A 72,089-nucleotide genomic window follows, 5' to 3' on the forward strand; every position below is an offset into this window, starting at 1 on the left:
CTATTACATTTCCTAGATCCGTCTGAAGATGAAACATCTTGGTAGAAAATACAAAATTTGGCCTGAGGTCTACTCCTAGACTCACAATGGGAATGCTAACCAAATGCTGTTAAAGTAATTAGATTTAATTTAGGCAGGATGTGAGATTCACTAGAAGAGTTGAACAAAACAATAGAAAATCCTCAAATGAAAAGCAAATTGTAGACTTTGGTAGGAATGAAATTAGTTTTGAATTTTTGGTATGTATGGTTATTTGGTATAAATTATAAATTGCTGTTACTGTCATAAAAGGTTACAAAACACTCAAATAGATACATTTGGCTATTTCATTTTTTAAATGACTAAAAATATACTTTAAGTTATGGAGAAAGTAATTTTTCTTTATTGAAACTACATGGGATATATGCAACAAAAGTGACATTTCAACTTAAAAATAGGGGAAAAAGAACAAGGAAAGGAAAACCTTTGCAGGACTATGGAAAAGAAGAAACAAGATATAGTTTCAATTGAAAAATGACTTGCATAAATTGAGCAATATATCAAAATGTTTTTTCCTTTAAATTTCCAAACGTGGGAAATTTGAAAAAAACCTAAGAAACAATGTATCACTTCAGATACTACTCTATGGAATGATGAAAATTGCAATATGAGTGATAACAATTTATATGATAAACTTAAGGTATTTCATAATATGTTCTGCAATGAAGATAATTCTCATATATGCCTCCACTATAATGTTTACATGTAGTATGTAAAAATTCATAGTGCATTTCTGAATCTAAGTATCACTTCAAGCATTTTTTACCGACAATTCCATTTACTACTGCAAAGTTTTTCCAAATTGAAATTAATTTAAAAAATGATTTAAGAATAACAATGGCTTAAGAAAAGTTATCTAACTTGGTATTACTAAAAATAAAACATAAATTATGTGAAAATATTGATTTAGCAATTAATCTGTGATTTTGCTGAAATGATGGTAAGAAAAATAAATTTTATGAAGGAATATAAATAATGTAGGCAATATATATCTTTATTACTTAACCCAATATTTCTGGCCCCTTGATCTAGACATGCTCAATAGTAATTTGGTATTTGAATATTTAAACTAGTTTTTGTGTGTTTGTGTGTATAAATTTTAACTTTACACACGCTTTCACTGTTGTTATGAAGAAATGTTGTCAAGGTAGGAGGCTAGAACATATTGCATTTAAAAGTTTGTTACCTTGACTATAACGTTTCAATATTTAGATTTATGGTAAGTGGGCCTTCACTTGTCCCAGACCTTGCAGGTAAGAGAGGTGCCCTTGGTCAGAAGGACATTTTTGAGAGTACTTGCCTCTTACCAGCTGTGTCATCTCGAGCAAATCACTAAACTTCCCTAAAACTCATTTCCCCCATATGTAGGTTTATGATATCTTACCCACTTGTCTCTTAGGGTTGTTTTTGAAAAATCCACCTGAGGTGATGATAATGATGATGATGGCAGCAGCAACAACAACAAATACCTTTTATGCTGATTGTGTGCTATTTATTACCTCTTTAAGCATTGCAACGGACCCTATGAGGTAGTACTATTATTGTCCCCACTTTATAGATGAGGGAATTGAGGCATAGAAAGGTTAGTAACTTGCCCAAGGCCACACAGCTAGTAAATGGTGGCGATGTGATTTGAACCCAGGCAGTCTGACTTGTATTTTGTAAGCCACAAAGTGCGTATCAGGTATATTGCCATGTTTATCCATAGTTTGTGAAGGTTTTAACTTTTGGATAGTTGTTATAACATATGCCGCACCTGCATTGTTAGTTTGATCGTAGAATTCTTGCCTTCCAACTCCTTATATAAGAGTTAGGGCTTTGTGAATTTATGTCTTGCTGGAGTTCATGGTGTAGATAGAAAATTGATCTTGAAAACTTCAGTTATCATTATTGCTTGGTAAAAACTCTTCGAAGGTTTGACTGGAGATGAATCTGATCTATGTGTTAGAACAATATCATAGGTCATGTAGTTAAATGCAAAAATTTCTTTTAACATATTCTTGGTACTTCAAGTGATCTCAAGGTCTACTAATCTGATTTGGTTTGTGGAAGAAATAGAAAAATATTATGAGATGAACCAATGACAAATCAGATAAATACCAATTGCAAATCAGAAGAGTATCTCAAAAATTGCGGGGGATAGAGATCCGTAGTCCTTAAAACCCCCAAATTTACAAAATACAGTGCATATTTTTTCAAATAAAATGCAGTAATGAATAACTAAAACATTTAAGCTCCCCTCAGACCCTCAATGATTTTAGAAAAAGACACGCAATTTATAAAGTTACTTTAAAAGTCTGTCCTGGCAACTCTACATTATATTGTTAAGAGTAGTGAGCTGAAATATAGATTCATCTTAATCTGAAAACTTCTTTATTTTCCGTATGATTTCTGCTTATGGAAGGAAGAGAAACAAACTTCATACACATATGGATGCTGCTGGTCTTTTGGGTTCACTCACTAAAAAGAGAACAGTGATTAATGTGTGCTACTCAGTTATTAACGGTTCTTGGCAGATTGGAAAAGTACTAAATGGCATGGACCCTTGTGGTGTCTTGTGTGTAACTGAATTTGCTAATCATATCTATAATATTGACCATTGGATGTGTAAGTAAAAGATGGGCACAAGCTTTGAGGTAAACTTAACCAGAATTTAGGCACTCAAATAAAATTTCCCCAAGTAAATATGGTAGGGATACCACACCCTTGTTTCTTTACTTAACTTTATTTAAATGATATTTCTTCTGGAGATATTATTCTGGAATTCTTCTGATATTTGGAGCCAGGTGTGGGGGGTTTATTTCTGCTGGTGTTTGAGAAGCTTAGGAAAATTGGTTTCTATTTCAGAAACACTCCCTCTTTTGACCCCAGTTGTTTTGAACACATGACATCATCGTTGCGGGGTAAAGGTCTAGCTTCCCAACATGACTGCAGGAGCCACTGGGCTATGTCAGTGCTGGAGCACTCATTAAGGGGAATGGAGAACATTCCTTCACAGCAGCATCCATGGACTGGCTCTGATGGGAGGGTAATGGGTGTTGCATGAAAAAAGGGTTTATGTTCTAATGAATTTGGAGAACAGTGCTTGAGAAGGTCAAATGTGTACATTCCCCTGTGCCGCAGGACTTATCAGAACATTAGTATGTTAATGGGTGCTGTGATCTCGGCAGGGGATTTTTCAAGATGTGTAGCTGATGAATTTTCTGTGGAACACACTTTGAGGAATGATGCTTTGCAGTAACACTTCATATTTCATAGTCTATCCCCCCAAACCAAGCTGGTTGCTTGAAAAAAATAGGGAGTGTAAATATTAAGGCAGCACCTGTATGAGAAAGGGGTGGAATAGAAATCACTGACCCTACTGTCTGTCCCTTCCCTTCTCAAATGCAGGAGCACGAATGGCTCCTCTCTCTCCATCACTTTCTTTTTTCCCTCCAAGAACAAGAAGCAGAGGACTTGGGACAAACAAAACTGCTTGTGCAAAGAATCAGGCAGAGTGGCTCTGAGTTGCTCTAAGGCTCTCGCTTGAATTAAAGGCGAGGCCACATAAGAGGAAATGAAAGGGTCTGCTCAGAGATCAAATGAAGCATTTGTATAGAACCTTATTCAAAATGGATACAAATGCATCAATTCTTCAGAATTATAGGTGAATCAAAGGAAAATTACATCCAAGGAGATAAAGCAGCAGCCAGCAGTCTAACCATGTACAGCACAGAGATGCAACTTTGAAGCTTCTGGCCTGGTGTGCCAAAGAGCCAGATGTGGCAGGTGGAATTATAGCAGCTCCAGCTCAGCATCTGGAGTGTATAAATCTGTCCCACAAAAATTAGAGGTGCACAAGAAGGTGGTGGGAATGACCAGTTGAATATATATTTTTGAAAGAAAAAGTTGCTTTGAAGAACATAGGACATTCTTTTTTTAAAAAAATAAAAATTAGACCTAGGCTCAGTATTGCTCTATGTATTGGTGGTGGTGTGAAAGGATCATACAAAGGGATTTTTCAAGCTCCAAAATAGCAAAATTCCTAAGATTTCTCTCTTTTCTGGCAGAAAGAGAGGAGGAGGGAGGGAGGGAGGGAAGGTGGGGGGGGGGGGAGGGGAGAGAGAGAGGGAGAGAGAGAGAGAGAGGGAGAGAGAGAGATGGGCAGGGGTCCAAGGTAGCATTATGTTATTACGTAAACATGAAGAAAGGATGATGCTTCGAGGCTGAGCCAGTCATTCATAATTGGGGCCCTGATTCAGTCACTCTACAGGCCTGAAGAAGGCTTTTTTTTTGTGGATATATTCCTTGAGGCTTCCTTCTACCGATCGGAGACTTGTGATTTTTTTTCTGTTACCAAAAAGATGTGCAGTATATGAAAATGTTGCGACAGATACAGTTTCATGAAGATGATATGCAACAATGCAATTACTGCATTGCTAATAAGCAGCATTTATCTAGATCACAAAATATTCTGGCTTGAAGGGACCTTAGAGAATCTCTAGTCAACCCCCTCACATTCTAGAAGCTGCAACTGAGGAACAGCAAAGACAGTGACTTGTGTGAGGGAAGGTTTAGTGAGTGGCAGAGTCGGGGTGGGTGTCAGGGATCCTGATTCCCAGTCTGGTGCTCATTCTTTTTGCCATGCTTCCTGTGTTACATCAAGGTGTCAAAATTCTTCCCTAATCCGTAGCTCTTCCACACCCCACAATGGGAAGAGATGTGAATACAGGCACATGGTGTCTTCAGTTCCAAGAAGTCCTCCGTTACAGTGGGTAGTGACTATGTTTCCCTTTAAAAAAAAAAAAAAAAGATGAGAAAGGGGCTGAAAGTGTTAGGAGAGGATTAGGGTAATAATCAGAACATACTCTCCCACCCAGGGACGTGCTTCTGGGAGGTGACAGAGACTCATTCTCAGGGCATCTGCCATCATTAGGGAGATTCTAAGTGTGGACAGTGGATAACCAACTAGATAACTTGCACTAATTCATCATGTCCCTCATACTTAGTGAAGATGAAAAAAAAATAAAGATGAGACCTCCAGCCTATGAATTGCAATTTCAGCCTATGATCTCATCTGATTCAGTTCTCTTGTTATAGAATCCACTGCTGAAACCCTTAAAGCACTCTCCCAGCCAGATCTTTTGACCCTTACCACTGATCCGGGAGGTAGGCAGGCAGGACAGGTGTAATCATGCCCATTTGCAGGTAAGAAAATGGAGATTCTATGAAGTTAAATGCCTTCCCCAGAGGCAGGGTGCAAACCCGGTTATCGTCTCCCAAATATGTGTTGCCTGTTCCTGTTCCTAGAGCTGCTCCCGGGGCCACTGAGTTGATGAAGGGTCACGTGATGGAGGACCACTAGGATGGTGCTCTCCCCAAATGAAGTCCACTGTGAGGGACTTCCCTGGCGGTCCAGTGGTTAAGACTCCTTGCTTGCATTGCAGCGTTACGATCCCTGGTCGGGGAACTAAGATCCCACATGCTGCACGGCATGGCCAAAAAAAAAAAACCTGTTCACTGTGAATAGGGGGTGAGTTTAAGAACCTGGCCATCTCTGCTAGAAAGGACGTGTCAGGTTAAAAAGATGACAGAAGTGGTGGGCAACACGGGGTGGCAAATTGGTGGAGGGCTCTGGAGACAGCCGAGAGACAGACTAGATGTGACAAGCAGTAGAGACTGCTGCAGGGGTCTTGGACAATGTGATGAGCGCCATGGCACTCTAGGAAGATGAGTCCCCTTAGATAACAGCAGCAACACGGTCCACAGTAACATCAGCGTCCTTCCTGAACCTCATCGCTGGGGCTTCCAAATGCTGCCTGTCACCGATAAAAGGCCTTCTCTGTTGGAATCTGGCCAGCTAATCTCAGAGCTCCAGTTCAAGGAAACAGGCCAGATGTGTCCTAGCAAGGAAACACTACATGTTTGGACAAAGGCTTGTTCAGGTATAAAATATGGCTTGGGGTAGGTGACAATTCCTACCACATGTGTAGGAAGAGAGAACCGCAAGCTGGTTAACGTTGCGCTGCCTTTTCTCTCTATGGGAACAATATGTTTCCCAGCTCTGCACACCCGGGGAGAGCTTGGTATGCACTTGGTTCTCTAAGCATCCAGGGATTAGCACATTTTTATTTGGGATCAGCATGCATTTCTTAACTTCTAGTTAAACCTTATTAACTGGAAGGTACATATATGCTTCCTTGACATCACCTTATACAGCATGTGGTGCGAAGGACAAAACACTGCGTTTGGAACCAGATATTCCAAATTCTCTGTGTAACTTCTTAGTATTCCCCATCTATAAGATCATCTTAAGCAAAATCCTTATAAGACAGCCAGTGTTCAATAAACTCATGTGTTTGGCTAAGGGTGTGGGTAACAATCAACATGGGAGTTTTTTCTAAATGGACAATCTCATCCTTTTCCTGTCCTTCTGCAAGTGTCCTTATGGAGGATATTTGGAGTGAGACTGGGTGTCTGTATTGTAACAATACCTTGGGTAATTTTGCTGAACAGCTCTGGCTAAGAACCACTACGAAAATATTGTTGCTGTTACCTTATGAAGAACTGAGCCCAATGACTTTGTACCTTAAATTGTCTGCATACAAATACCATAATTGCTGTATATTATGATGTAGCCTTAGCTATTCATTTAAGCAGCTTCTCTATTTGAAAATCATTTAATATTTAGTCTCTTGCAGCCATTAGTATTTTTTTTAAATCTTATTTATAACCCATTTCATTCCCCAAAAGATTTGAGGGGTTTTTATAAAACAACTTTTCTACATAAAGTCAGCTATAATTCATATTGACCTTCATACCTAATTAGTTTAAATGAAGGAAGTTTTTCCATTTTTGAGTACTAATGTTTCTCCCAAAGTTTATTTCTCTGAAACTGCTCCCCATCTTCTTTTAATTTCTCTCAAAGGATAGATATGGCAGAAATGGTGAATTGTAATGGGTTTTGGGATCACCGTAAAAGAAAAATGAAAACCTCCAGATTGCGGAGGCTGTGTCAGACTCTATCAAAAGGATTTGGCTAAGCAGTCCAAGACCAAGGCAGTGGAAGGCCATGAACAGGAATACAAATGAACTCATTATCATGTCAATTTCCCATCCTTTATGACTGCTTGATTTTTGCAGGTGCCATAGGTCCACCAAATGTTCACCTTTTCCTCTTCAGTTGTAAAATAGGTTACCAGGTAAAGCCATTATCCCAGAATCTCATCTACCTACCTTTCCTGAAATACCACTTTGGAAAGGAAGAAGATAAAGAATGACCATTTATTGAGCACCAAGTATTCTGGAGGTTATCTTATTTCAAAACTTTATAACGAAATGAAAGAGCTATTTGGGAAGAAGTAATACAATGGAACGAACCAAGGTAAAGTTACAAAAAGCAACTTAAACACTCAAAAAAAAAAAAAAAAACCTCTGAATACATAAAATTCCAAATAATACTCAGGACTCAGGACTCAGTAGTGTGGCCTTGCCGATTCCCACTTCCTCTCCCCTTGCATGCCATAAAACCCCTCATCTATGACAAGCCCCTGTCTCAGACCCATTCATTTTGTTTTTGAATTTTTGAACTTTTTTTTTTTATACAGCAGGTTCTTATTAGTCATCCATTTTATACATATTAGTGAATAAATGTCAATCCCAATCTCCCAATTCATCCCCCAACCCCACCAATTTCCCCCCTTTCAGACCCATTCATTATTTTGGTTCTGTGTGTGGCCGAGTCATACAGTGTTGGTTACTTTCTAAAATGTAGCCGGTAAACTAATTCCAAAGGGTGCCCAGAACTTCTGTTTACATGTGCTTGAAGTGCAGTGTGCTCGTCCTGATTTTTCCGAATTCTCTAGCTGTTTCTATTCCTTTTCACTAAGAGCGAGAGCCTCATCATCCCCAGCTTACAGGGGCAGAGGGCTCTTTGGGCTGCTCGGCCTTCCTACAGCCAGGGTTGTTCTTAACTACTGAAGCTGCACGTGGATTGGTTCCTTTAAGGCACATCATAAACTTGGGGTTACAGCACAAAAATGAGCTGTTATTATTACTGGGGATTTTTGCATACTTACTGCTTCTACTGTAAGTATAGGGAAAGAGGTTCAGTTTTAAACATCAGCTTTAAAAAGAATTGCAATACATTCAGTATTTAAATTCTTTTGTATATCAAGTAAAATTTTGTCAGAATTCACGACTCCTTCTCACTTGTCATATGATTCTTTTCTTTCCATATGAACTTGCAAGGTTTATCCTTTCTTTCTCAGATCCTAAATGACTTATTTTTCTTATTGACTTTTAAAATTTTTTCTTTTCTTCTTTTTATTTTTTTGCGGTACGCGGGCCTCTCACTGCTGTGGCCTCCCCCGTTGTGGAGCACAGGCTCCGGACGTGCAGGCTCAAGCGGCCGTGGCTCACGGGTCCAGCCGCTCCGTGGCATGTGGGATCTTCCCGGACCGGGGCACGAACCCGTGTCCCCTGCATCGGCAGGCGGACTCTCAACCACCGCACCACCAGGGAAGCCCCTTAAATTTTTTCTAAATGGCTTTTTGACGAATAAAGGATTGTTGAAAGGAGCATTTCTTTAACTAGGTTAAACTGATAGTTATAGTTTCTATGCCCTTCTTAGTTTAGTTTTGTTTTTTTTTTCATCGTGTAATTACACAGCAGATCACCTGGGCCTTCTAGGTAATATTTCTCTCATTAACACAGTTTAAGAAATAGGAATCATCAGGCACCCACATCTCCACTATCCATCCCCACCCACCGGGGCCCCTGTTGCCACAGAGAGAATACCGGAGGTGGAAGGTACAGCCAAAAGTTCCACCTTCTCCCGTTCCAAGCTATTTCAGACAAGGAGTTGCTTCTGTTCTTAGATTTCAAAAGTGACACATCAATAATCACAGATGATTACCTGTTCCAATTAATCACGTTTACAATAAAGAAATTTAACATAATTTTTTGGCCAATTTGAATCCATCTATTCTCAATATAAATTGGTGTTTTTCAACTGTGAGTTGCAACATATTCATTAGTGGGTGTTGAAGTCAATTAAGTGAATCATGGTTGGCATTTAAAGAAAAGAAATGGAATTGAATGAAATAGACTATGAGATGTAAAATTGTCTTGCGGAACTTTCTTTCAGGGGTGTGTGTGTGCGTGTGTGTGTGTGTGTACTGGGAGGACGTACAGTCCTGTGGATCATGGTGAAAATATTTGAAAACCACTGATTTAAACAACTTGCTTTAAAATTATGTTCCTCAAACTTTAGGGTTCCAGAAAAAGGTGCTTGAGGTGGTTGGAAGGTAGGGAGTCCCCATCACTGGTTCCATCATTAAAAAACTCTTTTTCTGTTGTTTTATGTATTGGGGGTACTGCATAAAATTTCATTTGGAGAAATCATTCTGCTTCTAAATAAAGTTTGAAAATCACGGCTCCATATCAAGACTATGTTGACCATCACTTTGTTTAGAATTGAGCTGCTGCTCTTCCTAAGAAATAATTATTCAATGACCCTCAGGATTCTTCAAGAGTAGGCATTCCCACTTCCTTGTAGGTTGTATTTTTGCCACCTTTCCATAATTGTTATTACATCTGTGGCTCCTTTCTTATTTCTCCCCAAATTTGGGGAACAACTGGGCCCAGCTGTCACTGTTAAATTGTCTAGTTTAGGTCATTAAGCCCCAGCATAGGTTTCCATCTACCTCTGTAGTAGCTTTTCATTTTGCTGCATCTTCCAAATCTGAATAAGGGGATCTTTATTCAAATAGGAGCCAAGTAAAGGTAAGCCATGCTCACCTAGCTTTCTCCATCCCTCTTTCCCCAGCTTGTAACATGAAGGGCCTGTAGGTTTTTTTAGCTGTTTGGATACTTACCAATGTTAAAGAACATTGAATTGAATCACAGCCCAACTGAATAGCAAAATGTTAGACGTGAATGGGACAGAGGCATCATTTACTCCAACTGCCATGTTTGCATGTTAGGAAACTGAGGCCTGGATAACTAACCCAAAGACACACAGTTTCCATTCCCTTCTACTCAGAGGCCTCATCCTAAAACACCATTACTTTGTTCAACTAACCATTATTTATTAAGCATAAGAGATTTATACCCTAAGCAGTGGTTTAGAACTTTTTGACTGCCATTCAGTACAGATAAACACATATATGATCAAGCCCATATGTAATGAAACAAAAAATTTCACAAAACCATATATACCCTTACAACAAGTGGTACACTTTTCTGTTTTCCATTCCTGTCTTAAGTACACGTTAGGTGCTGTAGCACAGAAATCCAAAATCCTGGCTTTAAATAAGATAGAAGTTGATTTCTTTCTCATGGAATAATTCAGTTATGAGTAATTCTGGACTGGCTGGATGGCTTTGCCTGACAAGGGTATTCGGGGGCATAGTTCCTTCTATTTGGTTGGTCTCCTATTTCTGGGGGGTTGTGCTTACTGAGTTGGTTGAATTTGGTGCACCTGCACATCCAGGTTCTAGCCTACAGGGAGGAAAAAGTGAAAGTCCAGACCAAATAATTGTGTCTTTAAGGGAATGGCCTGGAAGTTACATACACATTGCTTCTTCCCACATCTCACTGGTGCAAATTTAATCATGTGGCAATATCTGCAAATTTATCCTAGCTTGTAGTCATATATCTAGCTAAAACTCAGGATGTATTTCTAGAAGGATAAAGAGTGAAGGACTACTTGTTAAGAAGTAGTGTTGTTCCACTAGTTCCTTTTCATTTCACCCCAGACTTGCTGATGGCTACCTAGTAAATTGATTTCATAAGCCACTAATTAGCGACAACATGCAGCTTTAAAATCATTATCCTGAAGTATAGTAGGCTACATATTAAATAATTTTACCAGGAGAAATGTTTAAAAAGATACGCTCAAAATACTATTGATATTTTAGCTAGTTTTCTTGTTATTTTTTTTGGCTGCACCACACGGAACATCCCAGGGACCGAACCCATGCCCCCTGCATCGGAAGCCTGGAGTCTTAACCACTGGACCACCAGGGAAATTCCTACCTAGTTTTCATTTTTATCAAAGTTATACAAGCACAGAATTTATAGGCTCAAATAGAATTGCAAGTACCCCCAATCATTCCTAACTCTCATCTTCAGTTTCCTACTTCTGGGATGCTACCGTTTTCAACTCTTGATATTTACTCTATATATTCATAGAACAGGTTTATATTTCTACTTTTTGGTCTGTTAGTCTTAAGCAATATATGTTGGTTTCCCACCATAATAAATGAGGATTCCCCACCTCCTTCTGCCCCTTACTCCCCACCCTACACATCTTATCCTTTCAAACCTCCAATGTAGTTAATCATAATTTTGGTTAGATCAGGATTCAGTGTTTACACTATTATGAATATGCAGATTAATTCACAGCTGTTCCATGTATTTTCCCAGGCTTAATTTTCTTTCTTGGACAATCTTTTGTATATTCTTGTTACTGTCTTTTCTAAAAATTTATTTAAAGCTCTATGTACTTATCATTGGTTCATCCCCCAGTTCTCCCCCTGGTTACATAAATCTCCACTCAATACTTTCAAACATATCAGGTATTGCATTAATTTCATCTTCTTGAAGGAAAATTTCCCAGAGTCTTCTGATCTGCCCCAATCTGGTTCTCTAGAAGAGCTGCATAGATATTATTTCAGGTTCTTCCTTTACCATCATCTTAGGTATTCCTTCCAACTCCCTCATCTGTTGGATACACTGTTTTTTGGATAACAGTTGTCTTCTTCTTATTCTTTTTTTTTTTTTTTACTGCTTCATTCCAGTGGAGCATATCCTCCAGCAACTACCCGAACAAGGTTGTAGGTTAAATAAATGCACTGAGGTCTTGCATGTTTGAAAATATCTTCATTCGACTTTGACACAATTCTTAGTTTGGTTGGACATAAGATTCTAGGTTAGGAATAATTTTCCTTCAAAATATTGAAGATATTGCTGCACTGTTTTCTAGGCTTCGGAGTTGCTGAGAAGCCTGGTACTCTTCTGATGCTTGATCCTGTGAAGGAACCTTGCTTTTCTCTCTGGAAGTTTGCAAGCATTCTCTTTGTCTTCAGTGTGCTGAAATCTTACAATGGCATGCTTTGGTGTGCATCTATGTTTATTCATTGTTGGGAGCGCTTAGTGGATCCTATAAATCTGGAGAATCACATCCTTTTTTTTCCTGGAATATTTTCTACCATTATGTTATTATTTTCTCCCTTCATTTTGCTCTGTTCTCCTTTTTTTGAACTCCGTTATTATATTTGAGCTCATGGACTAGTCTTTTAATTTTATAATTTTTTTTAACATTTTTATTGGAGTGTAATTGCTTTACAATGGTGTGTTAGTTTCTGCTTTATAACAAAGCGAATCAGCTATACATATACATATATCCCCATATCTCTTCCCTCTTGCATCTCTCTCCCTCCCACCCTCCCTATCCCACCCCTCTATACAGTCACAAAGCACCGAGCTGATCTCCCTGTGCTATGCGACTGCTTCCCACTAGCTATCTACCTTACGTTTGGTAGTGTGTATATGTCCATGCCTCTCTCTCGCTTTGTCACAGCTTACCCTTCCCCCTCCCCATATCCTCAAGTCCATTCTCTAGTAGGTCTGTGTCTTTATTCCCGTCTTGCCCCTACGTTCTTCATAACCATTTTTTTGGTTTGTTTTTAGATTCCATATATATATGTGTCAGCATACGGTATTTGTTTTTCTCTTTCTGATTTACTTCACTCTGTATGAGAGACTCTAGGTCCATCCACCTCACTACAAATAACTCAATTTCATTTCTTTTTATGGCTGAGTAATATTACATTGTGTATATGTGCCACATCTTCTTTATCCATTCATCTGTCGATGGACACTTAGGTTGCATCCATGTCCTGGCTATTGTAAATAGAGCTGCAATGAACATTGTGGTACATGACTCTTTTTGAGTTATGGTTTTCTCAGGGTAGATGCCCAGTGGTGGAATTGCTGGGTCGTATGGTAGTTCTATTTGTAGTTTTTTAAGGAAACTTCATACTGTTCTGCACAGTGGCTGTATCAATTTACAGTCCCACCAACAGTGTTATGAGGGTTTCTTTTTCTCCACACCCTCTCCAGCATTTACTGTTTGTAGATTTTTTGATGATGGCCATTCTGACTGGTGTGAGATGATACCGCATTGTAGTTTTGATTTGCATTTCTCTAATGATTAATGATGTTGAGCATTCTTTCATGTGTTTGTTGGCAATCTGTATATCTTCTTTGGAGAAATGTCTATTTAAGTCTTCTGCCCATTTTTGGATTGGGTTGTTTGTTTTCTTTTAGATATTGAGCTGCATGAGCTGCTTGTAAATTTGGGAGGTTAATCCTTTGTCAGTTGCTTCATTTGCAAATATTTTCTCCCATTCTGAGGATTGTGTTTTGGTCTTGTTTATGGTTTCCTTTGCTGTGCAAAAGCTTTTAAGTTTCATTAGGTCCCATTTGTTTATTTTTGTTTTTATTTCCATTTCTCTAGGAGGTGGGTCAAAAAGGATCTTGCTGTGATTTATGTCATAGAGTGTTCTGCCTCTGTTTTCCTCTAAGAGTTTGATAGTGTCTGGCCTTACATTTCGGTCTTTAATTCATTTTGAGTTTCTTTTTGTGTATGGTGTTAGGGAGTGTTCTAATTTCATTCTTTTACATGTAGCTGTCCAGTTTTCCCAGCACCAGTTATTGAAGAGGCTGTCTTTTCTCCATTATATATTCTTGCCACCTTTATCAAAGATAAGGTGACCATATGTGCATGGGTTTGTCTCTGGGCTTTCTATCCCGTTCCATTGATCTATCTTTCTGTTTTTGTGCCAGTACCATACTGTCTTGATTACTCTAGCTTTGTAGTATAGTCTGAAGTCAGGGATCCTGATTCCTCCAGTTCTGTTTCTCTTTCTCAAGATTGCTTTGGCTATTTGGAGTCTTTTGTGTTTCCATACAAATTGTGAAATTTTTTGTTCTAGTTCTGTGAAAAATGCCAGTGGTAGTTTGATAGGGATTGCATTGAATCTGTAGATTGCTTTGGGTAGTAGAGTCATTTTCAGAATGTTGATTCTTCCAATCCAAGAACATGGTATATCTCTCCATCTGTTGGTATCATCTTTAATTTCTTTCATTAGTGTCTTAAAATTTTCTGCATACAGGTCTTTTGTCTCCTTAGGTAGGTTTATTCCTAGGTATTTTATTCTTTTTACTGCAATGGTAAATGGGAGTGTTTCCTTAATTTCTCTTTCACATTTTCCATCATTAGTGTATAGGAATGCAAGAGATTTCTGTGCATTAATCTTGTATCTGACAACTTTACCAAATTCATTGATTAGCTCTAGTAGTTTCCTGGTAGCACCTTTAGGATTCTCTATGTATAGTATCATGTCATCTGCAAACAGTGACAGCTTTACTTCTTCTTTTCTGATTTGGATTCCTTTTATTTCTTCTCTGATTGCTGTGGCTAAAACTTCCAAAACTATGCTGAATAACAGTGGTGAGTGTGGGCCTTGTCTTGTTCCTGATCTTAGAGGAAATGCTTTCAGTTTTTCACCATTGAGGATGATGTTGTTGTGGGTTTGTTATATATGGCCTTTATTATTTTGAGGTAAGTTCCTTCTATGCCTACTTTCTAGAGGGTTTTTATCATAAATCGGTGAATTTTGTCAAAAGCTTTCTCTGCATCTATTGAGATGATCATATGGATTTTCTCCTTTAATTTGTTAATATGGTGTATCACATTGATTGATTTGTGTATATTGAAGAATCCTTGCATTCCTGGGATAAACTCCACTTGATCATGGTGTATGATCCTTTTAATGTGCGGTTGGATTGTGTTTGCTAGTATTTTGTTGAGCATTTTTGCATCTCTGTTCATCAGTGATTTTGGCCTGTAGTTTTCGTTCTTTGTTACATATTTGTCTGGTTTTGGTATCAAGGTGATGGTGGCCTTGTAGAATGAGTTTGGGAGTGTTCCACCGTCTGCTGTATTTTGGGAGAGTTTGAGAAGGATAGGTGTTAGCTCTTCTCTAAATGTTTGATAGAATTCACCTGTGAAGCCATCTGGTCCTGGACTTTTGTTTGTTGGAAGATTTTTAATCACAGTTTCAGTGCTTTTGATTGGTCTATTCATATTTTCTGTTTCTTCCTGGTTCAGTCTTGGAAGATTATTCTTTTCTAAGAATTTGTCCATTTCTTCCAGGTTGTCCAATTTATTGTCATATAATTGCTTGTAGTAATCTCTCATGATCCTTTGTATTTCTGCCGTGTCAGTTGTTACTTCCCCTTTTTCATTTTTAATTCTATTGATTTGAGTCTTCTCCCTTTTTTTCTTGATGAGTCTGCCTAATGGTTTATCAATTTTCTTTTACCTTCTCAAAGAACCAGCTTTTAGTTTTATTTATCTTTGCTATCGTTTCCTTCATTTCTTTTTCATTTATTTCTAATCCGATCTTTATGATTTCTTTCCTTCTGCTAACTATGGGGTTTTCTGTTCTTCTTTCTCTAATTGCTTTAGGTATAAGGTTAGGTTGTTTATTTGAGATGTTTCTTGTTTCTTAAGGTAGGATTGTATTGCTATAAACTTCCCTCTTAGAACTGCTTTTGTTACATCCCATAGGTTTGAGTCATCGTGTTTTCATTGTCATTTGTTCCTAGGTATTTTTTGATTTCCTCTTTGATTTCTTCAGTGATCTCTTGGTTATTAAGTAGTGTATTTTTTAGCCTCCATGTGTTTGTGTTTTTTACAGATTTTTTCCTCTAATTAATATCTAGTCTCATTGCATTGTGCTCGGAAAAGATACTTGATACGATTTCAATTTTCTTAAATTTACCAAGGCTTGATTTGTGACCCACGATATGATCTATCCTGGAGAATGTTCCATCAGCACTTTAGAAGAAAGCGTATTCTGTTGTTTTTGGATGGAGTGTCCTATAAATATCAATTAAGTCCATCTTGTTTAATGTTATCATTTAAAGCTTGTGTTTCCTTATTTATTTTCATTTTGGATACTCTGTCCTTGGTGAAACTGGGGTGTTAAAGTCCCCTGCTATGATTGTATTACTGTCGATTTCCCCTTTTATGGCTGTTAGTATTTGTCTTATGTATTGAGGTGCTCCTATGTTGGGTGCATAAATATTTATAATTGTTATATCTTCTTCTTGGATCGATCCCTTGATCATTATGTAGTGTCCTTCTTTGTCTCTTGTGATAGTCTTTGTTTTAAAGTCTATTTTGTCTGAAATGAGAATTGCTACTGCAGCTTTCTTTTGGTTTCCATTTGCATGGAGTATCTTTTTCCATCCCCTCACTTTCAGTCTGTGTGTGTCCCTAGGTCTGAAGTGGGTCTCTTGTAGACAGCATATATACATGTCTTGTTTTTGTATCCATTCAGCCAGTCTATGTCTTTTGGTTGGAGCAGTTAATCCATTTACATTTAGGGTAATTATCGATATGTTTGTTCCTATTACCATTTTCTTAATTGTTTTGAGTTTGTTATTGTAGGTCTTTTCCTTCTCTTGTATTTCCTGGCTAGAGAAGTTCCTTTAGCATTTGTTGTAAAGCTGGTTTGGTGGTGCTGAATTCTCTTAGCTTTTGCTTGTCTGTAAAGGTTTTAATTTCTCTGTCAAATCTGAATGAGGTCCTTGCTGGATAGAGTAATCTTGGTTGTAGGTTTTTCCCTTTCATCACTTTAAATATGTCCTGCCAGTCCCTTCTGGCTTGCAGGGTTTCTGCTGAAAGATCTGCTGTTAACCTTATGGGGATTCCCTTGTGTGTTATTTGTTGTTTTTCCCTTGTGCTTTTAACATTTTTTCTTTGTATTTAATTTTTGATAGTTTGATTAATATGTGTCTTGGTATGTTCTCCTTGGATTTAACCTGTATGGGACTCTCTGTGCTTCCTGGACTTGATTAACTATTTCCTTTCCCATATTAGGGGAGTTTTCAACTATAATCTCTTCCAATATTTTCTCAGTCCCTTTCTTTTTCTCTTCTTCTTCTGGGACCCCTATAATTCGAATGTTGGTGTGTTTAATATTGTCCCAGAGGTCTCTGAGACAGCCCTCAATTCTTTTCATTCTTTTTTCTTTATTCTGCTCTGCAGTAGTTATTTCCACTATTTTATCTTCCAGGTCACTTATATGTTCTTCTGCCTCAGTTATTCTGCTATTGATCCCTTCTAGAGAATTTTTAATTTCATTTATTGTGTTGTTCATGTTTGTTTGTTTGCTCTTTAGTTCTTCTAGGTCCTTGTTTAAACGTTTCTTGTATTTTCTCCATTGTATTTCCAAGATTTTGGATCATCTTTACTCTCATTATTCTGAATTCTTTTTCAGGTAGACTGCCGATTTCCTCTTCGTTAGGTCTGGTGGATTTTTACCTTGCCCCTTCATCTGCTCTGTGTCTCTTTGTCTTCTCATTTTGCTTAACTTACTGTGTTTGGGGTCTCTTTTTCACAGGCTGCAGGTTCGTAGTTCCCGTTGTTTTTGGTGTTTGCCCCCAGTGGCTAAGGTTGGTTCAGTGCGTTGTGTAGGTTTCCTGGTGGAGGGGACTAGTGCCTGTGTTCTAGTGGATGAGGCTGCATCTTGTCTTTCTGGTGGGCAGGTCCACGTCTGGTGGTGTGTTTGGGGGTGTCTGTGACCTTATTATGATTTTAGGCAGCCTCTCTGCTAATGGGTGGGGTTGTGTTCCTGTCTAGCTAGTTGTTTGGCATAAGGTGTCCAGCATTGTAGCTTGCTGGTTGTTGAGTGGAGCTGGGTGTTGGCGTTGAGATGGAGATCTCTGGGAGATTTCTGCCATTTGATATTATGTGGAGCTGGGAGGTCTCTGGTGCACCGATGTCCTGAAGTTGGCTCTCCCACCTCAGAGGCACAGCACTGATGCCTGGCTGGAACACCAAGAGCCTGTCATCCACCTGGCTCAGAATAAAAGGGAGAAAGAAAAAGAAAGAAAGAAAGAAAGAAAGGAAGGGAGGAAGGGAGGAAGGGAGGGAAGAAAAGGAAGGAAGGAAGGGTAAGAAAGAAAGGAAATAAAAAAGTTATTAAAAAAAATAATTATTTAAAAAAAGTTTAAGTAATTTAAAAACAGGAAAGAAAGAGAGAACAACCAAACCAAAGAACAAATGCACCAATGATAACAAGCCCTGAAAACTATACTAAAATAAAAACAAAAAAACGGACAGACAGAACTCTAGGACAAATGGTAAAAGCAAAGCTATACAGACAAAATCACACACAGAAGCATACACATACACACTCACAAAAAGAGAAAAAGGGAAAAAATATATATATATCGTTGCTCCCAAAGTCCACCTCCTCAATTTGGGATGAATCGTTGTCTATTCAGGTATTCCACAGATGCAGGGTACATCAGGTTGACTGTGGAGATTTAATCCGCTGCTCCTGAGGCTGCTGGGAGAGATTTCCCTTTCTCTTCTTTGTTCGCACAGCTCCCGGGGTTCAGCTTTGGATTTGGCCCTGCCTCTGCGTGTAGGTCGCCTGAGGGCGTCTGTTCCCTCTCAGACAGGACGGGGTTAAAGAGCAGCTAATTCGGGGGCTCTGGCTCACTCAGGGCGGGGGAGGGAGGGGCACACAGTGCGGGGCGGGCCTGCGGTGGCAGAGGCCAGCGTGACGTTGCACCAGCCTGAGGTGCGCCGTGCGTTCTCCTGGGGAAGTTGTCCCTGGATCCCGGGACCCTGGCGGTAGCGGGCTGCACAGGCTCCCAGAGGGGAGGTGTGGACAGTGCCCTGTGCTTGCACACAGGCTTCTTGGTGGTGGCAGCAGCAGCCTTAGTGTCCCATGCCCGTCTCCGTCTCTGGGGTCCACGTTGATAGCCGCGGCTCGTGCCCGTCTCTGGAGCTCCTTTAAGCGGCGCTCTGAATCCCCTCTCCTCGAGCACCAGGAAACAAAGAGGCAAGAAAAAGTCTCTTGCCTCTTTGGCAGCTCCAGACTTTTTCCCGGACTCCCTCCCAGCCAGCTGTGGCGCACTAGCCCCCTTCAGGCTGTGTTCACGCCGCCAACCACACTCCTCTCCGTGGGATCTGACTGAAGCCCGAGCCTCAGCTCCCAGCCCCTGCCCGCCCTGGCGGGTGAGCAGACAAGCCTCTCGGACTGGTGAGTACTGGTCGGCACCGATCTTCTGTGCGGGAATCTGTCCGCTTTGCCCTCCGCACCCCTGTTGCTGTGCTCTCCATCGCGGCACCGAAGCTTCCCCCTCCACCACCCGCAGTCTCCGCCCGCGAAGATGCTTCCTAGTGTGTGGAAACCTTTCCTCCTTAACAGCTCCCTCCCACTGGTGCAGATCCCGTCCCTATCCTTTTGTCTCTGTTTTTTCTTTTGCCCTACCCAGGTAAGTGGGGAGTTTCTTGCCTTTTGGGAGGTCTGAGGTCTTCTGCCAGCGTTCAGTAGGTGTTCTGTAGGAGTTGTTCCACGTGTACATGTATTTCTGATGTATTTGTGGGGAGGAAGGTGATCTCCATGTCTTACTCGTCTGCCATCTTGAAGCTCCTCTTTAATTTTATAATTTTTTTCTGCTATTTTTCATCTTTTGCCTCAACTTCATTTTCTTTTTTGCGGTATGCGGGCCTCTCACTGTTGTGGCCTCTCCCGTTGTGGAGCACAGGCTCCGGACGCACAGGCTCAGCGGCCATGGCTCACAGGCCCAGCTGCTCCATGGCATGTGGGATCCTCCCGGACCGGGGCACGAACCCGTGTCCCCTGCATCGGCAGGCGGACTCTCAACCACTGCGCCACCAGGGAAGCCCTCAACTTCATATTTTAACATCTCTGACTTTTTTTTCTGCCATCAAATTAAAAATAATTTCAGATCTCTCTCTCTCTCTTTCGTTCTTTGAATGTCCCTTTTTTAGAGCATCCTGCTTGGGTCTGCCTCATCTCTGTGAAGATTTTATTGCTTCCCTGGCGGTTTGTGTGTTGTTTCTTCTGGTATGGTCTCTGCTTCCTTCGAGTTGCTTTTCTCCTGGTTGTTTTGTTCTCTGACTTCATTGTAGATGATTTTCTCAAAGATCTGGTGACTCTTGGCTGTCTTTTCACACTGTAGAATGGGGCTATAAAACTCCACATGGAAACTGTGAAGCTAGAGGGCTTCCCTTTAGGGTGAGCTGGTTGGGACTTTTCTTTGGGGAAACCCGGACGTCAGTACCTTTAGGTGCTTTCTGTTAGGCTGATCAGATGCCCTAGAAAAGAGTCTTCCAGTTTCCTGCTTCTGGTAGTCTGGGAGCCCAGTGGGGAAGGAGGAGGGCTGAAGAGGCAGAGCAGGTGGATCTGAGCATTCATTACAGGAACCGTCTCCTGGTTCTTATCTTTTCACTGCACTACCCCCAACCTCCCATGTGCTCCCTTTCCCCAGACCAGGAGTTTTCTTTAGAGAATAAGCCTTCAGTCCTCTGCTGGTTTGTGTGGGGAAGGGCAGTTGTATGGAGGAGATTTGTGCTGCTCAAGTAGACTTTCTACCCATCCTCCTTTTTCAGACCTACCTTCAACCCTACATCCAGAGGTACCTGATTCCACCAACTCATCAATCTGCATAGGGTCTGAGTTTAAATCAGGTTACTTCTGGGGCTTTCCTTACTTTGGGGTAAAGATGCAGTTTTCTTGAATTAGCTGCAAGTTATTACTTGCACATCTGCTTTCCAGATTCCAAAATATTGTTTTGTCTTTTTTTCTCCATTTTGTTTGTCCTAGTGGGTTTATTCCTTAAAAAAATCCTTGTGTCTGTTACATTAATGGAGATTCTGAAGGAAGCAGAGATTCAACGCATGTATTCAATTGCTTTCTTTAACAGTTAATTTGAGGCCTCTCAGATTATTTTAAACAAGTAGCTTTAACCCTTTCTTTACTTTTCCTCCCCACAATCCTTCAAAAATTATTCAGAAGCAGTACAGTTATCTAATTTAAATGTCATTTCTAGAATGTTACCTTTTTTCTTCTAGCAGAGTGCTTTTTTTCTTTTTTTAACTTTTTCTTTTATAGTGGAGCACAGTTGATTAACAATATGGTGTTAGTTTCAGGTGTACAGCAAAGTGATACAGGTATACATATACATGTATCTGTTCTTTTTCATATTCTTTTCCTATTTAGGTTGTTACATAATATCGAGCAGAGTCCCCTGTGCTGTACAGTCGGTCCTTGTTCGTTATCCATTTTAAATACAGCAGTGTGTGCATGTCGATCCCAAACGCCCTGACTCTCCCTTCCCCGACCCTCTTCCCGGTAATCATAAGCTTGTGCTCTAAGCCGAGCAGAGCACTTTTGAACTTTAAAAGCCAGTGTGTGCCTTTTAGAGGGAAGGAGGAAGAGCATGGATGGGAACTAGTTCATCCCCAGACTCTGATCTCCTCTTGAATTACTTAAAGGTGACTATGTCTAACATTTTAGAGGATTAACAAGTGAAAACTAGATCTGAAACCCTGAAGTTTGTATAGCTTGCACAGCTTTTTTGTTTGTTTGCTCGTTTGCTGGCATTATGAAATATTTAGGAGGAAAAAACTTGAAAACTCTGTTTTTTAAACTGTCTGACCTTGGTTAGTGGCCCTGAAAATAAGTAAATAGAAGTTGCCATGTCGTTCCTGGGGCTGCAGAACACATGCCCATGGCTGTGTGGCTTTTCTCTTTAGTCAGAAGAAGAGATAGAAAACTTGAGCCCGTGACAATAATAATAAACCTGCTAGATTAAGCGGCACCCTAATTTCCAGGATTCACACGCTCGCTGAAGTGTCTCAAGGGAAATGACATTGCCCCTCAACATGCATCATTCTTTAGCCTAGAGGAGCATCAGAGGAAGGGGTGATCTTGGAAAAGTGTGTGAGATTTGGCATCACACAGACCTAGATGACCATGATTCAACTTCCGGCTCCATCGTTGAATTGCCACGTAGATTGGTACCAACTACTTAGCGGCTCTGAGCTGCACCTCCTGCTCTGTATATTAAGAACAATAACATCTTCTTGGAAGGATTAGAGACACGGTTTGTAAATCTGCCAGCATCATGTCTGACACTTACTAAGTGCCCAGGGAGAGGTAGTTGTTAGGTTATTATGGTGGCGGGCAAACACATGGAGATGTCTCACAAGAATATGAGTCCATTTCCCCTCGTGGGCTAGAGAAATATACACAGTAGCTTGGGGATGCAAGGTCTAGGAAGAAAAGAAATAAAGAAAAAGAATAACAAGAAAAGAAAGAGAGAGAGCTCTCAGTTGGGAATGATATATTCTCCCTCCTGGATAAATGGTTCCATGTGAACTATCCCAGATTAGTGAGGCAGGGAGGTGGTGAAATAGGGCATATAATTCGTGTTGCAGTCCATTAGGATGGATCAAGTCTCCTCTGCTTCACAGAAGCTCATCTCTTGAGCTTCATTTAAATAGTGTGCTGAGCCCTCGTGCCTGAGAACAATCATGTCCCTCGTCACTGCCAGCGAATAACCTTTTATTTCCAGCAGTAAACTCCAAAGCCTCCAGAAATCAACGTGGAGTTAATTTTAGTAGAGACACAACAAATGAGGCTGCCTGAACTGAAGGGAGAAGGAGAGGGTACATGCGGTCACATTAAGTAGGGCAGAAGCAGCAGTCAAATATGCCAAGAGATTTGAGACCTCTCAATGGAACAATGACTTTGGGTGTGTGTGCACATCTATGTATAAGCTCTGTGCGTGTGTGTGTTTATGTTAAACCCGTGAAGACACACACGTCCCCGCCACAGGCAGCTTTAGCAGGACGGTCACAGGAGAGATTAAGGAGGGAGTAAGGATGAAGGGGAGTGGTGAGACTGTAGCCCTGAATTGTAGACACCAGTGTAGGTTGGAGACTTCAACCTCCTGTCCTCTCTTCCTCCTGCCCTTGACTTACATTGCTTTTGATATAGAAAACCTATGTCTCCCACACTGTTTTAAACCATGAAAAGTAACAAGATTGCCTTGATCTTTTGTTCGGAAAGCCTTGAAAAATAATCCATTTGTGAAGCTGAAAACCAGGAATTGAAAAGAAAAAAAAAGAAAAGAAAAGAAAAGGGGAAAAAAAACACAAAAAACCCCAACCCTTGGTGTTTCACTTGCCTAAACCAAAGTATTAACTCTTGTTTCTCTCTTTTCTAATAGTCGTAAAATGAGCTTCCTCTGGATGGAAGTCCCTTTACTCTGAAACCACTGGTTTTAACAAGAGACAGCTGCCTTATAAAGAAAGCAGCTGCGATCTTCAGGAGCTTTACTTTTGTTTCTCATTTTATTGACCACCACAAGCAGGTTGCTGTATTCTACCACTTACAATCTAAGGTTTCTGTGCAGCATGGAAGTTAACATGGGTGGCCTCTGTCCCTGGAGTGATGTAGAACGTGGCCCCAACGTGTAACTTCAGGTAGAAGCACAAACTGCGGTCATTTGATTTCGAGTCGTACTCCAAGTTCTTTTTAAAGGCTGAAGCGTTTATTAGAATAAGTGCAACCCCTTTCTGATAAATGGGATCACATCTGGCTCCAACAACAACACAAACCTCCCAGTATTCAGATAGTTGAAGCTGGCAAGGGAGTGGAACATTATTTATAGTGATCTTTGCTAAGTAAATCATTTAAAAAATGGCTTTCTAAATGTAATATTTACCTTTTAAGAAGTCCTCCAGAATTAAAGGGGCTTTACAACGGAACATGAAACATATTGCAGGGAGAGAGACAGAAGCCGTCTTGATTAATGCCCACGATTATCAGCGATGCAAATCACTTTCACTTATTAAGTCTTGTTTAATATCCTAATGATGGCTTCTGAGCAGATTTGGTAATTCCACAGAAAGTGACTGTGAACTAATGCCCTTTCAGCATGTTGAGAATCAGCAGTACTATAAAGAAAACCTCATTTACCATAATTCCTCGCCTGCCCAGGACCCTATTCGCAGCTTCTACTTCGCAGCAGGAGACAATTAACCTTTTCAGTGCCAGAAGTGATTCCCAGCACTCTCCAGCTGCGAAGGCCAGCAGGGTCAGAGGAAGATGGAAGTTCTCTTTAGTTGTCGCTCCCCTAGAACAGTTCTAAGAAACCGGACTGCGGCGGAGTAGTAGGGATTTAAAATGTAGCTGCCGGTTCTGTCATTGGGCACGTGTGGTATCTTGCACCAAAGTCTTTTCAAATGCCCACGCCGGGCATTGGCATTGCTTATTCAGCTCGAATCAAAAGACTGCCAGAAATGAAAGCAGACACGCGGAAGAAAAGCCTGCTTCACCCCGAAATGCTGGCCTTCCTTTGTGATCTGTCAGGGACTAGGTTTTATTGAGGTTGGATATTCGGGAGGTTGCCCCGGGGGGTGGTGATTTAGGGGTTTGCCTTGGGCTTTCTTTTACAGCTGGGCTCCTCTTTCATGGCTCTGCTTGTACTTGGGGCCATGGAGACGTGGAGACGGCCCAGGGCTGGGGCCTGTGCTGAGCCCTTCTCTGTCTGGGTGGCCACACCCACCTGTGGATGCAGAGTGACATCACCACTTCCTAACATCACCACTCCTTGTCTCCAGAAGCAGTGTGCGGAGGTGAGGCAGAGAAGGACCCCGCCGGGAAAGATGTACCTGACCAAGGCCATGGGCTAGTGAGGGGTCTCCTCCACTTATGCCCCTCCCAGCTCCCCTGGGGGAAGCCCCTCCAGTCAGCCATGCCCTCTGACTTTCAGGAACGCCCTTTCACTCCTCTCCTTCCCTCAATCTGGACGTGTCAACCGCTGTCCTGGTATTAAAGAGGCTTTGCATTTGGGTAAAGACCGAGGGAGGAACCAGGCAATTTCCTGGTCTGCTTTGGAACATAGAACAGCTCCAAATGGGTCTAAAGTGACCTTGTCCTAACTGGACCCATACCAAGACTGAACAGCTCCCAATGCAGGGACTCCAATGGGCCAGACACAAAACCTTCTTGTTTCATAGCACGAGCCCATGAAGCATTGCTTATTGCTGATGAAAGGAAACCACCATTCATTTTTCCTTCCAAAAGATTTCTGGGGCAGAGAAAGATCAAGGGGAGCAATGGGTGAGAGAGGAAGATGGTGAGGGTTTGGAGGATGAAATGCTGATTCTCTGTCAAGGAGGAGGACAGAGAGTTGGGATGGGATTCTGGGCCACTTTGTACCCTACAGACCCCAGGTGGGGAGAGACACTTCCCCCTGAGTCCACCATCCCCTGGTGGGGCGGTGGAGGTGGGATCCATCCTACGTGAGTGCTGGAGACAGGGTACAGGAAGGTCAAGCAACGGTATGTTAGAACACGATTTCAGAACTCAGTGGAGCCGTGAGGAATCTCTCCTTCTCAGCCTGGCATCCTAATTCGTGCTGCAGGCTGCCCCGCCCCTCCCTGCACACCTCTATGTTTGTTCCTCACATTGCACATCTCAGATTTTAGTGTGCTAGGGCCTTCAGTCATTTAACTTGTCTACTGCTTCTTTTCTGTCTCCCCTGCTAGAATGTAAGCACCACGATGGATCTCCATGCATGGACGTGTTTGGGACAGCGCCCCTGGCAGGCGCTGAACAAATGAATGAGTCTGGGGGTTAAAGGGCTGTCTCTGTAGCACAATGGAAGGGTCTTAGACTAGAAGGTGAAGGAATTAGGTTTGTGTTGGCTCAGCCATATAGAAGCCACCACACATTGAAGACCTTTGACCAACTGTTTAAACCCTCTGAGCTGACAGATCCTCAGCCCTAAGATGGGGATTGACATGACCTCATTTGGCCTGTTTCTCTGTAGGGCAGCAGAAAGGGGGATGTGGTAACGCTTTGAAAACTGTGAGGGGTAGGTAAGTTTTGGGTTTTGCCATTGGTGGGGACAGGCCTGCAGCTACTTCATTTTATTTAAGTCCCACTTTCCTTGTTCCCCTTCTCTGTACTCAATGCTCACATGCCCGCTTCTGCATGAAATGTTCCCTGATCTTCCCCGGGCAGAATCCCTCCCCCATTGTTTGTGCCCCTCTGTCTACAACCTCATTCCAGCCTTTCCTGTTATCCTGTCTATGTTGCATGCCTCTCTGCATCCACAGCAATCATAATGCAACTGCCATCTGCTGAGAATCCATTACGGGCCAGGCACTGCTCTAGAGGTGTGACATTAATGAACTCATTTCAACCTCAAACAACCCATTTTACAGTTGAGGAAGGTGAGGCATACAGAATTAAGTCAATAGGTCCAAAGTCATACAGCTGGGAGGTGGGGTGGTCAGCATCTGAATGCAGTCAATTAACTCCTGTCCCACTATCTGTACCCATGGCCTCTCAGGGCTGCATGGTGCTTGCATGCTGGAGAGCACAGCAAATGTTGCAGAAGTGGGCAAATCTGTGGATGGGGCTTTCGGCCTGTCTACTCACCAAGAGGTTCTGAGAAGCAAGTCAAAATGGGTGTGAGGGTGCTTATAATGAAAAAGCAATAAGCACTTACAGCTTATTGTTATAATTAAATAGTTTTAGTGACAATGAAAGTAGAAATATCTAGAACATAGTTAAAGAAGCATCTATGAAAATATTCACCATCTGTTCTTGGGCAGTTTTGTAAATGCTCTATAAAATGACTCATAGATTTCTAGACTTCTTTTTGACCCCCTGCCAAACTTTCAGGTTAATGATATCTGGGCAATCTTTGCTTCAAACTCACTCTGAATTTTTTCTTTTTTTTTTTTAAACATTGTATTTCTTTTATTTTCTATTTTTAAAAATTGTAGTAGGGTTTCCCTGGTGGTGCTGTGGTTAAGAATCTGCCTGCCAATGCAGGGGACATGGGTTTGAGCCCTGGTCCGGGAAGATCCCACATGCCGCGGAGCAACTAAGCCCGTGCGCCACAACTACTGAGCCTGCACTCTAGAGCTCACGAGCCATAACTACTGAGGCTGTGCGCCACAATTACTGGAGCCTGCGCTCCTAGAGCATGTGCTCCGCAACGAAGAGTAGCCCCTGCTCACCGCAAATAGAGAAAGCCCACGTGCCCAACAAAGGCCCAATGCAGCCAAAAATAAGTAAAATAATTTTTTTTAAATGGTGGTAAAATAGACATAAAGTTTACCATTTTAGGTGCAAAGTTCGGTAGCATTAAGTACATTCATATTGTGTAACCACTGCTACCATCCATCATCTCCAGAAGTTTTTTCATCTTCCAAAATGGAAACTTTGTACCCATTAAACAATAGCTATCTTTTTCCTCTTCCCCAAGCCCTGGAAACCACCATTCTACTTTCCATTTCTATTAATTTGACTACTCTAGGTGACTCATATAAGTGGAATAATACAGTATTTATCCTTATGTGACTGGCTTATTTCACTTAGCATAATGTCTTCAAGATTTATCCATCTTGTAACATGTATCAGAATTTCATTTTTTAAAAGGCTGAATAATATTATATGTGTGTGTGTGTATACCACACTTTGCTTATCCATCCATCTGTGAATGGACACTTAGGTTGCTTCCACTTTCAGCTATTGTGGATAACACTGCTATGAACATGGGTGTACAAATATCTGTGTGAGTCTGTGTTTCAGTTCTTTTGGGTATATACCTAGCAGTGGAATTGCTGGATCATATGGTAACTCTATTTTTAATTTTTTGAGGAACCATGAAACCATTTTCCACAGCAGCTGCACCACTTTACATTCCCACCAGCAGTGAACAAGAGTTCCAATTTCTCTGTATCTTCATCAACACCTGCTACTTTCTGTGCTTTCTTTCTTTCTTCTTTTTTAGGTTTAACATCTTTATTGGAGTATAATTGCTTTGCAATGGTGTGTTAGTTTCTGCTTTATAACAAAGTGAATCAGCTATATGTATACATATATCCCCATACATATCTCCTGCCTTTTGCATCTCCCTCCCACCCTCCCTATCCCACCCCTCTAGGTGGTCACAGAGCACCAAGCTGATCTCCCTGTGCTATGTGGCTGCTTCCCACTAGCTATCTATTTTACAGTTGGTAGTGTATATATGTCTGTGCCACTCTCTCACTTCGTCCCAGTTTACTGTTCCCCCTCCCTGTGTCCTCAAGTCCATTCTCTACGTCTGTGTCTTTGTTCCTGTCCTGCCCTTAGTTCTTCAGAACCATTTTTTTTTTAGATTCGATATATATGTGTTAGTATACGGTATTTGTTTATCTCTTTCTGACTTACTTCACTCTGTATGACAGTCTCCAGGTCCATCCACCTCACTACAAATAACTCAATTTCATTTCTTTTTATGGCTGAGTAATATTCCATTGTATATATGTGCCACATCTTCTTTATCCATTCATCTGTTGATGGACGCTTAGGTTGCTTCCATGTCCTGGCTATTGTAAATAGAGCTGCAATGTACATTGTGGTACATGACTCTTTTTGAGTTATGGTTTTCTCTGGATGTATGCCCAGTAGTGGGATTGCTGGGTCACATGGTAATTCTATATTTACTTTTTTAAGGAAACTCCATACTGTTCTACATACTGGCTGTATCAATTTACATTCCCACCAACAGTGCAAGAGGGTTCCCTTTTCTCCACACCCTCTCCAGCATTTGTTGTTTGTAGATTTTCTGATGATGCCCATTCTAACTGGTGTGAAGCGATACCTCATTATAGTTTTTATTTGCATTTCTCTAATAATTAGTGACGTTGAGCAGCTTTTCAAGTGCTTCTTGGCCATCTGTATGTCTTCTTTGGAGAAATGTCTATTTAACTCCGGCCCATTTTTTGATTGGGTTGTTGGTTTTTTAATATTGAGCTGAATGAGCTGTTTATATATTTTGGAGTTTAATCGTTTCTCCATTGACTTGTTTGCAAATATTTTCTCCCATTCTGAGGGTTGTATTTTCGTCTTGTTTGTAGTTTCCTTTGCTTTGCAAAAGCTTTGAAGTTTCATTAGGTCCCATTTGTTTATTTTTGTTTTTATTTCCATTACTCTAGGAGGTGGATGAAAAAAGCTCTTGCTGTGCTTTATGTCAAAGAGTGTTCTGCCTGTGTTTTCCTCTAAGAGTTTTATAGTGTCCAGTCTTACATTTCGGTCTCTAATCCATTTTGAGTTTATTTTTGTGTATGGTGTTTGGGAGTGTTCTAATTTCATTCTTTTACATGTAGTTGTCCAGTTTTCCCAGCACCACTTATAAAAGAGACTGTCTTTTCTCCATTGTATATCCTTCCCTCCTTTGTCATAGATTAGTTGGCCATAGGTGCGTGGGTTTATCTCTGGGCTTTCTATCCTGTTCCATTGATCTATATTTCTGTTTTTGTGCCAGTACCAGACTGTCTTGATCACTGTAGTTTGTAGTATAGTCTGAAATGAGGGAGTCTGATTCCTCCAGCTCCATTTTTTTTTCTCTCAAGACTGCTTTGGCTATTCAGGGTCTCTTGTGTCTCCATACAAATGTTTTTTTTTTTTTTTTTTTTGCTGTACGCGGGCCTGTCACTGTTGTGGCCTCTCCCATTGCGGAGCACAGGCTCCGGACGTGCAGGCTCAGCGGCCCTGGCTCACAGGCCCAGCCGTTACGTGGCATGTGGGATCTTTCCAGACCGGGGCATGACCCTGTGTCCCCTGCATCGGCAGGCAGACTCTCAACCACTGCACCACCAGGGAGCCCCCCGATACAAATTTTAAGATTTTTTTTCTAGTTCTGTAAAAACTGCCATTGGTAATTTGATAGGGATTGCATTGAATCTGTAGCTTGCTTTGGGTAGTATAGTCATTTTCACAATGTTGATTCTTCCAATCCAAGAACATGGTATATCTCTCCATCTGTTTGTATCATCTTTAATTTTTTTCATCAGTGTCTTATAGTTTTCTGCGTACAGGTCTTTGGTCTCCCTAGGTAGGTTTATTCCTAGTTATTTTATTCTTTTTGTTGCAGTGGTAAATGGGAGTGTTTCCTTAATTTCTCTTTCAGATTTCTCATCATTAGTGTATAGGAATGCAAGAGATTACTGTGCATTAATTTTGTATCCAGCAACTTTACCAAATTCATTGATTAGGTCTAGTGGTTTTCTGGTGGCATCTTTAGGATTCTCTATGTGTAGTATCATGTCATCTGCAGACAGTGACAGTTTTACTTCTTCTTTTCCAATTTGGATTCCTTTTATTTCTTTTTCTTCTCTGATTGCCGTGGCTAGGACTTCCAAAACTATGTTGAAAAATAGTGGTGAGAGTGGACAACCTTGCCTTGTTCCTGATCTTAGAGGAAATGCTTTCAGTTTTTCACCATTGAGGACGATGTTTGCTGTGGGTTTGTCATATTTGGCCCTTATTATGTTGAGGTAGGTTCACTGTACACCCACTTTCTGGAGAGTTTTTATCATAAATGAGTGTGGAATTTTGTCAAAAGGTTTTTCTGCATCTATTGAGATGATCATATGGTTTTTCTTCTTCATTTTGTTAATATGGTGTATCATATTGATTGATTTGCGTATATTGAAGAATTCTTGCATCCCTGGGATAAATCCCACTTGATCATGGTATATGATCCTTTTAATGTGTTGTTGCATTCTGTTTGCTAGTATTTTGTTGAGGATTTTTGCATCTATATTCGTCAGTGATATTGGTCTGTAATTTTCTTTTTTTTGTAGTATCTTTGTTTTGGTATCAGGGTGATGGTGGCCTCATAGAATGAGTTGGGGAGTGTTCCTTCTTCTGCAATTTTTTGGAAGAGTTTGAGAAGGATGGTTGTTTGCTTTTCTCTAAATGTTTGATAGAATTCACCTGTGAAGCCATCTGGTCCTGGACTTTCGTTTGTTGGAAGATTTTTCATCACCGTTTCAATTTCATTACTTGTGATTGGTCTGTTCATATTTTCTATTTCTTCCTGGTTCAGTCTTGGAAGGTTATACCTGTCTAAGAATTTGTCCATTTCTTCCAGGTTGTCCATTTTATTGGCATAGAGTTGCTTGTAGTAGTCTCTTAGGATGCTTTGTATTTCTGTGGCATCTGTTGTAACTTCTCCTTTTTCATTTCTAATTTTATTGATTTGAGTCCTTTCCCTCTTTTTCTTGATGAGTCTGGCTAATGGTTTATCAATTTTGTTTATCTTTTCAAAGAGCCAGCTTTTAGTTTTATTTGTCTTTTCTTTGTTTCTATTTCATTTATTTCTGCCCTGATCTTTATGATTTCTTTCCTTCTGCTAACTTTGGGTTTTGTTTGTTCTTCTTTCTCTAGTTCCTTTAGGTGTAAGGTTAGATTGTTTATTTGAGATTTTTCTTGTTTCTTGAGGCAGGCTTGTATTGCAATAATCCTCCCTCTTATAACTGCTTTTGCTGCATCCCATAGGTTTTGGGTCATCGTGTTTTCATTGTCATTTGTCTCTAGGTATTTTTTGATTTCCTCTTTGACTTCTTCAGTGATCTCTTGGTTATATAGTAACGTATTGTTTAGCCTCCATGTGTTTGTGTTTTTTACGTTTATTTCACTGTAATTGATTTCTAATATCATAGCATTGTGGTCAGAAAAGATGCTTGATATGATTTCAATTTTCTTTAATTAACTGAGGCTTGATTTGTGATCCAAGATGTGATCTATCCTGGATAATGTTCCATGCGCACTTGAGGAGAAAGTGTAATCTATTGTTTTTGGATGGAATGTCCTATAATAATCATTTAAATCTATCTGGTCTTTTGTGTCATTTAAAGCCTGTGTTTCCTTATTCATTTTCTGTTTGGATGATCTGTCCATTGGTGTAAGTGAGGTGTTCCCCCACTATTATTGTATTTCTGTCGATATTCTCTTTTATAGCTGTTAGTAGTTGCCTTATGTGTTGAGGTGCTCCTATGTGGGGTGCATATATATTTATAATTGTTATATATTCTTCTTGGAGTGATCCCTTGTTAATTATGTAGTGTCCTTCCTTGTCTCTTGTAACTTCCTTTATTTTCAAGTCTATTTTATCCGATATGAGTATTGGTACTCCAGCTTTCTTTTGATTTCCATTTGCATGGAATACCTTTTTCCATCCCCTCACTTTCAGTCTGTATGTGTCCCTAGGTCTGAAGTGGGTCTCTTGTGCACAGCATATATATGGGTTTAGTTTTTGTGTGCATTCAGTGATCCTGTGTCTTTTGGTTGGAGCATTTAATCCATTCACGTTTAAGGTAATTATTGATATGTATGTTCCTATTACCATTTTCTCAATTGTTATGGGTTTGCTTTCGTAGGTGCTTTTCTTTTCTTGTGTTTCCCACTTAGAGAAGTTCCTTTAGCATTTGTTGTAGAGCTGGTTTGGTGATGCTGAATTCTCTTAGCTTTTGCTTCTCTGTAAAGCTTTTGATTTCTCTGTCAAATCTGAATGAGATCCTTGCCTGGTAGAATAATCTTCATTGTAGTTTCTTCCCTTTCATCACTTTAAATATGTTATGCCAGTCCCTTCTGTCTTGTAGAGTTTCTGCTGAGAAGTCAGCTGTTAACCTTATGGGAGTTCCCTCATATGTTATTTGCCATTTTTCCCTTGTTCCTTTCCATAATTTTTCTTTGTCTTTAATTTTTGTCAATTTGATTACTATGTGTCTCTGCATGTTTCTCTTTGGGTTTATCCTGCCTGGGACTCTCTGTGCTTCCTGGACTTGGGTGGCTTTTTCCTTTCCCATGTTAGGGAAGTTTTCGACTATAATCTCTTCAAATATTTTCTTGGGTTCTTTCTCTCTCACTTCTCCTTCTGGAACCCCTATAATGAGAATGTTGTTCCATTTAACGCTGTCCCAGAGGTCTCTTAGGCTGTCTTCATTTCTTTTCATTCTTTTTTCTTTATTCTGTTCCATGGCAGTGAATTCCACTATCCTGTCTTCCAGGTCCCTTATCCATTCTTCTGCCTCAGTTATTCTGCTATTGATTCCTTCTAGAGAATTTTTAATATCATTTATTTTGTTGTTCATCATTGTTTGTTTGCTCTTTAGTTCTTCTAGGTCCTTGTTAATCGTTTCTTGTATTTTCTCCATTCTATTTCCAAGATTTTGGATAATCTTTACTATCATTTCTCTGAATTCTTTTTCAGGTAGACTGCCTATTTCCTCTTCATTTTTTTGGTCTGGTGGGTTTTTTCCTTGCTCCTTCATCTGCTGTGTGTTTCTCTGTCTTCTCATTTTGCTTAACTTACTGTGTTTGGGGTCTCCTTTCTGCAGGCTGCAGGTTCATATTTCCTGTTGTTTTTGGTGTCTGCCCCCAGTGGCTAAGGTTGGTTCAGTGTGTTGTGTAGGCTTCCTGGTGGAGGGGACTGGTGCCTGTGTTCTGGTGGATGAGTCTGGATCTTGTCTTTCTCGTGGGCAGGACTGTGTCTGATGGTGTGTTTTGGCGTGTCTGTGACCTTGTTATGACTTTAGACAGCCTCTCTGCTAGTGGGTGGGGTGTGTTTTTGTCTTGGTAGTTGTTTGGCCTAGTAGGGTGTCCAGCACTGTAGCTTGCTAGGCATTGAGTGGAGCTGGTTCTTAGCGTTGAGATGGAGATCTCTGGGAGAGCTTTCACCATTTGATTGTACATCGATCCGGGATGTCTCTGGTGGACCAATGTCCTGAACTTGGCTCTTCCACCTCAGAGGTACAGGCCTGACACCTGGCCAGAGCCCCAAGACCCTGTCAGCCACACAGCCAGGTACATGGGGAGTTTCTTGCCTTTTGGGGAGTCTGAGGTCTTCTGCCAGCTTTCAGTAGGTGTTCTGTAGGAGTTGTTCCACGTGTAGATGTATTTCTGATGTATTCGTGGTGAGGAAGGTGATCTCCATGTCTTACTCTTCTGCCATCTTGAAGGTGCGGTCTGATCTCCTTTTTGTTTTTTTGTTTTAAAATAGCTTTCTGAACGAATGTGAAGTAGGTCACTGAATTTTTGAATGGTTCAGTTTTTGCGTTCGTCTTCCATATGTCTCAATTAATTTTCACCTTCAAAACACAGTTTTGCCACATTAAATAGTCTTGATTCTGTCATCTTGAACTTCTTCATTCCTTTATTTATCAGCCTTCAAGTAGATGGCCCAACATGTACCGGCTACTATCCTAGGTGCTGGAACACCCTCATGAGTAGGACTATCCCATTTCTCTAGAATTCAAGGTCGAGTTTGGTCGCACAGCATATAATTATGGTGCTTTGTTACCCAAAGGTATAAATGATCCCGTTTATAGCTACATTTGAAAATATCATCATTTAAATTGTATAAGACAAATGCTTAATTGTACAGGACCATGAAATTCTTACTCCTAGAACCCCAAATTCTCTGGATACATGAGGATTTGACTCTATAGGCCCTTCATTTATTTTTTTTTAAATAAACTTTATCTTTTAGATTTACTACAAAGTTAGTATAGTGAGTTCCCATAAATCCCAAACCTTATCATTAACATCTTTAATTAGTATGGTATACATTTGTTACAATTAGTGAACCAATATTGATAGATTATTATTAATCCACGGTCTGCTCAGATTTTCCTTATTTTTACCTAATGTCGTTTTCTGTTCCAAAATTCCCGTCTAGGACACCACATTGCATGTAGTTGGCATTTTTCCTTAAGCTCTTCTTGATTGTGACAGTTTCTCAGACTTCCCTTGTTTTTGATGACCTTGACAGTTTTAGGAGTACTGGTCAGCTGTTTTGTAGAATGTTTCTCTACCGGGACTTGTCTGATGATTTTCTCATGATTAGACTGAGGTTATGGGTTTTGGGGGGGAAGGTCAGAGAGGTAAAATGAATTTTCATCACATCACATCAAGGATACAGTCAGTGTGTCACTGCTGACGTTGAGATGGATTGCTTAGCTGAGGTCGTTTTGGTCATGTTTCTCTACTGTAAAGTTACTCTTTCTTCCCCTCTTTGTCTACTATACTCTTTGGAAGGAAGAGTATCACAAGATGTCCTCTCCTTGAGGGTGGTTATCTACATAAATTATTTGGAATTCTTCTGCATGGGAGACTTGCTTCTTCTCTCAGATTTATTTATCCAATCACTTATTTATATAATGAAATAAATATTTTATTATATAATATTTTATATTTTATAATATTTTATGATATTTTATGATATATTTTATTTATATGTAAAATAAATACCGTGAGTTTTAATTTATATTTATTTATTTTATACCTTGGGTCATAATCTAGCACTACTTTATTTATTTTGTTGCTGAAATTGTTCCAGCTCTGGCTGTCTGGAGCTCTTTTTTTTTTTTTTTTTTTTTTTTTTGCGATACGCGGGCCTCTCACTGTTGTGGCCTCTCCCGTTGTGGAGCACAGGCTCCGGACGTGCAGGCTCAGCGGCCATGGCTCACGGGCCCAGCCGCTCTGCGGCATGTGGGATCTTCCCAGACCGGGACACGAACCCGCGTCCCCTGCATCGGCAGGCAGACTCTCAACCACTGCGCCACCAGGGAAGCCCTGTCTGGAGCTCTTTTAGCTGGCTCCTGTGTGCCTTCACTGTAGTCACACATCATTGTGGGTTTTTTGGTTTGTTTTTGAGCTCTTCTTTACTTTCTGGCTCTACAAATTGCTTCAGGGTCATCTTGCATATTTCCTGCCTGAGTCCTAGAATCAGCCATTCCTTCAAGCATCCCTGGTTCCTTTTATTGGAGAATGGTATTAGAAATTATGATATAGGTGCTAGGTGTGTTTGTTGCTACGGGGGTGTCATTGCTTTTAGGCCCTCTCAGTTACAAAAGAAATATAAATAGGCCCTTGAATTTGATTACTATTTTAGACATTTTGAATGAAAAAATATATAAAATATATTATGCACTTTCCTGCGTTCAGTAACAGAATACGATCAACATAATTTTTCTGGTGATGTTAATATTTTTTATTTTTGTATTGAAGTATATTTGGTTTGCAGTGTTTCAGGTATAAAGCAAAGTGATTAAATTATATACATACACACACACACACACACACACACACACACACACACACACATATTCTTTTTCAGTTTCTTTTCCATTATAGGTATTACAAGATGTTGAATATAGTTCCTTGTGCTGTACAGTAGTTCCTTGTTTTATATCTATTTTATATCTAGTAGTGTATATCTGAATAATCAACATAGTTTAACCTGTTCTTGGGATCTCAAGTATTGTCTTGAATGATGGTTATTTGACCATGATACAGTAGTTGCCCTCAGCCCCTCACAAGCTTTGAAAGGCTGTTCATACACCACAGTGCCATGTCTTTGTGCCATTTGAATCCTGTTCTGGCTTTTTGTAATCTTTCTAATTTATTTCCTCGTGGTGTCTTTAATAACCTCCTCTCCTCACCTCTAGTTTACTGTTTGTAATCTGCTCTCTCCTAGTAATCAGATAACCAAGTTTGGTCAGCCTGTTCATGAAGTAAAAGCAAAGAGGAACTGAGTAAGGATCTGAGATTCACTCCAGTAAATAAAGTGAATCTTGTAATACCAGTTTTTGACTATGCAGAAAAATCTCCTTCCCTCTTCTTCTATTTCTTACTTCCTGTTTTTCACCTATCCTGTAGTTGGACAATAGTACTGAATCGTTTAGGTCAAATATATGTTTTAAATGTGAACACCAAATGTATGTGGGGTACAGGTTTTTCCACGTGACTCTTGTGTCTACGCCCTCAAATTCTATTTAAATAGCTTTAAGTGCAGTGAAAACAGCAGCAGACTTGAAATCACTAGAGTTGAAATGCATGTGAGCTCTGGCTCTCTTGCTCTGACTCAGGCAAATCACTCAGCCTCTCTGGGCCCAAGGTATCAGATAGAAAATAAAAGAGTTAGCCCAGAATCCCTAGGTTCCTTTCCGGCTGTAACATCCTGTGACTTCTGAGTAAGCTTTATTAATCTTAAAAGAACAATGTGATCAGATGTACTGGAGAGCATGTAATCTCAGCTAAGCTGCCTTCAGACTGAGTGACCTTGGGAAAGTCACTCTAAAAATACCTATCTCAGAGACACACACGTGTGCATGCAGGCACTTATTATATAATGAAGGAGGCACTACAAATCAAGAGGTGAAGTGTGGATTGCATACAGATAATATTGGGAAAACTGGTTCAGTCTGTGGAGAAAAATAAAACTAGATCTTCACATAAGGTCACTAGATGCATTAAATTCCTAAATGAGAAAGGTTAAATTATAAATTTATAGAAGAAAGTTCAAGAGAATATCCTTGTGATTAGGGATGAGAAAAGTCTTTAAACAAATGTCAAAACACAAACTTTAAGGCCCCCCCACCGAAAGATGAAATTGATTTCATCCAAGTTAGATGTATGCCAGCAACGTGGATGGATCTAAGAAGTGGGAAAAAAAAGTAGAAAACAGACTATGACACGTAAGAATATCATTTGCAAAATTAGAAACATTCACAGGAACCAGCAATATATATTTTGCAAGAACACATTCAAATGAATGGAACGATAGACTTTAAGAAGGTTGACTACAGAGAGGAGAGAGGAAGAGCTTTGCATTGTTCTCTGATGATCATGTGTTTCATATTAAGTCATGTATGTATATGAACACACATATATTTTTACTATAGTTTTGCATAAACATCACTTACCCGGGACTGTGAACTGTGAGTCCCCCAAGGGCAGTAATTATCACTTAGCACACAGTAGGCATCTCTCCTGGTGGGATGAATGAATGAATATACATGGACCATCTCTGTCCTAGCTGCTTTGCTGGGATTTTGTGGAGATAACTTCAGATAACAGGCATAGATGCTCACTGAGACTTTAGAGGCTGTTGGTCTGGAATGATCCTTAGGATTTATCTGGCCCAGTAGTGGTGAATTTCAGTGGTGGGTTTAAGGATAGATGGGTGAACTGAAAAAATAAAAAGTCTCGTACTCTGGGTCAGCCTGCTGACCTTTTTCTAAACTCAGGTATGGAATCAAAGACCCATCATTAATATTTTACAGAAAAAACGGCTTTTTAACGTCATTGGGTAAGATAAATATCAAGTACTATGGGAATTAAAAGAGCCATTGAGATATATTGAGAATATTGTAACAGGATTCTGAGAGACACTAATTGTTGAACTAGGCTATGAGTGATGGGTTTTTTAACATCAGAGAAGTAGAACATTTAAAATAAAGGATAGCACCTTTGATGAAAAAGTTTAGCTTAATGAAAACTTTACTGCATTCTTCCCATTTTTCTCACTTCTCCATGGCAACTTCATTGCAACCTGGACCGTGAGCCACTGAGCTTTTCCAACTTCAGAAAGTGTTTTCCCTCATTCTGATAGATCTAGAACTACAATCCAAGCTCTGACTCACAAAAAAGCTTTCTCCAACTCAACACACTAAGTTCTTCTGAAAGCAGTCCCCAAGATCCTGCGAAGTCCTGGTGGAAATTCCCTCTCGTGTTGGCCAGCTCTGGGTCAGCAGGCAGATATTTAAAAAGAACACTTCTTCTGGTCCACTGAAGGGTGAGAGGTGTTTTGAACTCAGTCTGGAGAGGAACTTGAGTTCACCATGTGCACATCCCAGACCTGTTGCTATAGCACTTGAAATAAATGAGTCACAGGGGAAACACAGTGGGAAATGGTGACAGCTATATGTGTAAATCGAGGGTTGGTTACCCAGCCAGCCAACAATGATAAGCTTCCCTTCAGCCATAAACCTGACCCAGCTGTGGGGCGTGAGCAAGCCTGTGTAAAGGGAGGGAGAAGGTTTATTTCCTATTGGCATCGAGTCCTTTTGAACCTTGACCTTCCTCAAACTGTCCTTATTTGATAAATGCAGTGTCCCAGAAGCCGAAGAGAAGAAGTAATAGAACGCTGTGCATCAGCCATCTAAAACAACAGACCTCAGAATGAGATAGGGAACAACTATTCCACTGCAAGAAAAGCAATAAAGACGGATGTGCACTTTAGAAAATGCACCAATTCTGGGTCCTCTGAAAGCATTTGATGAGGGTAAGCAAACAGTAGAGGTGATTCCTTCATCTCCTTTGACTCACTTTTGAATGTTCCAGTTCATCCATAATTTAAAAAGATAAACACACCAAATAGACCTTTAAGTGTTGTTCACGTTTCTGACACGTTGTGATGGTGCTCAAGAAAGAGAAACCGATGGCAGCCAAGTGAGTGTTGTTATATCTGTTTCTTATCATCCTAACAGCTGCCCTAGTTCCAGCTGTGAAAAGTAGTAAGGTAGCCGACAGTTTTGAATTACCAGAAACCCTAGTAGGACCAAAAAAACTTTCATAAAGAAGCACCAAGAGAGCTTCCCTGGTAGCACAGTGGTTAAGAATCCGCCTGCCAATGCAGGGAACATGGGTTCGAGCCCTGGTCCGGGAGGATACCACATGCCGTGGAGCAACTAAGCCCGTGCACCACAACTACTGAGCCTGTGCTCTAGAGCCCGCGAGCCACGACTACTGAGCCAGTGAGCCACAACTACTGAAGTCCATGCACCTAGAACCCGTGCTCCGCAACAATGAGAAGAAGCCCGCGCAGTGCAACGAAGAGTAGCCCCTGCTCGCCGCCACTAGAGAAAGCCCCTGCACAGCAACGAAGACCCAATGCAGCCAAAAATAAATAAATAAATTTATTTTTTAAAAAAAGCACCAAGAACTCAGTAAAAGACAGAGGTAGTCACATGGGTGCACATGTGCCCCCCCCCTCCAAAAACACACACACACACACACACCCTCATGAGAGTCCCCCCACCAACAGAGACTCTGTCGACAAAGGCAAAGGGAAGGGGAAAGTTAAACTCAGAAGCAGAAAGAAAAACGATGTAATTTGGGTGTTGCATTATTCAAATTGGCTACTCATAGTTATAACTTTCCTCTGTAATCTTACAAGGTTATTTGGGGGGAATAATACATTTCCCACATTGAAAGCTTTTATAGGACTCACAGAATGAACATAGGAAAGAAACCAAGGGAGACAAATGACAACGTTAATGAGGAATTGATTTCAAGAGGGGCCAAGGGGATGTTATGTGATGGAGGAGCTTCAAACCAATATGGACGTAGAGTCCTGAGTTCCTGAGCCTCCAGAGGGCCACCTCTCCCCGATCCTGCTATTCTGAAGGCCAAGGATGATCTACGTAACCTAATGCCTTCCTCTCTCCATGCTCTCTTCCCTTCAATTCACTCAGCAGATCACCACCAAATTAACTCTCCTAAACACAGTCCTAATATAAAATGATTTCTTGCTCACAATTCTTCCATGGGTCTCCTGTGTGCACCAAATAAAATACTTTTCTAGCTCTATATACATTCTTCTCTGTGCTTTAGTTAAATGACCTGCTGTCCATTGACTAAGAAGTTCCTCCCTGGACTGTTTCCTCCTGACCTTCCTTCCTGATCCATGCCCGCCTTCCAGGGGCTCCAGCCCTGCTGTTGAATTCTTGCCCATCTTTCAAGGCCTATTTCAACTATTGCCATCTGATGTCTTATCTGAAAACCTTGATCTATCCCGATGGATCTTTGAATTCCTATAGCAATTTATACTTATCTAGCATTATTTTAAATTATTTATACTTATTTAGGTAGAGAAATAATTATATTTATGTAGAGAAATAATTAGGTAGCTAATTAACTATATAATGTGGATAAATGATTGTATTTATCTAGAATGATTATCTTTATATAAATTACAGCATTGATCACACCTCCTCTTGCATTGTAAGAAAGATTGCTTTGTATAGTATCTTTTCTACTAGATTGAAAACTGCTTGACTGGACCTTTCATATTTGTCTTTTGTTTCACTTTTTACTGTGAAACGTAGCCCATGATTATAAAAGTGCACATAACCTAAATATATTGTCTAATGCATTATTACAAAGAAAACAGCAAGTAACCAGCACCCAGGTCAAGAAATAAAATATTGCCAATACCTTTGAAGCCCCCACCATTTGCCCCCATGTGCCCCTTCTTCCTCCCTCCGCCACATTCATTTCTTTCTCCTCTTTAGCACCTGCCGTGGAAGCTTGGGCTTAGCAAGTGGTCAGGAAATGCTTGAAGGGTGGACGAACAGACGACAAGATAGATGCAGTCTGAAGAAACATCAGCTGAATTCATTATCATCACTGGAAAAAGGGTCCGAACTTCACTCCCTGCTCCACGGTGAGTCAGAATTCTCTTCATATGTGAAAGATGCATATCCCGCGCTCATGGTTGTTATTTAAGGAGCACCTACGGGGAGACGCATGCTCAGCGACATGGGATCAAAGTCCTGAGCGAGGAAAGGCACGGCTTTGTTAAGAGGTGTTCTGAGCTGTCAGAAAGTGAGAGAGAAATAGTGGCTCCCTGGGGGTGGGACTCTAATGGGGCCCTGAGAAGAGCCACGCAGGCACCTGATTCTTGGGAATGGTGACAGGGAAAGATTCAGGCTGTAATTGTGCTCCCAGCAAAGTCGGGATCCTGAGGTTGAATCCGATTTTCAGGATTTCTCGGAAGCCCCAAAGCAGGCAAATATCTAGAATGATCCAAGGGTAATAGAACCAGGGACGATAACAGAGTCTCATGCCATCTTGTTGTGACCAGTCACCTTTTCAATATTTGTGTTTTATTTTTATCTCTGTATTAGAGAGGCATTATTTGTGCACAGGCTGTTAAAAACAGTTCTGAGGGAAACACACTTCCAGCTGCTTCCTCCTGTTTTCCATCTGCTGCATTTTTGCATCTTTGTATGAATTTAACTGTTGCTTGTCAGTGTAATTGGGATTTTACTGAGGACAAGGAAAAAAAACTCCCTAAGGGTGGGTTGTCAGTTCAATTGATCTGAAAGAGATTATCTTGGTTAGTCACTAATAAACCTTAAACTACCAAGTAGAGCAATAAAAAAGCACCAAGTAACTAAGTTTTAAGAGTTAACTTGCTTCAGTTATATCTTTGTATTCCTATATTTATACATCAGCTACTCTTTCTCCCATTTAATCTTAAATATGTAAATCCTCAATTTATCTGGAATTACTCAGTGAAAGACTGATGTGTGAGTGAGGCAGATTATAATATTCTATTGCCACCCCTGATCCTCTTTACCTCTTATTCTTTTCATAGCAGATCAAAAAAGCTGTGTGTGTGCCACAAGAATATATTATTTTAAGAGACTTGGACTTAGAAATTGATTTCCTTGATGAGAAAAAGAAAAGTCTCCTTCTGACCTAGAGGGTCACTTCATAATCCTGTCACTCTACATCAAAAAAGCCTTTTTTTTTTCTTTTTGGAGATGAGAATATTTCTGAAAAGGAATTAATTTTTCAGCTACAGTAAAAACAGTGACTTGCAGACTTACCCATCCCCAAAAGAGGGGACTTATTCAGAACACATCTCCTGTGATTAGAACGAGCTCCTGACATATTTTAGGGTCAGGCGGTTTTCAACGGAAATTGGGATTTGTACCATAGAATGAAATTGATATTCTATTTTATTGATGACTTTAAGGCTTGAGGGAGAATCTTTTTTTTTTTTTTTTGTGAAGGGATTTCACTGCGTTCAAATACTTAATAGTGACGGTGGAAGGGAGCAGCCTCTCCTCCTTGTGTGTGGATTTAAATTAATGGGCTATTAAACAGCGCGTGATTTTCATCACCTTCTGATTGAGGTTCAACTGACAATACTTCAATCTGCATTTCAGGAATGCCTGCACCTGTCACTGAACCCCTCCAGCCAGGGCAGTGGTTCTCACTCTGTGGCACATTTGAACCACCTGGAGAGCTTTAGGGACTACTGGTGCCCCAGCCACAGTTCTGGAAATTTTGATTCGGTTGATCTGGAGCCCAAGCTTCAGTGTTTTAGAAGCTTACCAAAGTGATTCTAATGAGCAGACAGGGTTGAGAACCAGCAAAATATAGTATATTCCGAAATCACATGGCATTCTGTTAACCTTGAGTATCTGTTATAGCAGTCTAATATTTGCATTTCTAGACTCCATTGTTTGACTTGCTTGCACATAGGTGTTCTCATGGAAGATTTCTAGTCCTTTACTAATATGAAGCCACAGAGCATCTATTTGAATCCCTCAAACTCGGAGAGTGAGAAAGAGTTGTGAGACCCATGGAAGGACTAGAGTCCCTGTGGCTGCAAGTATCAAGAGATGAGGGGCTTAGGCAAACACCCACTATTACCAAGGGATCTTAGGAGGGCATATATGGTCCATCTCTATCCTACAATGACATTGTGGACAATTGTTCATTGACAAATATTGACCAAGGGCCAACTATAAGACTGGCACTAGGCTAAATGCTGGGGATGTCATACTAAGCCATCATGGAGCATATACTTAGCAGGGAGACAGTCAACCACAATCACCTGGGGAAAGTGCTATGGCATAGAATGTATGAGGTGCCATGGGAATACCATACAAGGGCATCTAACTCAACTTGCCAGGGTCAGGGAAGGCAGGATGTTTATGCTCAGATAGAAGGATAACTAGCAATTGGCCATGCAAAGAGGAAAATTAGAATATCCTAGAGAGAGGGAGTGGCATGTGCAAAGGCACAGGGGCAGAAGAGAGAAAACTGCCTTAGAGGAAATGACGTGAAGCTCAGTGTGGCTGTAAATGCCAGGGGTAGTGGGAGTGTTAAGAGACTACTCTGGAGAGGTAGATAGGAGTAAGGTCACAGATGGGGCTCATGAGTTACAAAAGATAGATCTCATAGTGACCATTTCACTAGACCACAGAACTAAGTAATGGCTTTGCATGCACTGTATCATTTCATCCTCCCAACGACCTTATGGATAGGATAGGGCCAGTTGTCAACCCCATTTTACAGAGGAAACTGTGACTTAGATGAAGTAACTTGCCCAAGGTAATGCAGCTAGTACATTATAGAATTAGGATTCAAATGCAGATGTGTCTCTTCACAAGGTCAGGGTCCCAAACCACTGTATCACGTGGTTAAGAAATTTGGACTTTAAGCTTAAAGAAATGGGAAATTATTAAAGGATTTTAAACATCAGGTGACACAGAGAGCTTTGCATTTCTGGCTACAACACTGTGAGTTTCATTAAATGATTCTAGGGTTCATTTTGTCAATTGATGGACTGTTGCTTTGCCTTCTTTCTTCTCTGGCCTACTTTTTGGAGCCTAAAAGAGGCAAAGAAGCCCAAACCGGTCATCTTGATTTCTAATGGGAAACTAGATAAAATTAGGTGGGGCAGACCATGGAACTCAAGGCTGGAAATGAAGATCCTAGTTTGTCTGTAGTAGTTCAGCCTCATTATGGAGAATTATCTCTATATTGCAGGCTGATATACGTAAGACAAGAAATAAAATGATCCCAAATGGTAATTTGCCTTGTGTAATTAAAAAAATTAAGTCCTCACAGAGTTTCACAAAATTCAGTAAAAATAAGCACATAAATAAAACACACAAATAAAATAAAAATCAACTAAAAAACTCTATAATCTTGCCCCTGTGCCTTCTGTTTCTTACATGGGGTATTTTCTACCTGGCACTTCCTTTCCAAACTTCCTTGAGGGATTCTCCATCCACCATGTCAATCTCCCCCGCCTATAGCTTTTTCCAGGGGACACTGTCTTTTCATCTCTGAGACCTTTGGTACCTGATGTTCTCAACTTTTGTGCTTTCAAAGGAATAGCATGATCAAGTGGAAAGTGCTTTGGGGGTCTGCCATAACTGGGTTCAAGTCTCAGGAAACTTTGACCTCAAGGGCTCCATTTCCTCATTATAAAAATGTCAGTATCCACCCAGAAGGTTTGCTAGGGACTAAACGAGACAAAGTATTTGAGAGGACTTGGTCTCTTGTAGGTTACCTGCTGGTTGGTTCTATTTCCTTCCCTCCAACTGAGACCTCAGTTCAAGTGCCTTGCCCATCTAACATTTCTCTCAAATCTACCGTCTGTCCTCATGAACTTCCCTGACCCAGATCCCTCTCCACTCTCTGTCCCTTCAGCAATCAGAGGCCCCATGGTAATGCCTGACTTTACAAATGATTTACTCTTTTTGATGTGTGTATTAGGAACCTCCCCAGTCAGGCTCCTTGGGGGCAGAAGCCAGGTGTCATAAATTCTTTAAATATCCTACAGTGTCCACTACAGGGGTCTTTATAAAGAAGGAAAGTCACAAATGTAGCATTCATCGGCCATCAGGGAAGGGCACACATAATGTGGAGGGGACTGGATAGTTTCCCACCATTAATGTTAATGAAATAATAATTCACCAGAATTCTTTAAGTTTTTTATTTTATGCTTATTCAGGGCTTGTGACTGTGCCCATGGCTTCTTATTTATCAGTTCATGTATCACTATTTTCGAGTTCCTCGAAAACTTGTTGAAATACAAGCTTACTGTTCTTCATTCCAGAAGAAGCAGATGTGGTTACACTCAATTTTTATAAAAGAGTCCTACACAAATCTCTCAGGATGTGGGGCTGTCATTAACTTTAAATGTAGAGAAATGTAAATTTTTTCTTTTTTCTCTTTTTTCCTACTTGCACATAATTCTATTAGAAAGGAGAAACCAAAAGAGAGAGAGTGGAAGGAGAGTGGAACTGTTCAGCTGTGTCTACCAGGCGTGGTCCTCAGCAATAACAACCACAACAGCTCCAGTAATCACGCACCCTGACACTTACTAGGAGCCAGACGCCATGGGAATTCTTTTAATTCTCCTAACAATCCAATAGTAGGTACTCTTCTCCCCACTTTACAGATGAGAAAACTGTGACACAGAGAAGTTAGGTAATTTGCCTAATTTTCCTCAACCACAAATAGCAGAGCCAGTGTGTGACCCAGATAGCTGTTTCCAGAATCTGAGCTCCTCAGCTCTGTGCTGTGCTGCCCAGGTAGCACAGTGACTTCCTAAGCCTGGCCCCTTGTGTCACTTGAATATAGACCACGAGAGGGAAAAGGCAGGGCTCAGGAAGCCAGGGGTTCTCACAGGGCTGCACCAACCACTTCTCTCATCATGCCCAAACTTGCATTTGTGTGCCTGGGTGAGGATCACAGGAGAGTATTTGAAAGCCATTCATACAGTGGTCTGTACTCCCTGGTGTTCAACAGATAACCTGCTTGGGAGGGGTCCTCCCTCTAGTCTACCCCACCTTCCTGCCCACTTGATGAATGTCAATAATCCAGTAAAGCTATCCTTTCTCTTGAACAAGGAAACGGCCTCAGAATCCTCTAGAAAGTCACCTCCAGTGAATGACAGTTGGCATGGGGGATGAAACTTGTTTGCTATGCTTGCCATAGCCCACAGGGGGTAGAGATATTGTTGTATTTGTATTTAGCACCAAGTATATAGTTGGTCTTCAATGAATGAATGATTGAATGAATGAATACCTGTGGAACTCAAGCCCATTTGCATTTACCATGGATTCTACTGTGACTCCGATTAAAACCAATGGTTTTAATCAAGGCAGAATATCTTCTTTAAACACAAGGATTAGCCTCTATGAAAAGAGAAATGTAAACAGGACTCTAATTAGAGAATTTACTAATTATTCTTCCCTGCTGAGGATATTAGCTGGGGTTTAGTCTTTAGCTGTGACAGCCACACGACTTTCTCTTTAGCTCCAGAAAGGGAAAAATTGACTGGAAAGATTCATTTCAATACCCTGATTCCTTTCCTGCTCTCTTTCACCCTCAAAAAAAGATATTCCAGCATGAAAGATCACAGACTCAGCCCAAAACAGTGGACCCAGGTTGATGGCATTCAGGAAACTGCTCACTCTTGGAGCCCCAACTGCTGAGGCAAAGATAAATCGGCAGGAAGATTTCTTTGGAATGATGTGAATTTAATGAATCATGAAAAATATCCCCAGCTGTTCTTAAATTTAAGGGAGATTGAGTGATAACAAAAGATAGTTTCCCTCCCTCTTAGATGTAGGTTGGAGCGGAAAGAGCCGTGGTAAAAAAAAAAAAAAAAAAAAAAAACCCTGAGGCCAAAAGCTTGCCTTTTCTTTCCCATCTCTTCTATTGTTGAAGGGAAAAAAAGCTGTCTGCAGTCAGCAGCCACTGAAGGGCATGATGAAGAGTGTTTGCTATTACCAGACTTGAAGAATTCTCTACTCTGATTTCAAAGATCAGGCTGCCCTTGCAGGCAAACATTTAGAAAGTGATGGGCTTTTCTCTCACCTCCTCCCCACCTGCAATCACCACCATCCTCACATTTTATCCAACTCCTTTATTAACACATCGGCTGAAATTAAAAATAATGATGCTCCCTTTTCCTCATCCCAGCTGCCGCAACCCTGACTTCCCCAGCCCGCAAAATCCTTATTAACCCATTGATTAGTGTGGGCTCCAGGCTGGTCCTCAGTTGGGAGATCTAAGCCAAGCCATTGTGGGGTTGGCTAAGCTTCAGGGATTCCCAATTTAGATCCTGGAGATCTGTGCTGGAGGGCTCAGAGGAGGGCTTGAAGGACATGTGCGACTTCCCTTCTTTGCTCCTCCGTTCCCTCCAGACCTCTGCCTTGGCTGTCATGGAGCCCTGAACGTGCCATGGACCACCCAGGAGGCCGGCTCTGGGCACGGTGTCCGGGTGCTCAGCTTGCTCTCCTTACCTGAAAAAGCACAAGGCAGGTGGGTAGCTGTGAAGGTCAGGAAGCCTCACCTCTGTTCACCTCTGAGGTCTGTTCCCTGTCTAGATAAATTTCCCTTTCATTCAAGGTGGGTGAAAAAGGCTAACAATCAAGATTTTTTTTTCCTTAAGGCAATTTTTAACTTCTAGGTATAAGTGAGCGATGTATTTGAGGGATAGAAAAGCTAGCTTCCCTGTGTAACTGTTAGAAGGGGTTCAGAGAGGAGCATGGGTGAGGCAGAGGATGATATGCTGAATATTGATGACAAACAATAAAATTGAAGACTTACAATGTACTAGATACAATGTTAAATGCTTCTCATATACGATGCAGAAAAAAAAAACAAATTTGAAACAAAAGACAAAATAAAAACACAAACAGAAACCCTCCAAGAAGTGGATGTTTATAATTGCCTATTGAACAAACTGAACTTGGTGAGATTTTGGCAGATAGAAAACTTACTCTTTTTCACCACTCTCTCCAAACACCATTGGATCACTCTCCTTCCTGCTGGCTAATAAGTTAGGCAGATCCATAACCTGGGCTAGCCACTTTCACATATTAGGAAATAATATCAGTCAAGACAGCGCAATACTGGCAGAAGGATAGGTACCTAGATCAATGGAACAAAATATTCAACCCAGAAATAGCCCTACACAAGAACAACCAATTGATTTTTGAGGGTGCAAAAGTAATTAACTGGAAGGAGAGCCTTTTCAACAAATGGTGTTGGAGCAATTGGACATCCACAGGCAAAAATGAACCGACCAAAATTTCATACCTTTTACAAAAATTATCTCATATATTTAAATGTAAAACTGTGACACTTTTAGAAGAAAACTTAGGAGAAAGTCTTTGAGACCTAGGATTTGGTGAAGAGTTTTTAGACATGACACCAAAGCATGATCCATAAAAGAAAAAAAAATTGATAAATTGGATGAAAGACAAACTACAGACTGGGAGAAAATATTTGCAAACCACGTATCTGAAAATGGACTTGTATTTAGAATATATAAAAAACTCTCAAAACTCAGCAGTTAAAAAGCAAACAAACCATTCAGTTATAAAATGGACAAACGGCATGAAGAAACATTTACTAAAGAAGATGTATGATGACAAGTGAGCACATGAAAAGACGTTCACCATCACCAGCCATCAGGCAAGTGAAAATTAAGATCATAATGAGATTTTACTATACACCTATTAGAACAACTAAAATTAAAAAGTAGTGAGACTACAAAGTGCTGGCAAGGATGTGGAGAATCTGGGTCTCTCACACATTGCTGGTGGAAATTTAAAATGTTGCAGCCACTCTGGAAAATAGCTTGACAGTTTCTTAAAAAAAAAAAAAAAAAAAAAAAAGGAAAACTAAACATAGACTTACCATACAATCACACCATCACACTCCTGGGTATTTATCCTGGAAAAATAAAACATGTCCACATAAAACCTATACATGATTGTTCATAGCATTTTTATTTGTTTACTTTTTGGTCCAAAAGTGGAAACAATCAATGTTCTACAATAAGTGAATGGTTAAACAAAAGTGGTACATCTGTACCTTGAAATAAAAGGGAATGAACTATTGATACACCCAACAACTTGGATGGATCTCAAGGGCTTTATGTTGTTGTAAAAAAAGCCAATCTCCAAAGGTCATAGAGCTATGATTGTATTTCTATAATAGTCTTAAAATGACAAAATTATGGAGATGGAGAATAAATTAGTGGTTGTCAGGGATTAGAAATGGGAGGAAGGGGAGTGATGTGGGAGGTGGGTGTCATTAGAAAGCGGTAGCCCCAGGGAGATCTCTGGTAGCTGGTATTTACATGTGTGATAAAATGATTCAGCACTATACAAACACAATGCACCAACGTCAGTGTCCTGGTTTGATACCGTACTATAGTTATGTCACAGGTAACCGTCAAAGAGACTGGATGAAGAAAACCTGAGAACTCTCTGTACTATCTTTACAACTTCCTGTGAATCTATAATTATTTCAAAATTAAAAATAGAAAATAAAATAATGCATCTTTCAGTATGAAGCATTACTTTCCAGTGTCATATAAAAATTTTAATATCTCATCTTATATTCAGAGGGAGCTGAATTCAGAAGCAGAGCTTCTCCCCTCCCTAGCACTGCCAGGTCAGGCCTGCTCCAGCCTCCACTGCGTTATTAGGGCAGGCTAAGCCATGCTGTACTAATAAAACAAAAAACAAAATAAAAAACCCTGAAATTTTGGTACTTTAGCATAAAAAAGTCCTTTGTCACTTATGTCCATTGAGGGTAGGGCAGCTCTCCTCCAGGCAGCGACTCAGGGACCCAGGCTCCTTCCATCTTGTGGCTCTGCCATCTTCAACCTGTGGCCTCCATGTTCACCCTTGGAGGAGAAGACAAATAGTGGAGGATCATGCAGGGGACTTTGTGGCTAGGCCCATATCACTCTCACTTGTATTCCGTTGCCCAGAATTTAGGCATCAGAACCCAGATTAACAGCCAACTGAAGCTGGGAAACACAGTCTTCCTGCATGCCCAGGAATGGCACACATAATTGGAGTAAGGATCTCGTGGTGGGTGGGTAGTGGATGGTAAGATTCTGCACTCCCTTCAGAGAAAGGTGACTTGGCTAGTTTCTTTTCTTCTTCCTCATCACTCACATCTGCTAAATCTGATTTCCCCAAGGAGGCAAAAAATGAGTAGAGGAAAACAACAATGTCTTCCACTGGTGTGTAATCTGAGGTTGGCTCCATGCATGGCCCCGGTGCTGGCTCTTTTCCTCCTTAGGCATCTTGGTGGGTCATCTAAAGATACTGTTTCCCCCAGCAGGGACCTCTCATGGTGCCACTCCTTGGCACAGTGAGTCACCTTCTAGCTGACTCTATGTGACACTCACTCCCCTTCTGCATCTACAGGCACATCCAAGCCTCTTTCTGCTAGAGTTATCGCACCCTGCCATTCAAGACAGGCATGGTGAGTCCTCTTGGGCATGGTCCTTTGCTGATTCAAGCCTGATCCACAGGAAAACTCAGCATCCTTCCTCCACTGAAAGCTAGAAGGGCTGGCTGCTCCCCTACTCCCCCATGGCCCTCTTACTTGCTTCATGAGAGGAAGCCTTAACCAGACTCTTGTCTTAGGTTTTTTTCAGGCAAGAGTCAGGCAACACAGGCCATTTACTCACAAGAACTTGATAAATTTGCTCTTCACTAGCGCCCATGGGTTTCCTTGTTACCGAAAGTGGGGTCCGGCTGCTTGCTGCTCAAAAGCCAATAAAGAGGGAGGACTGGTGGAAAGGAAAGTTTGGTTTATTTCAGAGGCTGGCAACCGGGGGTGGGGGAGAGCCGACTGATATCCAAAGGCCAGCTCCCCCCACTGACAATCAGTGGGCAAGAGATTTTATAGGTGGAGGGAGAGGGCTACATGCAGAAATAGTACAGTCAGTTCTGACGTCATCTTGAAATTGATCATGCGGTGGTCTGAGCAGTGTCATCTTGATTAAGTACAGTTTGTCTTCAGTTCCAGGGTTGGTTTGTTCCCATTTCTTTGATGCCAGTTCTCAGAATTGTGGCAGCTTATGTCATGGCTACAGTCTGGTCTGTAGTTAACTTCTTGCACCTGGTGGAGGCTTCAGTATCTACAAAAGAGTTCGAAGGACATGGCTCAGAATTTTACCTGTAGCCCTTGAGGAGGAACTAAAGGTCCTTGACTTTAATGACTAAACTATTATTATTTGGTCTCATTTGACTGTATTCCTTTGTTTCTGCATTTTCTCACTTCTCTGATTAAACTTATTTTTTGACTAAAGTTTTTCTACAGACAAAAGGCAGGTGGAGGACATGGGAGGGAAGGACCACAGCAACATTTTTCTGAATCTATCTCCCAGGTCAAAAGAAATAAAAGCAAAAATAAACAAATGGGACCCAGGTAAACTTAAAAGCTTTTGCACAACAAAGGAAATCATTGACAAAATGAAAAGACAACTTACAGAATGGGAGAAAATATTTGCAAATGATATGGCTGACAAGGGGTTAATATCCAAAATAAACAGTGCATACAACTCAATATAAAAAAAAAACACATTAAAAACAGGCAGAAGAAAAAAAAAAAATAGGCAGAAGACCGAATAGACATTTTCCCAAAGAAGACATATAGAAGGCCAACAGGTTCGTGAAAAGATGCTCAACATCACTAATTATCAGAGAAATACAAATCAAAACAACAATGAGATATCACCTCACACCTATCAGAATGGCTATCATCAACAAGTCTACAAATAACAAATGCTGGAGAGGGTGTGGAGAAAAGGGAACCCTCCTACACTGCTGGTGGGAATGTAAATTGGTACAGCCACTATAGAAAACAGTATGGTGGTTCTTCAAAAAACTAAAAATAAAACTACTATATGATCCAGCAATTCCACTCCTGGGTATATATCTGGAAAAGACAAAAACACTAATTTGAAAAGATGCGTGAGCTCCAATGTTCATAGCAGCATTATTTACAATAGCCAAGATAGAGAAGCAACCCAAGTGCCCATCAACAGACGAATGGATAAAGAAGAAAAGGGGTGTGTGTATGTGCATGTGTGTGTGTGTATATAATGGAATATTAGCCAGAAAAGTATGAAATTCTGCCATTTGCAGTAATGTGGATATTATGCTTAATGAAATAAGTCAGACAAAGACAAATAGTATATAGTATCGCTTATATGTGGAATCTAAAAAATAGTACAAACAAATGTATATGCAAAACAGAAACAGACTCACAAATATAGAAAACAAACTAGTGGTTACCATAGGGGAGAGGGAAGGGCGGGGGGCAAATTAGGGGTATGGGATTAAGAGACATAAACTCCTATGTATAAAATAGGTAAGCAGCAAGGATATACTGTATAGCACAGGAAATTGTAGCCATTATCTTGTAATAACTTTTAATGGCACATAACCTGTAAAAATACTGAATCACAATGCTGTACACCTGAAACTAAAATAATATTGTAAATCAACTATACTTCAGTAACCCCCCCCACCCCAAATTATCATTGAAACACCTGTAACCAGGCGGCTTTGTAGGGGAGAAAATTTGTTCAGGAAAACAATTTGAAAACTTGAGGTTATGGGTTAAAAGGTGCCTGCAAAACAGAACAAAATTGCCAGAGTGTCACACATAAGAACTGAAACTTGAATTTGTGGGAGGGACAAGGGGAGGGAGGTAGAGAAGAAAGAGGCTGGATGGGGCAGCAAGGCAGGCACCTGGATCTGCAAAGTGGAGCCCTGGAGAAGGAACTTAAGAACAAATGTGCCCAGTGGCCATTTTAAATTACTTGGGGTGTAAACCATCTCCATCTCCCAACTTTCAGTTAAGGCTTCTGAACATCGATGCCTTTTGTACACACTGTTGGGGAGGAGAGAGATCAAGGGCAGAGCAGCCTCTCGAAGTCCACGTTTGGGAGGAGTCCAGAGGAGAGAAACCGGCTAAAAAGAGGAGTAAGGTCAGGGGCTTATTGAACACAAGCTTGGAGGTCGATGTGGTCCTGAGAGGTCCGCCCTCGGGCATGTGCAGTCTTGAGAAGGGCCTTCAGGTTCCTGCAGGACACCGCAGAGTCAGCTTGAGCTAATTTAACCCAAACCTCATGTGATGGGGTGACGGCAGCTGACATCTGGGTTGCACTCGAAAACTCAAAAATCCTCTTAAGAATATGCTTCGTAACCCTTTCCTCCCTAAACTTTTTACCCAACTTGCTAAAAAGAATAGTTTTGATACTGCTTCTACTTAATTGCCATCCCCAGGCCTTATGAGGAGGTGCTAGAGAGGAACAAAATAAACACGAGAATCGAATTAAGGAAGAGAGAAACAACTGGTCTAATAGGATAAACTGACAATCAGCCCACAATAATTAAGTTTGATCAGTGAGTTAGCAAAGAGCTAGTTCTGTGTGTGTGTGTGTGTGTGTGTGTGTGTGTGTGTGTGTGTGCGCACTGTAGAGCAGTGCTTCCCAAATTTTAATGGGCACACCAATCACTCAGGATCTTGTAGTGGGGTGGACAGTGCTTGATGAGATTCTGCATTGCCAACAGCTTGCAGGTGATGCCATGGCTGCTGGTCTGAGCACCACGGTTTCAGAGGTTTTAGAGCACGATGCAGTAACCTTCTAGCCCAGAAGGCCATTAATGGGCCCACAGGAAAAAGGGAGAGATGGGAAACATCAGAGTGTAGATGAGAGGAGAAGAGTGAAGGGAAAATAGAGGGAGAGAAGATTAAAACAACCACCACCACCAAAACAACAAGCCAAGAATCTCCAGGAAGGGACAGAGGAAAGTCACCAGTAATTGTTCCAAAACAGCTTGATGTTTATCTCAATGACATAGGTTGCTTTGCCCTCTATTAAAGAGCACACATTCTTGTGCCCCAACAGTGCTTAAGTTTCAAGGGTGAAAAAGTAAATACCTGATTCTCTAGTCATTCACAAGTATTTATTCATAGGTGTTATAGAATGCCAGTATGGACAGAGCCAGTGCTATGATACACCTATTTCCTGTGCGGATGGAACTTACAATCTGGTGGAGAACCTCAGACACAACAACAGGGAAAATTAAATTACACGTCAAGTAAATTAGGCATGGAGCCTAATACTGTACATTTTGTATTTAAAAAGGAACTTTTCATCCATTTCACCATTTTTCTACCATTTGTTGATGCAGGGAAGACCAACTTACCACAATTTTATGGAGGAGGAAAGGGAAGCTCAGAGAGGTCAGGTGACTTGTCCGAGGTCACATGGCTACTAAGTGGCAGAGCCTACACAAGGAGGCTTCTCTTCTGGTTCCTGTTCTTTCCATTAACTTCCCGACTTGAATGCAGTGAAATTTCCCAAATTCCATTTCACCCACCGTCCTGTCTTTTTGTAGCTTTGGGAGCCAGGGTTTCTCAACAGCTCAGCATTTAATTGGTTTTGAGTTCACAGTTGCCTCCCTTGTTCAAAATCTAAACCAGTTAAACAGATTTCCCAGAAAACCAAAATAATGTTTAAGCAAAGGTCACTGCCAGGTCACATCTGTCTACGTAGAAGGTGTTTTCAGGATACAAGTCACTAAAAGCAGTGGGGAATAATGAAAACCTCTTTGCAAACTAATTTCTCCATTGCCTACTGCTTGGGTTCTAAAACATACATACAGCCCAACTTCTCTTACAGATATGTATGTTCATGTGAAATGTATATTTATACACATGTGTACATATTTAGGACATCATTTTGCTAATCACTTGCAAAGAACTAATGAGTTCTTTCACTAATGTCAGCACATTAATTTGACCCTACTGTTATTGTAACTTTATAATGTAGCTTAACTTAAACAATTCTGTAATCTGACAATTTTTTTTTTTTAAAGAAGATGTTGGGGGTAGGAGTTTATTAATTAATTAATTTATTTTTGCTGGGTTGGGTCTTCGTTTCTGTGCCAGGGCCTTCTCTAGTTGCGGCGAGCGGGGGCCACTCTTCATCGCGGTGCGCGGGCTTCTCACTATCGCGGCCTCTCTCGTCGCGGAGCACAGGCTCCAGACGCGCAGGCTTAGTAGTTGTGGCTCATGGGCCTAGTTGCTCCGCGGCATGTGGCATCCTCCCAGACCAGGGCTCGAACCCGTGTCCCCTGCATTAGCAGGCAGATTCTCAACCACTGCGCCACCAGGGAAGCCCCTGTAATCTGACAATTTTAGTAAGTATAATGCAGCTGAATTTCCACCTGAATTGCTCCGGCTGGGCAATGCCTGCTTCCAGTAACTTATAATGCACGCACAAGTTAACTAGTCAATTGGAATTTGCTTTGGGAGCGAGTCTGGTGGTGATGGGGCTGGTGACAGAAACGGTGACAGTGAGCCAAATTTCATCCTTGGTGGAATTTTCTTGTGCTCTCCTGAGGCCCACCAACAGAATAGACCAGGCTCTTTATTCCCCTCTTGTCTCCTGACCTTATGGTAGTGAACAGGCGTGCTGTTGAAGGACAGCCATAGCATGTGCTGGAGATTCTGGTTCTCGATTCTTAATCTGGCCCCCATCCCCCAAATACTTTTCCATTTTTTCCTCTGTAAGTCTGTTCCTCCACCTTACCAATTCCCGGTCTTTTCATCATCTTAACACCTTCACATTTTAGAATACGTACAACTGAGGTAAACAGTTTAGAGCAGCGGTTTCCAAACTTTTGGGCACCAGGGATTGGTTTCATGGAAGACAATTTTTCCGTGCACCGGGGGGTGGGGGACGGTTTCAGGATGATTCAAGTGCATTACATTTACTGTGCACTTTATTTCTATGATTATTATATTGTAATATATAATGAGATAATTACGCAACTCACAATAATGCAGAATCAGTGGGAGCCCTGAGCTTGTTTTCCTGCAACTAGATGGTCCCATCTGGGAGTGCTGGGAGACAGTGACACCCGAAGTGTGTTGCTTATGTCCAGTCTACTCCGTAAGATGCAGCTTGATTGTCACTTGCCACTCACTGATAGGGTTTTGATATGAGTCTGCAAGCAGTTGATTTATTATGGACTTTGTGCAGTCAGACCTCTCTGCTGATGATAATCTGTATTTGCAGCCGTTCCCCAGCGCTAGCATCACCGCCTCAGCTCCACCTCAGATCATCAGGCATTAGATTCTCATAAGGAACCTAGATCCCTCGCACGCGCAGTTCACAGTAGGGTTCCCACTCCTATGAGAATCTAATGCCGCCGCTGATCTGACAGGAGGCGGAGCTCAGGCGGTGATGTGAGCGATGGGGAGCGGCTGTAAATACAGATGAAGCTTCGCTCACTTGCCTGTCACTCACCTCCTGCTGTGCGGCCCGGTTCCTAACAGGCCACGGACCAGTTCCGGTCCATAGCCCCGGGGGTTGGGGACCCCTGGTTTAGAAAAATCCAGATATTGATGCTTCTTTCCCATTCCCCATCCGATGCATAATTCTTGGAAGGATCTTCCAGTTTGCTTGTCTCTTCGGGACTCTGAAATTCGTAGTTCAGGAGGGGGCAAGGGTAGGGGAGCCAAAGATGTGAATTCTTGAGAGTTGCTTGTTGTTGGAGATTTGGGATGCTCCTCAATCTCCAGGGCTACACTCCCTTTCTTTAGTTCGAACCAACTGATAATTATAGGTAAGGAGGCAAACGGGTATCAAAGTATGTTTCCTGGCTTTATTGATGGCAAAGCTGGATGGAAGAACACAGCAGGATGTGCGTGCTCTTTAAAAACAGGTCCAAGAGAACGAGGGCTAAGAGACGTTGGACACAATCTAACAATGTCCCTCCAGTCCTTCTCCTGAGCCTGGTGTGGGGGTGGGGACAGAACCTCTGGTGCAGGAGTAAAGTGATTCCAGAAACCCTCGCACGTTCTTTCCTCTTCCCGTGCTGCTACAGGAAGAAGTCAGGTTGGGTATGTCTACTACAGCCTCTTCAGTTCTGAGCAGCTGCGGAGGGAAGGCCCAGAAGCAGTGCTGTCTGAGATCCCTGCCCTAGGCCTTGTCCTCTAGAGGGCCCCGCTCTGGCCCTCCTCTGGCAGTGCCCTTTCCCATGGGACAAGAGGTGGGGCCCATCCCAAGACCACACCCTCCTTGGGAGCTTCCTGCTCAGATGGCCCTGAGACTACCCCAGGGCGTGTACCCCAGGGCGTGTGTGGGCTTCCACCTTGGTAGGCTGGCAGGTGTCTGTCCTCCCGCTCATGCCCCCTGCCCTGAGGTGGGATCATGCCATTTGCATGTAGAACTGAGGAATAGATAGTTCAGCTGGGGTTGCAGTGTTGCGGTGTAGGGTGGAGATGGAGGATGGAGAAGGGAAGTGGGCAGACCACAGGCTGGTGGCCAGTTGCCCCAGAAGCCCATGTTCCAGGACAAAGCTCTGAGGAGCATGGGAATTTTTAATTAGAATCTTTCAGGTTGTTATCAAGGTATATTTACGTAGGAAGACAGAGCATATTTTACTTAATAGTTTGTTAGGGCTTCCCTGGTGGCGCAGTGGTTAAGAATCTGCCTGCCAATGCAAGGGACACAGGTTCGAGCCCTGGCCGGGGAAGATCCCACATGCTGCGGAGCAACTAAGCCCCTGTGCTACAACTACTCTAGAGCCCGCAAACCACAACTGCTGAGCCCACGTGCCACAACTACTGAAGCCAGCGCACCTAGAGCCCGTGCTCCGCAACAAGAGAAGCCACCACAATGAGAAGCCCACGCACCACAACGAAGAGTAGCCCCCGCTCACCACAACTAGAGAAAACCTGCGCACAGCAATGAAGACCCAACATAGCCATAGATAAACAAACAAACAAATAAATAAACAAATTTATTTTAAAAAATTTGTTAGCTTGATTTATAGTGTTTAAAAGCTCAGACATACAGTACGTGGGGCTCTGTCTGATTTTGCCACAGACACCACACATTAGGAGTAGGAACAAAGAGGTCCTAGATCTGGCTCTTGTCTAGGGTCTCAGAGAGCAAAGCCTGTATTGCTGATAACAAAACACTCCAAACTTAGAGACCTAAAACCAATGATTTGTTAGGTTCACCAGTTTTGTGGATCAGAAATTCAGAATGGACCCAGAACAGGGACAGAGCCTTGATGTCTGAGAGCTCCACTGGTAAGACTTGAAGGTGACTCAGTGGCTGGGGACTAGAGTCTCTGAAGACACCCTCACTCACCCATTTGGCAGTTGATGTTGGTAGCGGGGAACCCACTGGGGTTGCCAGCTGTAGCATTTACACAGGGCTTCTCCCTGTGGCCATAGATCCTCACAGCCTCGTGGCTGGGTTCGAGGGTAAGCATCTCAAAAAGAACCAGGCAGGAACTGTTATGAATTTTATGACCTATTCTTGGAAGTCACATGGGACCACTTCTGCCATAGTTATCAACCCACGCAGATTCAAGTGGAGGAAACATAGACCTCACTTATTCATGCGAAAAGTGTCAAAAACATATTGTACAAAGGGCCTGTGGGATGAAAGATATTGTTGAGGGTACTTTTTGAAAATGCAATCTGCCACAGTGTTCTTTGCTCAAGAGTGCACAATGGACAGGGATTTGGGAGGAGATCCCCGGTCCAGGGTTTCCAGAAGTATGTTGCGAGTTAATTCAAGTCAAAGGCTTAAAATAGTCCTTTGGCATATGATAAGACTCAATAAACAGCAGCTGCTGTCATCATCACCATCATTGCCATCAACATTATCATCATCATCATCTCAGAGGAACCTATGGAAATGGTTCAGTTATCCACAGGAGATAGGAAACCTAGGCCTGGGTAATTTAAGTAATGTTTTGGTTGTCCCTAAATGATTCAGTGATAGTTCTGTATTTGAACCTGGACTTCTGACTCCTACTGGGGAACTATGATGGAGTGGTTTGGGGACATTGTAAGGAATGGGCCATGTATTAAAACAGCATCGATAACCCTGGATAACCCTGGCTATCAGTCACTTCTTTCTTTTTTGGTCTCTCCACACGGCTTGCAGGATCTTAGTTCCCTGACCTGGAATTGAACCCTCGCCCTTGGCAGTGAAAGCAAGGAGTCCTAACCACTGGACCGCCAGGGAATTCCCCAATCACTGCTTTTGTTTGTCAGATGCTAATGGCTCCAGAAGAGATTTAGTCAGTAGATTTTTTAAAGTATCCTTTAAAGAAAAATAAAACAACAATTTAAAAACTAATAACCATAACATTTTAGTAATAAGATAGCTAATTCAGATGAAAAAAATCTGATTTGTTTTTTATTTTGAAACAATGTCTCCTAAGCCAACTAGCAAAACAAGCTTGTAAGGCTTGGTGTTTAATTACTTGCAGAGCCAAACTTTATCTATACAAATATTATATGTATGGAATGAAAATTTTATAAGATTTTATCACTTGTTCATTAAAACTAGTCTCCAGAAACCCATTTAGCAATACTCTTATTTGATGGTGTTTAAATATTTAAAAAGTAAGCAATTTCTTTAAAGAACTCATCTGTAATTACTCTAACCAGCCTTTTGCAAACTTAATTTTTCCATAAAAATCTGAAATTATAAACTTTTGTCTAGCCTGTGTGTTTCGTTTTGTTTGGTTTGGGTTGATGTTTAGAGAGCTGTTCTTCCCCTGAGGGAACACGGGTAGCAAAACCAAATCAGTCAATATCCACTGATCTCAGCCCAGCTGGGCTTATGGCAGGGCACCTGAGGGGTAAGAGTGAATTGAACATTAGTTTGTGCTTCTCTCTTAGTGAACATCTGTGTTTGCTCTGGAGAACCAGAAACAACTTAGAGTGTCAAGAATATAGGTCAGTATTACTTTATGTAACCGTCCCCTTTTTTGTTTTCAGTTGGGAGACCAGGGCAAGGGTAACTGTTCTTAAGAGGTCATCCGTCCATGTTGAGCCTGAGGCCCATCCAAGGAGACAGAGTCCAGTTGATGTTGGATGTTCACTGAGTGGTGTCAGCAAATGAGAGGGATAGTGATGAAATCTTCCACTCAGGTGTTTTAGGCAAAAATGGCAGCTCAGCTATTTAGTCCAAACACTAGACCTTCCTTTCTGAGGAAGCGTCTAGAACCAGACAACTTGGGTTCACCATTACGAGCTATGTGGTCATGGATGTGTGTGCCTCAGTTTCCTCAGGTATATAAAACAAGAATAAGAGTAGCATTTACCACTTAGACTTCGTATGAGGAAAAATGAAGAATATAGGCAAAGAGCTTAACAGTGTCTTACACATAGATGGTCCTCACCAAATTGGTTTTCTACACCCAATACCAATAGCAGTCATTTATTGAAAATTTGCTATGTGGCAGGCACCATGTTAAACTTGTTATGGGTATTTTATCCTGACAACAACTCTATGATAGTTATTTTCACCCCCATTTCATAGATGAGAAAAGAGAGGCCTGGAGAATTTCCACAATTGGCTCAAGGTCACACAATGATGAATTAAAGAACTGCGATTCTAACCCGGTTTGTCTGACTTTTCTTCCCCTCCACATGGCACTGTGATAAAAACAAAGAAAACAAAGCAAAAATAACCTTGTCATTAGCATACTTGATATTCCCTGAGAAGGCTAGTACGTTATTCTTAGACCATAAACTCTAAGGTGACAGAGCCGTGGCTGTGATTTTTTTGCTACACCATCTAGCAGGGTGCTGTGTGCAGAAGACACTTAATAAAGGCTTTCTGTTCCACCTGTGACTGTTGTTGTTGATGACACTCTAAGCTGTAACCTCAGACGTGGCCTATAGGCAGGGACCCTGCACACAAGCACCAGCCTGAGTGTTATAGGAAACTCGATGGTGGTGTTTTGGGCAGGGGGAGATTCAGAGAGTCCCCACAAATCCTTGATACTCTCAGTTTCCACCCAGTGTTCAGGAAGAGTCAGACCAAGTTACTTATTTCAAGGTCTGCTAAAACAGAGCTGAGTTACCTTTCTGATTACACCTCCCTTCTCCTGTACTTCTCTTTTTTCCTCTGGAACCACAAACAAGGGAAGATTGATAGCTGGAATGGAAAAACCCATGGTGTGGCCTCACAAATCCAGGTCTAGGCTGGGGTGGGGGAGATCCTCCTTCCTCATCTGTTTGTTTAAAGATAAAGAGGCCCTTTCAGTCCACATGGGGTCCAGCAATTTAACCGTAAACTATATTAATGGATACCAGAAAGTACCTGCTCTGCTGGGCTCTGTGGGGAGGGGCATGAACCCTGGGTCCTGATCACTCTGGGCCAAGCTTCCCCAAACCCCTCAATTCAGAAGTGTTATCCTTCAAGTGTTCACTCTAGCATCTCATACCCCATGTTTAAAATTTAAAAAAAAATTTTTTTTTAAGAGCCTTTTGTATTTCTAATACACACAGATCCTGGAATTTCAGATCTGCCAATAACTCACCCTGTTCCAAAGAAAAAAAAGTCATTTTTTTTTCCTTACTGGAATTTTTTCATTCCTTCCCACCCACCCCACCTCCATTTCTCATTTCCTCAGGAAACCATTTAGTTGGAGACAGAGGGAAAGTTTTCCAACACACTTCCCCCAAGCCCCTACAGACTCATGCATACCCAGAGAGAAACTTAGCACCGAGAACATATGTTGCAATGTACTCAAACTTGCCCCTAAAGATTTCTGCCTCCAGTTCTCTGGAGCATTTGGAAGGCCTTGCAGTGAACGCAGCCTTCACTCCTGGTAACACCAGTCACCATCCAGGAACGCTTGGAGGCGCTCAGGTTGGCCCCTGGGTGTTTGCCCTTTGCTGCAGACTGTCAATCAATGGGGCAAATATAGAGTCATTATGGCACTTCCATGGTGTCCCTGGACATGACCATCTGTGGGCTTTCTAAAGTAAAGGAAGGTAAAATAGGGACTCCCAGCTCATTTTAGGAGGAACTATGGGAGTTTGTTGTCATTCTTTTCATTGAACAAATATTTGAGAATTTTACCATGTACTAAAAAACAATGTTTCAGATGCTGGGGATATAAACGGTGAACAAGGCAAAGTTCCTGCTCTCAAGTTTACTTTCTAGTTTAGGGGACAGGAGTGTTGAGGAGAGAAGGCAAAATCAAGAGTAGGTAACACGGGGACTTCCCTGGTGGTCTGCTGGTTAAGAATCTACCTTGCAATGCAGGGGATGCGGGTTCGATTCCTGGTTGGGGAACTAGGATCCCACGTGCCTCAGGGCAACTAAGCCCATGCGCCACAACTACTGAGCCCATGTGCTCTGGAGCCCACACGTCACAACTAGAGAGGAGCCCATGAGCTACAGCGGAAGATCCCGCATGCCGCAATGAAGATCCTGCGTGCCGCACTAAGATCAGACACAGCCATAAATAAATAATTTTTTAAAAAAAGATCACTGGAAGATTTGGTGGAACCAAAGTCCACCGGTAAAAAAAAAAAAAAAAGAGTAGGTAACACAAAAACCAAGAAAGCAAATAAATGAACAAAATACGTTTATTTAGTGATGAGCTATGATGAAATCAAATAGCATTTTTGAAGAGCAACTCATCTCCTTTCTGCCTGCAGCTTTTGGGAAGCCTCCCTCTCCAACCTTTAATTTTGGAGTTACTGACATACCTCCGGGCTCTGGGACTCTCATTGGTGGATGCCTTTGTCCCATCCAGAGTAAAGATTCCACGTTACTTCTCTGAAGATGGAGTTCAAATAACTTTTGTGGGCAAGATCTGAGGCACAGGACACTTCCACCAGCTCCTGGTCTCACTCAATGTGCTAAGAGACAGAAGAGTAGAAGAATTCAGAATGCTCTGGAAGACACTTTCCAGTCTATGGCCTCCAACAAATGGAGAGCTTTTTAAAATATTTGAGTGACAAAGGGAAAATGAATAGAAGTAGAATTATTTCCAGCCGCGACAAAAATGTTACCTTCAACCAAAAAGAATCTCCTGTGTTATTCACCTTCCGTGACTCATCAGGTATGTTGGGACCAAGTCCAATCTTTGTCAAAATCCTGGAAGTTGCTTCCAGGGAAGGTGACTTTTCACCCTTCATTCTGGTAGCCAACATGTCTCTCTTCTCGGTGCCAGTTGTTTCCTTTGCTTCTTGGTTTGCATCTTTGCTTTCCCTTTGGATATAGTTCAAGAGGAGGCCTCCAAAAATCGGTGGCTGGGGAGTTTATTGTAATCTGAGGTAGAAGTCCTCCTAAGACTGAGTTTACACTCTGCTTAGCAACCACCAGATGTCAGCAACTCATCTGATTTCAGTTCTTTAGCAAAAGGAAAGACAACCCATGACGAATGACAGCCTTTGGCTGACACCAGCTTTTTCTGTTTCAGGTGTAACTTCAGAAAGTTGTCTACTCTTAGGAAAAGTGCTAATGGCTCAAGCAGGATCCCAGTCTGAGGATGAAAAAGCCACTCAAGCACACTCAGGTGATGGAATTCCGGGGCTGACACTTAATTTGATTTTCCTTTGTCAGCACCATTTACAGATAGCAAAGAAGTTTGTCAGGGAATTAGAGAAGGTTCATTGGGAGGATTTTTAAGGCCCAAGGCAACTAAATGGATACGTTTGCTTTAAAATTTTCTTTTTTAAAGAATCCTGCTAGACTCTTAAGAAAAACTCTGTAAGAAGGAAAAGAGAAGTCTGAAAGTGCAAACGTTATTTAAAAGAGGGGGCTACAGCAGAAACTAACACAATATTGTAAAGCAACTATACTCCAGTAAAAATTAACTTTAAAAAAATTGAGGGGCCGTAAAATAAGGTATCCAAAGGGCAAAAGGTAATTAGGATCAGCTACTGTGATGGTTATTTATTTTGCAAAACCAGGTAAAGCAGCTATCAGTACAATAAAGTGTGAGACAAAACGCCCTGGGTGAATTAAAAAGTCAATATAGCTAAAACTGCCTCTAGTTTTGTGGAGGAGGCCTGTGCATTAGGTCCTGGGTTTCACAGACACTGCATAATGTGCTCTTCAGTAAGCCAAGCCCAGGGTGTCAATGCAGTAAGATGACATTTATTAAAAGTTCTCAGATTCCCAAGACCCTAATGGCAGTGATTCTTAGACAACTTCCAATGCATCTTCTCCCACTCTTCACCTTCATTCTTCTTGTTCCTGCTATTGATTCTGTACTTCAAGGTCAAATCACTCCATTGTCGGGTGAGTCTCTGCATGGCAGGAACTGTGAGAGGAAGGGTCAGGTGTCCCCTGTCACAAGTCTCCCAGTGTGAAGGCTGGTACCAGAAAATTAAAATCTGCGACCGTACCCAGAAGCCTGGCACTCAGGCTGGGGCAGGGGTCTTGTGGAGGCTTTGCAAACAACTCCCTCTCCATGGCCAAATTTAGGACTGGGCATGGAGCGGGTACTAAAACCACCCACTGACCAAACAGGGCACAACCCACCTCTCCAATGTGCTCCCACCTCCCACTTCCCATCAACCTTACCTCAATCTCCCACACATGCCCCAACTTTCCTTCCTTTGACCTTCACTTCCAGTCCCCTCTACACACACTCCCCTGGAATTTCCTTCAAACTCATTTAAACTCAACTGATGTTTCAAACGCTACCTCCTCCCTAAAGTTTTTCTCTATGTCTTTTGTCGTGCAAAAAACCTCTGTACCCATTTACCCATTAAAGAATAACTGTTTACACCAATTCCCAGCCCCTGGCAACCGCCATTCTTTCTGTCTATATAGATTGGACTCCCCTAAGTATCTGTGTGAGTGGGATCGTAGTGTATTTTTCTTTCTGAGACTGGCTTTATTTCACTTAGCATAATACCTTCAAGTTTCATGTATTTTACAGCCTGTGTCAAAATTTCCTTCCTGTTTAAAGCTGAATACATTGTAATTTATAAATATATCACATTTTACAAGTTGAAAACAAACAAACAAAAAACCCCTCCAGCGCAATGTCATTTCATACCTCTTCTTTCCTAAGTACTGTGGTAGAAGATCTTTAGTTCTCTTAATTAATAATCAAATACTCTATTAGTAATTGCATAGATATAGTTATATACCAATAATATGTATCATATATGATACATATTATATCATATTGCCATCTATATTATGTAAACCTATTTCTTCTATATTTTCTTCCAAAATAGATCTTACATTTCTTGAAATTTAAAAATAATTTTTAGGAAATTCCCTGGTGGTCCAGTGGTTAGGACTCCATGCTTTCACTGCTGAGGGCCCGGGTTTGATCCCTGGTCTGGGAACTCAGATCCCACAAGCCTCACGGCAAGGCCAAAAAATAATAATAATAATTTTTAGCCAAGTATTTTACAAATGGTAGGATGTCTGAAGATACCTGTTACTTGAAAGTTTATGCTCTAACTTCCAGAGTACATGTCCCCGGAAGTAAGTTTTTAAGATAAAGGAGAAGTAGAGCCTGGAGCCCTGTGTTCCTCCCTTATTTACTGCTTCATTTGAGAACCTTAAATGAAGAAAGGCCCAAAGAAGTGTAGGTGGTTGTCTCCACCCCCTTTCTCTGAAGGCTGTGGTTCCTCTAGACAATGAGGAATGTCAAGCCTCAATTCCCTGAGGGTAATTTGATCAGCTAATTATATGCGAAGACTCAGATCCCTAAAAGAAGGCTTGACTTTGTTGTCACCTGGGAAATGTCAACAAATGACGTTATCTCCTTTTGAGCAACCATTGTGGCTCCTGGTTGGGCAAAGAGGGTCAACAGGGAAGCCAGGCGAGTCAGGGGCCCTCAGGGTCACCAGGGACTGGGATGGGTGTGGCACTTAACGACAATGACCTTCTCCCTATAACTGTTTTTCTCGATGAAATTTTAAACATTCATCATGGTTCTTTTACAAAGAGAATCTTGAAAAGAAAATCACCTTTCCGTTGTCTAACTTGGAAACAGCGGAAGAGCTGCGCTAAAGCTTTGATGGGCATTTGTAGTATCATGACATTGCTTTTGCTGGTTAGACTAAGGCCACATCCAGAGCGAGTGGTGTGGAATGGGGGCTGCCCCGTCTCTGTCTCCTGCTAGATTAGGCTGAGGTTGGATGAAAGGCAGGCAGTATGGTTGGTGAAGTCCAGTATGATAATTTATTACTCCATTTAGCCAGTGCTTGCTGTGGGCTAAGTGCTTTACATCCATTCCCTTATTTAATCCTCACCACAACTCTTGAGGATTTATTATTTCTATTTTATAGAAAAGGGAGTTGAAGCTCAGAGAGGTAAGGAAAGTTGCCCTGTGTCACACAGCTAATAAAGGACAGCGTTGGGTTTAAACCCAGGAGTCAGTTACCTTGGATTCTAGTCCTGATTTTGTGACTTAGAAAGAACAACTCAAAAAACTTGTTTGAGCCTCTGTGTCTTCTTCTAAAAATGAGGCAGCTGGGCTAGATGGTCTAGAACTACTCTGTCCAATAAGGTGGTTACTTGTCACATGTGGCTTTTGAGCACTTGATGTGGCTGGTCTGACTTGAGAATGGTTGTAAGTGTACAATACATACTGAATTTCAAAGACTAGAAAGAAGAATGTGAGCTATCGCACTAGTATTTTAAATATTGATTACATTTTAATCAATATTACATTTTATATAAATGATAATTTATATACATATTGCATATATATGTTTAAATAAACCAAGTTATTAAAAAGCATTTTACCTGTTCATTTTTACTTTAAAAAATATGGCTAGTAGAACATTTAAAGTTACATGCGTGGCTCACATTATTTTTCTATGGAAGGGTGCTTTCTGGATTTTTTCTGAGAAATTGTCTCTGGAGGACATGTGTCTCAAGAATTGATACAGCAAGTCCCCTACATAGGAATGAGTTCTGTTCCAAGAGCATGTTCCTGAGTCCAGTTTGTTCGTAAGTCCATCAAAGTCAGACTAGGTACCCAACTAACACAATTGGATATATAGTACTGTACTGTAAGAGGTTTAAAATATTTTTCACACCAATAATACATAAAAAAACAAACGCAAAAAATAAAGAAAACATTTTTAATCTTACAGTACAGGACCTTGAAAAGTACAGTAGTGCAGTAGTACAACAGCTGGCGCTTCTTAGCAGTAGCAGCTACATCACTGGTGTTTTACACTTACTTCCAGACGTCCTGGGCTTGAAATAAAGATACTGTACTACTGTATTCTATACAGTACTGTACAGTAAAGCACACAAAAGCATAGCCACTTGTAGAGGATGCACGTACGTGACAATATATGCCAGACATTTGAACTAACTTATGTGACTGGACATGTGAACGCACGTTCACATCTTTGAAGTTTGCAACTTGAAGGTTCGTATGTAGTGGACTTACTACATTCCTTTATGACTTGTCAGGTCTGGAGTTGGTGATGAGAGTAGGAACCAAGGCCGAGGGGGAAAGCGCAGACACTGCAAGAGCCACCCCTGGAAATGGCGCAAGCTTCACTATTGAGACCCAAACTGGTCACTCAACTTGGTTACAACAGACTTGTTCTTGACAGCACATTGATGGAACAGACAAATACGAATGTAGTTTTGCATTTTTCAGCAAACACAACCACCATCACATTCACAGGTGCCAGGCGAAATTCTCGACCATGTACATAATTCTTTACCAAATGGACAATTTTATTTAATCCCTCACAACAGGCCAATGGAGGTCAGTTCTACTATTATGCAGATTTTACAGATGATAAACTGAGGCTCAGAAAAGGTTAAGTAACCTGCCCAAGGCCGTAGAGCTAGTTAGTGATAAGTGTATCTGACTCAAAAGCTTAATTTGTAATTGTTAGGTAATATTACCTAATCCAAGTGGTCTCAGGTTCTCCAGTTGTAGCCAGGTGGAAAGAAGAAAAAAGCATCTGCTTTGTGGAAAGGATATTGGTACTGGAGGAACCTCCAGAAGGTCCCTGATTCTGCTCAGGGATTATTTATTGGGTTGGCCAAAAAGTTTGAGTTTTTCTAGAAGATGTTACGGAAAACCCGAACGAACTTTTTGGCCAACCCAATATATATCGTGAAGGGCTTGTCCATCATTACCTACCTCTCAGGCAGAACTGCTCCACGGGACTTTGCATCCCAGCAGTTTGGAGAGTTTTAGGTTCTTCAGCTGAAGGCAAACAGCAGTGAGGCAAATACAGATAATTATTTACCATGCACAAAACTCTACCAAGAAATTGGGTGAAAACTGGGAGGTTTGTCTCTACTATTCAACCATTTCCAAACGTTCAGGTTTCGCAGTTTAGAGACTGGATTTTTAAATTTCCTTCCAAATGTGTGATGCTGTATGTATCAGTCAAGTTCCAATCAGGAAAGAGAATCTGTAGAATAATTTAAACATGAAAGAGTTAATATAAAAATTATTAACTGTAACAGTGTTGGCTAGAAATAAGTAAAGAGCATTCTAAGATATAGGGGGGCTTCCCTGGTGGCTCAGTGGCTAAGAATCTGCCTGCCAATGCAGGGGACAGGGGTTCAAACCCTGGTCTGGGAAGATCCCACATGCCACAGAGCAACTAAGCCCGTGTGCTGCAATTACTGAGCCTGTGCTCTAGAGCCCATGAGCCGCAACTGCTGAGCCCATGTGCCACAACTACTGAAGCCCGTGCTCCGCAACAAGAGAAGCCACCACAATGAGAAGCTCGCACACCACAATGAAGACCCAATGCAGCCAAAAATAAATAGGTTAAATAAATTAATTAAAAATATATAAATAAAAAAAAAAATAAGATATAGGAGTAGCAGAAAAAAGGAGCAGCTATTACACCCAGGACTGAGACAGAAGCCCAAGGAAGATCACCTCCCCACTACTGCCCCTTCCTTCCACCCTCCCTCAAGGCATTGAGGGACATTGTTGGAGAACGGCGCACTGGATGTGGCTGTGGCCCAATGGATGGAAGAGGCGTAGCTGCATCAATGGAATTTGCTGGAAATTTGCCCTGTGGAACTTGTAAATCTGTTCTCTAGGATGCAGGGGAAGTTGTGCAAGAGGTGGAGTCTCTCTGAAGGCACTTAGTATGAAATTATCTGGTACTGGGGAAGCTTCTCGAGGTGAGGTATGACTGGCTGCCATGCACTGAAGGAACTGGATGCTTGAGAAGCCACCTGTACTTCAGCAGCTGGCTGCTAGAAAAGCTGCCTGTACTGAAGGAGTCTGGCACTGAAGAAACTGCCCACCCAGCAGGAACCGTGTGCTGGGAAAGCCACATGTGCTGTAAGACCCTCGTGCTGGAGGAGGTGTCTGTACCACAGGAACCGGCTACTGGGGAAACCCTGCATGTGCAGAAGTGGAACAGTGGAGAAGATGCTGGTGTCGCAGGAGCCTGCTGAACCAGAACACCAGAACCGGGATGGGAAGTCCTCTTCCTACTGCAGTGCCTCTCTAGTGCCCTCTCATGACAAGGCTTAACATTGTGACAGCTGGTGAAGGAAAAATATTTAAAGGGCCCAGATCTGTTTTTTGCAGAGCAGGCAGTGAAGGATGAATTTGGAGCTGAGAGGCAATAAATTGATAAATGACATATTATAGAAGTAAGGTTTCTAAACTCTGGCATACTTAAGCAATACCTGGGGAGTACTTGCGAAAACTTCAGAGTCCTGGGGACCCCCATCCTGGATTAGTGGATTTAAGTTTGACTCTGAACTTTGTAGGCATTCTATCATTTTACTGGGTGATCTGCTACCATCAGTATTCACTTGGATTTTTGCAGTACCCTCTTAACTGATCGCCCTGGTATCATCTGTTTTTCACACAACAGCCACGTGTGAAATATAAATTGGAATTAAAATGTAAGTTAGAATATGTCACTCAGTTACTCAAAATCCTCCAGTGGGTCCCCATCTCACTAGCGCAAAAGCTCAAGTCCCTACTGAGAGAGACTTGAATGATTTGGGTCCCTACTACCTCCCTCCTACTACTCACTCCCCCATTCACTCTACCCAGGCCACACTGGCCTTCTTGTTGGAACTTGAACATCTCAGGCACACCCTAACTGCAGGACTCGTTCTACTGTAGTTCCTTCTTTCTGGTCGGCTCTCCTCCCAGATTTCTACCTTCTGGTCTTTGCTCAGATGACACATTTTCAACTAACTCTTCTCTCCCCTGAATCCTTTATTGCAAATTATAGCCCTCTTTCCACCCCTTCATCCAGGGTACTCCCTCTCCTCCTTTCCTGGTTGTTTTTCTCCATAGCACTTATCACCGTCTAACTAAATATATTCCACTTATTTATTTTGTTTGCTTTTAGTCTTGTCCACTGGAAGGTAAACTCCATGAGAAAAATCGCTTTTATCTGCTTTCTTCACTGGTGTACTCTCCAGGGTCTGGAATGATGCCTTGGACAGTAAGGGCTCAGTGAAGATTTCTTGAACGAATGAACGCAGACTACGCTTTGAGAAACTTGTTTATAGAGCATATAGATTGTGAAGTTATTGTACTAATGGGCAGCCGAGGTCCTCAGCAGTTCTCAAACTTTTCAAAAGCTTCACATATGTAAACTCTAACCTGGACCTTTTAAAGGAACTGCCTTTATGAAAAAAGAGCCTTCTAGAGCAGTGTGGATGCAATGGATAAAGAGAGCACTCCTGCACCTCTTCAGATGGCTGGAAAAGCAGCCCAGCTCATTGGAAGAGCACGTGAAGTTTCAGAGCGGGAAAATTGTAATTACTTAAAATGACTGTTTTTGAGAGAAGTCTATATCCTTAGTCATGTTCCTTCTGGAAAGTTTCTGGAGGCCTCTGGATTTAGAAGACAAGGCTTCAGATACAAATAGAGCAGGTCTGTCTGGCTTTTTCCCAGAGCCAACTTTTCTTGTTCTTGGAGGAAGGAAGCCCGAAGCACTTCCTTCAGACTCTGGAACTTTTCCTCCATCACCTCACCTCTGGATCAAACCTCTCCTGCCTGCTCTTAACACTGAAGGACTGAGTGAATTCCAAGTGTGGCCTTGCCAAGTGAGTCATATCCCAATTTCATGTGATTTGGACCTTATTTAGCCAAGGACAATTACAAGCTTGTGGATGGATTATGTAAGAAGATGGCAAAGGAATACCAAGGTAGATCTTGAGAATCAAGTTGGACTCTGCAAAATGGGTTAGATGCAAAAAAATAGGCTTGGCACATCATATACACATGCAATTGGCAGGCCAACAGTCTATAAGTCTTTAGACGTATTTTTAAGATGGAATTTGGCAGAAAAGCACCATCTTGTTATTGTCAGAAGACAGAGAAAAAATGAGACAATTCGAGTTAATTTGCAGTTGTTGGGGTTAGTAGTCTATTTATGGAATCCAGACAATTTAATTCTATTATGACTGCTTCACCTAATGTTAATACCTGCTAACAAGGCATCGGCCACATACATGTTATAATATTCTGCTGTTGAGATGAATCCTCTTCTGAGTATAGGCATGATCACCTGAAAATATTCTTTGTAAGTTCATGAAAGGCTGGAAAATGTATTCCTTCTTCCAAGAGTTGTCAACTCACCAAAGTTTGGAAGGTGCCTTGGGTCCTGAGATGTTCAAATAGGAAACTCACCACCAATCATCATTAGCTTTATAAAAACTATCACTTGCTCATCATTTTGTCTCCAATATTTCTAGGATGATAATGAGAGAAGCCAAATTAGACTAGTAAGAACAGTTTAAAGAAGCTAATTAACCACCTGGTGTCCCTAAGAACCATGAGGCCAGAAGGATGAAAAGGTGTAGGTTCATTGCCTCCCCTACCCAGTGCCCTTTAACAGTGATCTCTTGGTTTATTTCACTTGCTTATATTGATAATATACATGCTCTCCCATGGCCAATTCTCAGTCCATATCACACTCTAGCAGCAGCAGTTGACAGGATTGAGCACTCCCATCAATTTGCAAAGGTTTCCTCACCTGGCCTGGCTACCACTCTCTTCTGGTTATTGATTTATTTCACTGGCTTTTCCCTCCCAGTCTCCTTTGCTGTTTGTTCCTCACCTCTGCAAGATCTTCCAACTCGAAGGCCCAAGGATTTAGTCCAAAGATCTCATCCCTGTTGTATCAATAGCTAATCACCACCAAGATAACCTCATTCAGGGTCATGATTTTAAATACCATCTATCTTCTCCAAACTTCCAAATTCATATCTAATTCCTAGACTGTTCCCTGAAACTCAGATAATATACAACTTTTTACTTGCACACTTACTCTGATGTCTGAGAGGTATCTCAAACAACGTACCCCAAAATAAGTCCCTGATTTCGACACTCCCTCAAAAAAATCTCCGTGTAGTTTTTCCAT

The sequence above is a fragment of the Phocoena sinus genome, chromosome 1, assembly GCF_008692025.1.
Source record: "Phocoena sinus isolate mPhoSin1 chromosome 1, mPhoSin1.pri, whole genome shotgun sequence".
NCBI classification, from domain to species: domain Eukaryota; kingdom Metazoa; phylum Chordata; class Mammalia; order Artiodactyla; family Phocoenidae; genus Phocoena; species Phocoena sinus.